The sequence below is a fragment of the Mesoplodon bidens genome, assembly GCF_964165515.1.
Source record: "Mesoplodon bidens genome assembly, chromosome: 18".
Taxonomy (NCBI): Eukaryota; Metazoa; Chordata; class Mammalia; order Artiodactyla; family Ziphiidae; genus Mesoplodon; species Mesoplodon bidens.
This window is the reverse complement of record NC_138175.1, coordinates 44,668,176-44,737,075: the sequence shown is the minus strand read 5'-3', so window position 1 is coordinate 44,737,075 and position 68,900 is coordinate 44,668,176. Positions and strand designations below refer to the sequence as shown.

The 68,900-nt window shown below is 55.0% G+C and overlaps 3 protein-coding genes across 6 annotated transcripts; all 3 read right to left on the bottom strand.

Annotated features, from left to right (window-relative positions):
- Positions 1-14,261: 14,261 nt before the first annotated feature.
- Positions 14,262-31,837, bottom strand: HPN (hepsin). 2 transcript variants are annotated; one of them, XM_081215588.1, is made up of 14 exons: positions 31,754-31,837; positions 31,144-31,294; positions 30,511-30,580; positions 24,921-25,022; positions 24,791-24,832; positions 19,549-19,678; positions 19,357-19,479; positions 19,179-19,219; positions 18,606-18,771; positions 18,314-18,504; positions 15,496-15,591; positions 15,159-15,301; positions 14,812-14,976; positions 14,262-14,522 (listed from the first exon to the last, which is right to left on the bottom strand). In XM_081215588.1, the coding sequence occupies exons 3-14, from the start codon at positions 30,524-30,526 to the stop codon at positions 14,511-14,513; spliced, it is 1,227 nt and encodes a 408-aa protein (XP_081071714.1). In that variant the 5' UTR covers positions 30,527-30,580; positions 31,144-31,294; positions 31,754-31,837; the 3' UTR covers positions 14,262-14,510. The 2 variants fall into 2 exon arrangements, with proteins under 2 accessions (XP_081071714.1, XP_081071713.1); XM_081215587.1 differs by having other exon boundaries at positions 14,262-14,594; positions 31,754-31,835.
- A 960-nt stretch (positions 31,838-32,797) lies between these two features.
- SCN1B (sodium voltage-gated channel beta subunit 1) lies at positions 32,798-43,050 on the bottom strand. The gene is made up of 6 exons (XM_081216557.1): positions 42,647-43,050; positions 40,807-40,973; positions 39,904-40,144; positions 34,132-34,273; positions 33,482-33,553; positions 32,798-33,394 (listed from the first exon to the last, which is right to left on the bottom strand). The coding sequence occupies exons 1-5, from the start codon at positions 42,684-42,686 to the stop codon at positions 33,487-33,489; spliced, it is 657 nt and encodes a 218-aa protein (XP_081072683.1). The 5' UTR covers positions 42,687-43,050; the 3' UTR covers positions 32,798-33,394; positions 33,482-33,486.
- A 3,033-nt stretch (positions 43,051-46,083) lies between these two features.
- On the bottom strand, positions 46,084-65,065 carry GRAMD1A (GRAM domain containing 1A). 3 transcript variants are annotated; one of them, XM_081215924.1, is made up of 19 exons: positions 64,916-65,065; positions 60,345-60,555; positions 60,231-60,251; positions 59,667-59,751; positions 59,434-59,537; positions 59,257-59,352; positions 58,424-58,504; positions 54,993-55,105; positions 54,670-54,820; positions 53,942-54,140; positions 52,786-52,929; positions 51,098-51,216; positions 50,863-51,005; positions 50,196-50,299; positions 49,935-50,108; positions 49,740-49,827; positions 48,418-48,525; positions 48,214-48,334; positions 46,084-46,542 (listed from the first exon to the last, which is right to left on the bottom strand). In XM_081215924.1, exons 1-19 carry the CDS (start codon positions 64,921-64,923, stop codon positions 46,450-46,452), a joined length of 2,163 nt encoding a protein of 720 aa, XP_081072050.1. In that variant the 5' UTR covers positions 64,924-65,065; the 3' UTR covers positions 46,084-46,449. The 3 variants fall into 3 exon arrangements, with proteins under 3 accessions (XP_081072050.1, XP_081072051.1, XP_081072052.1); XM_081215925.1 differs by lacking the exon at positions 64,916-65,065 and adding an exon at positions 60,657-60,673; XM_081215926.1 differs by lacking the exon at positions 52,786-52,929.
- Positions 65,066-68,900: the final 3,835 nt, after the last annotated feature.

Here is a 68,900-nt window from a genome sequence, read left to right as displayed (position 1 = left end):
GGAACCTCAGCCCATTTAAAATTATAACCCCCACCCCATACGCACACGCACTCCCAATCTTCCTTTGGTGTTTTATTTTTCTAGGACCTATTACCATCTGATATATTATATATTTATGTTTTCCTGTCTGTCTCCCACTGTTACAATGTGAAGTCAGGGAGAGGAGGGACCTGTCTGTTTTGTTCTGTGCTCCCAGAGCCTAGAACAGGGTCTGACGCAAAGTCAGTGTAAAGTTTTGTTGAATGGATGGATGGAAGGATGGATGGATAGAGGGAGGAATGAACCGAAGTATGGAGGGATGGAGGGGTCGATGGTGTGCTATACTGTTAGAGATGGTTTGATGCAGGGGAATTTCAGTGAAAGGAGGAGTTGATAGAGGGGCAGATCAATTGAGGAGTGGCAGGATGGAAGGGTAGGGGATGGATGGATCAATGAATGGATGGAAGGGTGGATGGCTGGATTGAGGATGATTGTATGGAAGAATGGTTATAAGGATTGATGGATGGATGAGAGCATGGACTTACAGGCATGAAGGTGGGATGAGGGATTGGCCTGGACAGGACTGAGAGTGGGCCTTACCCTTCTGCCCTGTCACCTGAACTTGCTGCCCCCATTCCAGGATCACACGGGTCTTCAGTCCCCAGCTGCTGAGCTCTTCCTCCTTGCAGTACAGGGGACACGTGCAGGCTGCAAAAGCTCCTGTTGGAAGCCTCTACGCTGAAGGAGAAGCCCCGAAGGATGGGATCTGGCTCGCAGGAATGGGCCAGGTGGTAGGTGCAGGTGCCTTGGAAGTGGGCCACAGCCCCATCGAAGGTGAAGTAATGAGGGTCTCCGATGGCCACACAGGTGCCTAGGGGGCTCGGGCAGTCCAGCTGGCCACCCTGCAGACCACAGACCTCCCCAGTAGGGCACGGAGCTGCCGCGGAAATGTCCTGGTCTGTCGCAGCTGCAGCAGCAGGTGCATCAGTTCAGCTAGACCTAGGGAGGGAGGCCAGATAAGCACCCCTTGCCCAGCCCAGCTGACCCAAACAGGGCATGGTGGAGGCTTGGGGCAGGCAGAAGTTTGGGTCTGGCCGCAGGACCCAAAAGAGCAGAGGCTGAGGGGCTTGTTCAGCAAGGATGGGCATGAAGAGATGCTCAGAGTCAGCAACAGGCATGCCTGACTCTCATGACGGGCCCCGAGAGCAGCAAGCTGCGAAACACGTGTCCCTCGGCAAGAAGCGCCGGCCAGTGGTTAAGAGCACAGCTGGGGCTCAGAGACACCAGGATTCCAGACCTGGATCTGCCCCTTGATTGCTCTGTGCATCTGGTAGTCTTGGCTTCCTCCTCTGCACAATATGGGTATTAAACTCACACTGTTTGAGGGTCAGTGTGATCATGTACATGAGGCACTTGGCACCCAGCTGGCCCACAGTAATCTGTCGACACACGTTGGCTAATATTACTGTCAATAACATGCTTGTTCAGTGCTTGGTACAGAATGAGGTCTCAGAAGATATTACCTGTTATTATGATGACAGGATTACATACGTAGTAAATGACCAAAACATCTTCACCATTGTTGTTATATGTCATTAAGCACTTAGCACAGGAACATAGCAAATGCCCAGTACATATTAGCCATTATTATTGCTACCACCATCCTCATTATTTTAATATTCTTACAAACAGATAGACACAGGCTTCCCTGGTGGCGCAGTGGTTGAGAGTCCGCCTGCCGATGCAGGGGACGTGGGTTCGTGCCCCGGTCCGGGAAGATCCCACATGTCGCGGAGCGGCTGGGCCCGTGAGCCATGGCCCTGAGCCTGCGCATCTGGAGCCTGTGCTCCGCAGCAGGAGAGGCCACAACAGTGAGAGGCCTGCGTACCGCAAAAAAAAAAAAAAAAAAAAAAAAAAAACCAGATAGGCACATAGGAAATGCCCAAAATATACTAGTCGTTGTTGTTGTTAAAATGCTTAGCCTAGACATTAACACAAAGTAAATACCCAATATATTTTCCTTACTATTAGCATTAGTAGTAAGGGACCTGACATATGGTCAGGTCTCAAATATTAGCCACTAAAATAATGCCACCACCAGCAATAATAAAGCACACAAAGCTTTGTACCTATTAATGCTAAATAGTTTTATTTGTTGTGATTATTGCTCTTTATTATTATCATCATTGTTACTACTATCAGGTATTTTTTTTGCTTTTGGCCGCACTGCACTGGCAGTGAAGGCAGAGTCCTAATCACTGTACTGCCAGGGAATTCTCATCATTATTAGTATAAAAGTGTTTAATTGGGGTCTGGAATTTAGTAGGCACTCAATAAATGATGGCTTGGGAATTCCCTGGGGGTCCAGTGGTTAAGACTCAATGCTTTCACTGCCGAGGCCCAGGTTCAATCCCTGGTCAGGGAACTAAGATTCTACAAGCCGTGCGGCGCGACCATAAATAAATAAACAGACAAATAAAAACATAAATAAATGATGGCTAAATACAAACAATCCTCGTAACAATAGTAATAATAATAAACACTTATCACACAGTGCTGAGCACAGGGACTGAGCATAGTAAAAATTAGTAGTAGTATTGGAATCATCAGCAATAAAGATGTAAATTGTCACACACTGTAAATCCCCAATCTGCCACCCACACCAGTAGAACATGCTGTCCTGGATTGGGAGCGCAATCTTAGCGAGTTTGGGGGGTTCTTGACCCTCAAGATGGGCCGGGCCCCATCACAAGAGCAAAGCCCAGCCCCCCACTCACCTGATAGGAGCGGCCACACTGCTTGGGGCGCACGCACCTGGCCTGGGGCCCACAGGTGCGCATCGTCGTGGCAGGCACAGCCCTCAGCACAGGCAAGGCTGCTGCTGGGCGGGTGCAGCTGGGCAGGGACGCCGAGGAGGTGCCGTGTGCGGCAGGGGTCCAGGCAGAGCTGGTAGCGGCTGTGCTTGGGCCCCATCACAGCTGACAGGGTGGAGAAAACAAACGCAGCGACTAGAATCTGCACCCTGGTGCCCTGGATCCCTGCCTCTGTGCTTCAAATCCCAGCTCTGTCCCTGACCAGGATCTTGTTGCTCACCTCTCTAGTAGGGCTCAGCCTTCCCATCTCTAAAATGGACTCCTAGGACTTCCCTGGTTGCACCGTGAATAAAACTGTGCTCCCAATGCCAGGGGCCCAGGTTCCATCCCTGGCCAGGGAACTAGATCCCACATGCGTGCCACAACTAAGAGTTTGCATGCCGCAACTAAGGATCCCATGTGCCACAACTAAGGAGCCAGCGATCTGCAACTAAGGAGCCCTGGGGCTGCAACTATGGAGTCCGCCTGCTGCAACTAAGACCTGGAACAACTAACTAACTAACTAAATATTTTTAAAAATCAACTATACTCTTTAAAAATAATAATAATAATAAATAAATAAAATGGACTCTTTAGTACTGGCCTCAGACTTGTTTTGAGAACTAAGCAAGTTAAAATAAACTATGGGTTTGGGACAGCACCTGGCACATCATGAGCCCACGATAAACGTGACCTATCGTTATTCTAGAAACAGCCCCTAGCCTATCCTTCCCTCTCCAGGAGCACTATCCCACCCCTCTCTCCCCGACTCCAAAGCTTTGGAGGGCTCCCTAGTGCATGGTACCAGAGAGTCACGTCTGGATCTAACATCATGGGGGCAGGGCATGGTTTTAGGGACGTCCTGATCCCCTGATGGTCCCATGAGGACTTTTGGTGCCTTTGGGTTGGACGAGGGAGTGGTGCCCCCCAGAGAACACACCTTGTCCCTATTGCATCCTTAACGTTCGAACCTCTGATATCCAAGCATTAGGGAGTCAGGAAAAATTGTGGTACAGGGGAGGAGGGCGGGATATTTGGGGGACCAGCAGAAAGATATGAATATGGACTCAGTTTTTCACATCAGGGAATTCTTGTTCATTTTGTTAGGTGTGAGCAAATCGTGCCCTTTTTTTTTAAGCCTTATCTGTTAGAGAATCATGCTGATTTATAGGCTTCCATGATGTCTGGGACTTGCTTCACAAAAAGTGAATAATAAGGTGAGGAGTGTGGTGGGTCAAACAAAGTTGGCCACAGCTTAGCCATTGTTAAGCTGCCTGATGGGTACAAGAACCTCCACGATACTATTCTCTCTACTTTTGTTTGTGTTTGAAATTTTCTATGCTAAAGAATTAAATAAGAAAGAAAGAATTGCAGGATGTTGCTATAATAAAACTTCTTGCATCCCTGGAGAAAGAAAGTCTTGGGTTCCAGTCTAACAATGTCCTTTATTAGCTGTGGACAAGTGACTTTAACTCTAGGAACCTCAGTTTTTCCAGCTGTAAAATGGGCGTTTTAAAAGTCACTGTCTGTCACTCATGGGGTGTTTCTGAGGAGGGGACGGCAAGAAGTACAGGAAGCCCTCAGCCCCGTGCCTGGGACAGTGAAGATGCTCAGGAAGTATTGGCAGTTTGGTGGATTACTGTCATCTCTGGGAGTTAGAAAGGTGGACCTCTCAGGTCAGGCTCTCTGAGGCTAGAAAAGGACCTCTAGTCCACTTGACAGGGAGGCAGGGAATAGCACAAGGAATCACAGAGTCAGCCCAGGGGTGGTATTAACATATACAGCAGTCAAACAGGATTGCTCCAAACCAATTAGCATGCATCCAGCTGGAACCTGGGAAGAGTCTGGAAGCCCTTGCTATACCAGGCTTTGGAATGTGGGAAGAAGTTGGGGGCCCTCAGGAGTACAGAAGTGTTTCGGTCTGTTAACAGTGGCCGTGGCCATCTAGAGCTTGTGATGAGTTCCTCTCCTACTCAACCATGACTCACCACAGAAGGAAGAATTCCTCCAGGGTCCAATGGTGACATTTGCACCCTAGCAGACTGCGGTGTACTCCTGCAGGGCCCAGCAGAGGATGCGGTCAATGCCCCCAGCAAGATACAGATCACAGATGCCCCCAGCAAGATACAGATCACAGATACCACTGAACATGTATGCATCTGGGTTGGTTTCGCTGGGACAAGAGGCAAAGGGCCCCTGGGGGTCCTGCAGGAGCCAGCACTGCCTCCTGGGTGATGCAAAGGCCCTGAGGTGGGGAGGAGACGGACATGTTGCAGGAACAGCAGAGAAGCCAGTGGGGCTGGAGCCGAGTGAGCTAGAGGGAGAGGGAGTGTAGGAGGTGAAGGGTTGGGGGAGGGGGTGAGCAAGGAGAGGCAGCACGTGACGGTCTCTTAGGAGGATGTGTGAAGGTTAAATTTCATTCCAAGAGCAATGCAGAACCATGGATGGGTGTTTTGGGGGTTTTTGGGGGGTTTTTTTGGCTGCGTTGGGTCTTCGTTGCTGCGTGTGGGCTTTCTCTAGCTGCGGCGAGCGGGGGTTACTCTTCGTTGGGGTGTGCGGGCTTCTCATTGCGGTGGCTTCTCTTGTTGCAGAGCAGGAGCTCTAGGCACGCGGGCTTCAGTAGTTGTGGCACGCAGGCTCAGTAGTTGTGGCTCACAGGCTTAGTTGCTCCGCAGCATGTGGGATCTTCCCAGACCAGGGATTGAACCCATGTCCCCTGCATTGGCAGGCAGATTCTTAACCACTGTGCCACCAGGGAAGCCCCAGAACCATGGATGGTTTTATCAGAAGTCTGATGAGATCAGATTTATATTTTAAAGGCATCATGCCAGGTTGCTGGTGACACAGGGGTGACCAAGACACATCCCATCCTTAAAGACAGACCCCTGTCTTTGGGGGTTTCAAAAATCAGGGGAGAGACAGAGATTGCTGAGGAGGTGTGAGTGTGTGTGTGTGTGTGTGTGTGTGTGTGTGTGTGTGTGTGTGTGTGTACTGGGGGGAGTGTCTCCCAGTCTCAGAGTTTAATAAAGGAAGTCAAGAAAAGAGAAATACTCTGGAGTGGGACAGGGGAGTTTTTCAGCTAAAAGTTCATCTTTTGGGTGCCCAGAGCCCTGGGACGGGGGGAGTACCTGCACCCTCCCTGGGCCGTTTCCCTGGGTTCCCAATACTTGCAATGTTCTCCCTCAATCAATGTGGCCCCCTCCCTTCACTCCCATGGCACTTCCCCACACGCTGGCCATCCTTGACCCCAATATTTCATACTGCATGCCCCTTCCCCAGCATTCCCCAGCCCCACCCCGCCTCATTTTGCTGGCACCCTCTTTCATCTGTGTATCTATCTGCCCTCTTCTGTCTTCTTCACTGGAATGTCAGCCGCTTTAGGGCAGGGTTTTGTCCGTTTTGCTCACTGCTGAGTTCCTAGCCAAAAACACTGCTTGGCACTTAGTAGTTGTTCAATTAACATTAGGTTTGGTTACCGTGAAGTGAGTAATGACTTCAGGGCTTGTCTCTGGCTTTGGGAGGAGGTGAGACAGACTGGGACCTGGGACCCTTTGCTGCAGTGCTGCAATGCCTGCACCTGGACACACCTCTCCTTGAGGAATAAAATACAAAGAAATCGTATGGGACTGAAATAACTGCGTGAATGCACAGTTGGGGCAAATTCTAGACCCAAAAGATACAAGGAGACCAAAAAACCCAACTGCCACTTTTGAAGAGCCTGGAGCAAAAACAGGGTGCCAGGAGCAAAAGCAGGGCACTGTGCATGCCTCCTGCACTCAACACCACCTAAGGGGTGGGCAAAACACCTAAGCCAGCCCTCCTGCCTGACGCCTGGACACACCCCTACCCTCACCCCATATAAGGAACAAGCTTGCCCCCCTGCTCAGGGAGCAAGCAAGCAAGGGAACCTGTTGTTTGTTCTTGCTCCCCCCTGCTGCAGCAGGGGCCCCAATAAAGCCTTGCCTGAATTTCTTGTCTGGCCTCTAGTCAATTTCTATTGATTGGGGAAGGCCAAGAACCCTGGTACAGAGGGGCAGGCCAGGGAGGGCAGAACCCCCAGCTTCCCCCTGCCCCCCCACCAGTCCCTTCTGCTGGCCTTTGGAACATGCAATGGGCTACTTCCTTTAGACGAAAAGGGGTTTTGTTTGAGGGACACTGAACTCACTCCTGAGGGGTGCAGGGACTGGGGTGGAGGAGGGGAGTCCTTGGGTCCCATGAGTTAGCGGGTCCCAGGCCGTCAGGATAAAGCCCTCACTCCATGTCTGTCATTCAATGCCCTGTGGGCCCAGCCCTGGCCCATGGGCAGCCTCATCCCTCTCCAGGGATGACTGAGGTCATTCAGGCCTCAGTTCAGATGTCCCCTCCTCTGGAAACTTCCCCTTACCCCCCAGGCTGGCCTGGACCCCTCCCAAGGGCTCCCACAGAACCCGAAGTGTCCCTCATTGAGCCCCAGTGACTCTGCCTGCGCTTCCCCCATCACAGCCCCGACCGCCCTGGGTTGCTGCTGTCTGAGCACAGCTGTCTACGCCAGCGGAGTGTGGGCTCCACTGGACAGAGCCAGGGACATTGTCAGTCATTGCTGTGTCCCCAGCATCGCCCAGGGCAAGGCCTGGTCCAGAGGGCCTCCAACCCACTCTCTAGCTGTGTGGCCTTGAGCCAGACGCCTCACATCTGTGCCTCAGTGTCTCATCTGTGAAAGGGGTAAGAAGGTGGCTCAGGCCACCCCTCAGCTGCCTGCTGGACTGGGGAGGGTCTGGGCAAGGCTGACTCTTACTTCCCCCCAGGACGGGGTGACTCAGGGCTCTGGAACGACATCTGTCACCAACAGGGCCCCGGCGTGCAGAGCCCTGTAGTTCTGATCTGAGGGCAGGGTGACATCAGTGCAGTGTCTTTCCCTAAGGTGAAGAGTATAAATCAATCGAATAATGACAGCTAATACTTGACAGCATTCACTGTATTGCCAGGAACTATTAATCTATTGGATTCTCACAACAACCCCACAAGCAAGGTACTATTGGCATCGTTTGTTTTTGTTAAAGGGGAAACTGAAGCACAGAGAGAGGTTAAGTGACTTTCCCAAGAGCACCCAGCTAGGAAGCGGTGCTGATCAAATTCTAACCAGGGCCGGCTGACTTTGGGATCTGTGTTCTCAACCTAAAGGCTGTACAGGTATATTGGGTAATCCCTGCTTTTAAAAACTAAAATAGAAAAAAAGGGAATGGAAACTATTTGAGGACTTCCTTGGTGGCGCAGTGGTTAAGAATCCGCCTGCCAGTGCAGGGACGCGGGTGCGATCCCTGGTCCAGGAAGATCCCACATGCCATGGAGCAACTAAGTCCGTGCACAGCAACTACTGAGCCTGCGCTCTAGAGCCCGCACGCCACAACTACTGAGCCCGCGGGCCACAACTACTGAAGCCCGCACGCCTAGAGCCCGTGCTCCGCAACAAGAGAAGCCACGGCAATGAGAAGCCCGCGCACCGCAACGAAGAGTGGCCCCCGCTCGCCTCAACCAGAGAAAAGCCCGCGAGCAGCAACGAAGACCCAATGCAGCCAAAAATAAAATAAATTTAAATTAATTAATTAATTTTTTTTAAAAAAAGGAAGAGTGGTTTGGGAGGCATGAAGTTGAAGGGGGACAAAAGCCTGACCAGAGACGTTTCAAGAGAATGGAAAGACAGGGCCTGGAGGCAGCGAGCAGAGACAGCTCTGGTGGGCCTTTGCTATAAAGGGCGTCTAAGAAAGGGGGCAAGAGCTGGCGGGGAGGAGGGACCGAGGGAGGTGTCTTAAGATGGTACAGATCAGAGCCTGTTGGAATGTGGTGAGAAGGAGCCAGCAAAAAGGGGCAAACTGATATCGTGGGATTAAATCAGTGGGGCCCAAGCACCAGAGTCCCCGAGGGGCTGGTTAAAACAGACTGCTGGGCCCACCCAGAGGGGTGGTCTAGGGTGTGACCCAAGAATTTCCACTTCAAACAAGTTTCCAGACGATGCTGATGCTGCCGGTCTAGGTCCCCTTTGAGAACCACGGATGCAGAAGAGAGAGAGCAGGAAGAATCTCCGGGTGAGATTCGGGAACAGTCATGGAGTGGGGCTTAGCCAGGAGCACAGGTCATCTTCCATCACCACAGCCTGGAAGGCGGAGGGGGCTCACAGAGGGTTTCTGCCCACATTTCCCAGTGAAATAGGAAGCGAGATCAACACAGCTGAGAGTGAGGTGATTTGGTCTGAGGCGAGAGGGGGCCAGAGAAGGTACCGGGGGCCTGGTGAGATGGCTCTTCAAGTTCATGATTCCAGGTAAGAAGGTGGCCCAGAGGTGTTCAGCTGCCTAAGGGTCACTGCAAGAGGAGAGGAGAGCCTTCTGACGCGGGGTTTGCTTGGTGTGTGGGAGGGAGGGCACAGGAGGGAACGTGAAATCTGAGAAGGAAAGGGATGAGGGGGAAGCAGCAGGGTCAGTGGGTTAGTACGTTGGATGGCCAGTGAGGTCAACCAGTGGCTAGAGAGCGGGAACGAGGGCGTGGGAGCCAGAGTCTCGGTTGTGTAACAAAGAAAGGGGGTGGAGGGGTGTCAGCCTCCCTCCCGCTTTCCCTCGGTCTCTATTTTCTATTTCTCCTTTTCTGCCTCCACCCTCCCCCTCCCCGCCCCGCCCCCCATCTATCCTTTTCTTCCTCTTTTGCTCTCTCTCCAACTGATGCTCTCACTCCCCTTTTTGCTATCTCTCTGCCTTTCCTTCTCCATCTCTCTCCCAGTCTGCGGCTTCCCCTCTCTGTCACCCATTTCCTCTCCCTCCCTGCAGTTTCCCCTCTGTCTCTCCATCTCTCCCATCTCCCTCCTGCTTTTATCTCTCGCTCTTTCCCTCTGTCTCTGACTCTCTCCCTCATGGTATCTCCCACTTGCCCAGGAAGCAGACCCTTCCTCCCTGGGCCTGGGCCAGAGAACCCCAGCCTGGGTCCTTCTCCCCCAGCCCCTTCCTCACCTGGGGGCCAAGGGTCCCCCCAAAGAGAACTTGGTCCCAGGTGGCCACGAGCACGGCACGCGGGGTGGGAGGGCCGCGGGGGAGGCATAGGCCAGGCCTTGGGCCGCCCGCTGCAGCAGTTCAGGCCGGCGGCTCTGCTGGTACCACACGTGGCCCCTGCTCGATGCGGACCCACCCACCCAAAACGGGGCTGCAAAGGCCTGGCCCATCTCCAGGGGAAATGCCTCAGTCGTGAACAGGGCCACAGGCTCCCTGAAGGACACCAGCCCATTGGTGCAGACCTGGGGGAAGTGGGGAAGGAAGAGACAGGCAGGAGGGTGTCATCAGGTCTGGGATCGGACGGGGGACAGGACCCAGGACCCAGAAGGAGCAAGGAGCAGATACAGACAGGATGAGGCAGGGGTGGGGTCAGGGTGAAGATGGGGCCCAGGGACCTCTGGTCAGGGGTCAGGGCACTCACACAGGCCGTCCTGGGTGTGAACTCAAAGAGTATAAAGGGCTCCCGCCGCTGCAGCTCCTCCAAGAAGCCATCATCCTCAGCAGGAAGGGCTTTGTCCCCGTGCTCCAGCCCGTAGGGGTACAGGAGAGGGGCTGGGGACACCAAGACCACTGAGGCTCCCCCAGGCCCCCCAGAGCAGGGCCATGTCCCTCCAGCACCGCGCACCCCCCCAAGATTGGGCCGTGTCCCTTCAGTCTCCAAGGTCAGGGTCAGGTCCCCACAGGTCTCCAGGCAGGGCCATGTCCTCTCAGACCCTTAGGGCCCTCCCTCCCTGCCCCCTCACCAAGTTGGGAAGCATGTCCAGCCTCACCTCTGAGCTCCTCGCTCCAGCTCACTTGGTTCTGAGGACTAAGGGGACGGGGTGTCTGCTAAGGGCCGGGGTCCACCCAACACAGCTGACCCTTTTCCAGAGCCCCCAATCCCACTGACCCACCAGCAGCAGCCAGAGCAGCCCCAAGGTAGCCCCATGGATTGGCTGGCCGCTCTGGCTTATGCCTGGAGTGGAGGTGGGGGCCAGGTGGGGGCCAGGTAGGGACCTGTAACTCAGCTCCACCAACCCATTGTTCATGGATCCAGGGGGCCTGGGAAGCACCCAGGGATGCTGGTTCTCATCCGGTCTGGCTGAGGCTGGGCCAGGCCTGCAGGTGGGGGTGGGGCAAGGAAGGAAAGAGGAGGTGGCCCAAGGCTTTCCCAGGGGGCAGGGTTGTGTCACAGGCATCCAGGCCCTGGAGGAACTCCCCACCCCATCAGCAGGCCAGAGCCCGGGTCAAGCAAGCCGTAGCTCTCTCCCCAGCAGGTTAAAGATGAACTCACAGCCTCCCCGATCTTAAGGGAGCATGGGCAGGGGGCGTGGTTGAGATGTGCACCTGGGGAGACGAAGGGACCCAGGGGGACATCTGCAGAGAATGATGGGAGAGTCTGTGGTAGAAACTCATAGTTGGGCATTTGGGAACATGACTGGGGGATGGACCATCAGAAGGAGAGATCCACCTGGAAAGATGAATAAAGGGCAGGCGACGGGGGCTCAGACTGTGCACCTGTGGAGATCGCTGGGGGCTGCCCTGGCAGAGGAGGTTCAGAATTAGAAAGTGGGGACTCCATCTTCAACGTGGGGATCCCCAAGCCACTGCTCTGGCTCCCCAAACCCAAGCTAGTCCTTCACATGGTCAAACCCGGTGGGACAGAAGCCCTGATTTGCAGGCTCCCTCCCACCCAGCATGAATGAGTGGCCCCGTCCCCTTCTCCCCACTCTGAGCAATCTTTGGTTAAGGCCTCCCGTCTTCATCCCCAGAAGACCCCCAGCATCTAGAAACAACAGGTTTCCCTGGGGGCCCAGGGAAATCCTGGGGGGCTGTGTCCAAGCCTGGTCACCCGAGAGGGTGGTCACTCGAGGGGGAGTGGGAGGCTCAGTACCATCTCCTGAGATGTCCTGGTCATGGTCCCAGTCTTACCTTTACCCCCTCACATGTGCCACCTTGAGCAGATTCACAGCCCTCCTGGCTTGTTGCTATTTTACACCACAAAGTTTGGGACAGTTTGCTATGCAGCAGTAGAACTGGGACAGCTGCTCACAAAATAACTGCAGGATTTAAATAGTATTACTTTTTCTGCAGAAACTAAAATCCATTCTCTACTTACAGCACTATTTGAACATTCAGAATAATTATTTCTGAATACAGATTTCATGGCCATCACAATCATCGTTAATTATGGTGGCAATTTACTTGCAGAATAACCATGGTGGAAAAATAACTGTACATTTCTCCTTCAACTTGACTGGGAGAATGCCAACTTACAAACCACATATGGAGCTTTCCATTCCAAGTAACATCCAGCAGGCTTTCTATATTTGAAAGTGAATATTCAGATATAAACACTCACCATGAATGCAAAGCCTTGCTTGTATTCCTGAGGTGGTTACATAAATTAGATCAGATGGGCCAAATACTTCTGGGTCGGAGATACACAGCAATGACATGGAAGAAAGAGATTTGATATTTGATCTTTCTGAAGATCAAGATCCTAGCAGAGCTTCAAAGCAATCCTGTGATTGTTATTATTATTTTTCTAATATCTGCGTGGCTCCTTGGTGTGGGTGACAAGGTTAGTGGCAGCAGGAGAAACAGGCTCACCGACCCCTGGCCAACAAAGGAGACTGGTGAGTGGCTGGTGAGTGGATCGCAATCTCCCAACCCCCTCCCCCCTCCAAGAGGAATGATGTGCGCAGAACCCAGAGTGGTCCCCTGGTCGACATCTTCCCAGTGGACGGCCCGTTGGTTTTTAATGTCCAAACTTCCACCATGTCTCCTAGAATCAGGCTGCAGCCCCTCAGGTCTCCCAGGGCGGGGCCATGTCCTCTTCAGTCCGACCCAGAGCAGGGTCATGTCTACTCAGACTGGCCCCCTCCCTGCCAGGGTGAGCTGTGTCCCCTTGGAACCCCCAGGACATGGTCATATCTGCTCAGAATCCCCAAGGTGGACCATGTTCTTTCAGAGTCCCCAAAGATCGTAAAACACACATACAGTACATTTTTCAGCTAACAACAACAAAGGAAAATGTACAGTCCCATCCCCATAACTCAATACATTTCTATCAAAGCAACGTGTGGGTCAAGTCTCGAATTATATCTCCAATATGATGGGTAGAACAGTGCGGCAGCATGCAGACGTTTGGAAAACCGCATGGAGATGTGGGGCTGGGGTGTTCCTGATGGACAAAGTAATGGTGGGGATCACCAAATCCTAAGAGTTTGGTCCAGGGAGGGATGCTTGGAGCATTTTCTAAATGGATAGTCTGTATGTTATTCAAAGAGGCTTTCCTGTGTCTATTTATGTTTTAGGAAATTGCTTGGGGGCTTGTAGCTGATGAGCAACACATTTAATTTTTATCATGGAAAGTCACGGGAGGGACCCCCTGGCAGCCTAGTGGTCAAGACTCTGCGCTTCCAATGCAGGGGGCGTGGGTTCAATCCCTGGTTGAGGAACTAAGGTCCCACATGACCCACGGCGCAGCCAAAAAAAAAAAAAAGAAGAAGAAGAAAGAAAGAAAAGAAAGTCATGGGAAACAGGCACCCGGTGGGTGTTTTCCTGCAGAGCATCTGGTGTCCAGCAACACCTGGACAAGACTACCAAAGAAACACCTTAACTTCCCGTAGTTTAGGGGGTCAGTAGCGCCCCCTGGTGGCCATTGGTGTCCCAGCAAGGTCTGCAGATGCTCTAGGGAACAGAGTGGGTCCCAGGGGAAACTGAGAACCTCCTCCAGCCCAGATGAAAAGATGGAGGTCTCAGGTTGTGCTCACAGGGCCTGGTGCTCCTGCCTCCTCCCTACAGGGCCATGCTTCCCATGTTGATCCACAGTGGATGGCTTTTTTTCACTGGGCACCTACAACCATTTTTTCTGGAAAGAGCAACCCATTTTCCTTTGGAGAACCCCTCACACTCAAGTCATGTAGTTCCTGAGGGTCAAACCTCCTCCCCACCCCACGCACAGGTGCACAGTGATTTGATAAGGGATGAACATGTGACCCAAATCCGTCCAGGGAGAGCCAGGCCTGGGACTTTTTTGCTGTAGCTGATGGGAAAGAAGCATTCTTTTTCCACTGTGGCTGTTAAGGCATCCATGGCATATAAGACTTTCGGTGGGTTGGGGGGACATCTCTGTCTCTGACTGTAGGGGAGCCTGCTTGGAAATGAAGCTGACACAGAAAAGCAGATGTGAGAGAAGAAGTGAGGCACAGTCCTGATGAAAAATATTCAGCAGCTGGATCCAGCGGTACCTGAAGCCAGATGCTCCAGAGCATTTCCAGTTAGGTGAACCAATTAAGATATTTTCTCTTAAGCCAGCGGGAACTGGAGGATCATACTCCCTGTCTGATGTTTGCCAGGCCCAATTGCTCTCTTCCATCCCCCCAAAATGTCCTCATTTGCTGCTTACATTTGCAAACTCAGAGACCACATTAATCAAAACCATCTTTATTATTTAAAGGGCATCCTGTCATCAGGGGCACTAGATGGGACTCCCCAGACGGCAGAACAATATTTACATGGGGGTCAGAAGGGTGAGGCTTGGGTGGTCCCAGGGCTGAGTGGGCCCGCCACTGTGGAGGACCTTGGAGGGAGGGTATCCTTGGACCTGTGGGCTGGGCCCAAGAAGAAAAATGTTCCATCCCAGGGTGAACCCCATCATGTGGGGCTGGAGCCACCTAGATCAGCTTGGGCCCTGCAGGCGTGCACAGCGAGGAGAAGCCACAGGTCAGAGCTGGGTCACCATGCCACTGGCTTCGGAGTGAGTCTGGGGAAAGACAACTAGGGGCTTCCAAGGTCTGAGAGGCTTCCCCCAAAGTCCCACAGCTGAACTCCCCTCCCCAGGAGCCCTTTGAAGGCTATCCGTTCCCTAGGGCACCCTCTTCTAAGCCTGAGCGCTGGTTTCTGGAAAACCCTGGCTCCCTTTCCCCCTCAGAGTCCCAAACCCTCCCACCCTCTGGCTCCCATCTGGGCCCAAATTTCACCTTTATGGCCTGGAAGATCCACTCCCGGAAGTCACTGACTTTGGTGTAGACGCCTGGCTTCTGGGCCAGGGCACAGCCGGTGCCCCAGCTCACGATGCCACACAGCCGCCAACGTGGCGTCCGAGAGATGCTGTCCTCACACACGAAGGGGCCACCGCTGTCGCCCTGGTAGGGGACGGAAGGCCTGGCTGGAAGCCAAGATGGCTAGCCGAGAGGCCCTCCTTGGACGATTGTGGGCTGTGGTCTCAGAGCGCTCTAGCCCTGAGGTAGCGAGCCTGACCACCCACTGCCATGTGTCTCCACCCCCGGAGAGGCGGGGGCCTGGGCTGCCCCTCCCCATCCCTCACCTGGCAGGCATCAATGCCACCCTCAGGATAGCCGGCACAGAACATCTTGGGTTTGATCTGGTTCCCATAGAAGTCGGGGCCGTTGCAGACATCATTGCTGATTATGGGGACTCGGGCCTCCTGGAGTACCCCCGCCTGCTGGCCTGGGAGTGTGCAGGCAAGGCTGGACGAAGCTGGGGGGCATGCACACCCCCCTTCCTTCCTGGTGCCCACCCGGGTTCCTTAGTGCCCCCTACACCCCTGGGCCATGAGGCCTTCAAGCAGGCCAACGGCCCTTCCCCAGCCCAGATCGGAGACTCCCTTAACAGTGACTTAACAGGCAGAGGGCGGAACTCACCGTAGTACTGTGTGTTGCCCCAGCCAGTCACGGTGCAGATCTTGCCGTCCACTAGGGCCTGCCCAGCAGCCGGGAGGCACACAGGCTGGATGTACTCTGTGAGACAGACCACGCTGGTCCCACCCCTGCCGGCCTGCCCCGCCTGGTACAGACCTCAGGCCAGCTGCCCCTGGTGCCCCCGGCCCACCCTTCCCTCTGTTCTTTTACAACAGCAGCAACAGAAGTTGCCTTCTACTGAGAGCTCATGATGTACTAGGCACCCTCCTGGGTGAGTTCCTTTAATATCCCATCAGCCCAGGGAGGTAGGAGCTATTAGTACCCCATTTAAAGAGGGGAAAAGAAGGCCATGTCATTTGTCCAAAGCCTCAGAATGAGTCAATGAGTCGATGGCAGAGCCAGAATTTGAACCCAGCTTGGCCCAATTTCCAAGCCTGTATTCTTAACCATGGCCCATGGGGCTGCCCCTGCCTAGAGGGTACCTCTGTGAGAAATTTTACAAGGTACTATCTTGAGATGCTGGACTTCCACCTGTCAAAAAAATCATCATAATAAACACACCAGTCCACCCTGTCCACAGTAAGAACGGCATCCCTGACACATGACTTTCTTGTGCAGTGCACAACCCACACCAGTGGTCCTGGCAGCCCTACCTGCTGCCTGCTGGTGACTTCACCTCCCTGAGCTCAGAGCTCTCAGGTGCAAAATGGAAAGAATAATCATTTCCCCCCAGAGGTGTATAGTGAGAACTCGGTGGCGCATTGAATAGCATGCCTGGCGAATAGGAAATGTTCACGTAACTAGTAATAGTAAAAAACAGCAACAATAGCAATGATTGTTAATATTAACTGAACGCTGGCATTGCTGTAGGTTCTTGACTCAGATTAACCCTTTTCATCATTTCAATAACCCTCAGAAGTCATTTAACAGATGAGGGAAACTGAGGCATGGAGAGGTGAAGCCACGCGCTCAAGATCACAGAGCTGGCTAGTACCTGACCCCAAAGCCCATGCTGTTACCCCTCAGCCATGTGTCTCAAACCCAGGCCCCTCCCACCCCATCCACCTGTGCCCCATGGATGCCTCCCCACTTCAATCTTTTTAACCCTCTCACTCCATTCACTAAAGAGAAGGGTTTGTTTTGTTTTAAAGAGAAACATGTATCATTCAGTACTCTGCAATGACCTATATGGGAATCGAATCTTAAAAAGAGTGGATATATGTGTAGGTATAACTGACTCACTTTGCTGTACAGCAGAAACTAACACAACATTGGAAAGCAACCATACTCCAATAAAAAAATTAATTTAGAAAAAAGAAAAGAAAAACATGTATCGCTCCCTTAAATGGAAAACCAGCATCATGGATCATTCAGAAGAAAAATAACCATAAAAATAAGAAAAAATGCAAACCAAATAGTACTGACTTCCCTGGCAGCACAGCCAGAGGCTTACAGGCACTGATTCCAGCGCCAGGCAGCCTGGGCTCAAACCTTTGCCATTTGCCAGTTGTGGGAATTGGGGGCATTATGTACCTTCTCTGTGTTGGGACCTTTCCCCTTGTAAAAAAAAACAGGATAATAAGAGAACCAACTCTCCCCGGGCTGTTGGGACAATGAAATGAGTGCATGCTTGGGACATGCTGAGGGCAGTGGCTGCACACAGGAGGGGCGTGCAGGTGTTGAAGTGCATCCTATCATCATTATTATTGTATTCTTTCATTATTATTATTATCATCATACTGTTGCCTGCTGAAGGCTCATCATCATCGCTATTGTAACTTCGTTATCATCACCATTACTATTTTTTTAATTTTTATCATTATTATTACTATTCCCACCACAGAGTGGCCTTCTGAAAGCTGAAGCCCACGGCCTGCTCTTAATCCAAAAGGCGTGTGTAGATGAGGTATTAAAGACACATTGGCACCCAAGTGAATCTTTCTCATTGAGAGCAAGGAAATGCTCCAGAGAACTGTAACACGGATAACGCCTGACTTTCTGATTCATTCATATACTTAAAATTTTTTCATCTCATTTTTTTTTGGGGGGGGGGAGTAATGGCTTTTCTGAGATATGAATTCACATACCACACAATTCACCCACTTAAAGTGCACAAGTCAATGGTTTTTAGAGAGGTTTTAGATATAGGTACTAGGCTGCCTGGCAATAGGAAGGTGCAACCACCATCACAGTTGATTTTAGGACATTTTCATCACCCCTTTTACCTATGACCTCCCGACATCCCCATGCCCCCCCCCAACTCCTGGGGAACCACTAATCTACTTTCTATCTCTACAGGTTTGCCTGTTCTGGATATTTCATAAGAATGGAATCATACAGTATGTGGCTCTTTGGACCTGAGTTCTTTCTTAGCACAGTGTTGTTCAGGGTCATCCACTGTGTACCATGAATCAGGACTTCATTCCTTTTTATGGCCTAGTATCATTCCATTGTATGGATCTAGCACGTTTGGTTTATCCATGTGTCAGACGGTAGACGTCTGGGTTGTTTCCATCTTTTGGAATAATGCTGGTCTGAACACTCGTGCACCAGTTTGGGTGTAGCTATGTGTTTTCATTTCTTTTGGGTACGTACCTAGGAGTGGAATTGCCGGGCCAAATGGTAACTCTGTGTTGAACTGCTTGAGGAATTGCCACACGGTTTTCCAAAGTGGCTGTACCAATTGTCCCCATCTAATGAATGCCCAGTGTGTGCCCCTCAAGATCATTTCCCTCATCACCATGGATTCCTATGCCCCAGCGCCCTCCTCTGTCCTCCTGGCCCCTGGCGTCCCCAGGCCAAGGAACAGCCCCAGACTTACCTGTGAGGGGCAGGGAGCTGGAGAGGTGGACCAGGGCAATGTCATTGCTGTTCTCCTCACTGCTGGGGTCTCGAAAGGGGAGATAGCCCCCGTGGTAGATTACTGCCTGCACCCCCAGCTGCACGCCATGGGGTGAGGTCTGGGCCACGGCACCGGCAAACACTCGCCATCGGGACAGGACCCGGTTCCGCCTACCAGGGACAGGAGGGGAGGGTGGCAGCCTGCTTGGGCACAGCCTCCCCGACCCTGCCGCTCCCCAGCCTCCCCCCTCAGCGCCGTGGGAGACACTCACTCAGGGAAGCAGTGGGCGGCTGTCAGCACCCAGTCTCTGGAGAGCAGGGACCCCCCACAGAGGTGTGCTCCATCGTAGCGAAGACTGACTTGCCATGGCCACCTGCCCAAGCTGGTGTCCTGGCCGCCCACGATGCGATCGACGGGCAGCTTCCTATGGCCACAGTCTGTGGGAGAGGGGGCAGTCAGGGGCAGTGGGAGGCCTGGACCCCCTGCCTTAGGGGGTCTGAGAGGTCATGCGCCACTCTGCAAAGAGTGAGTGGACACGATCCTAGCCTGAGGGGTCTGAGGGACATGGCTCCACCCTGGGGGAGGGTGTCTGAGGAGACACAGCCCCATCCTGGGGGACCCAGGGGGACATGGCTCCACCCGGGAGGGAGGGAGATATGAGGAGACACAGACCCGTGGGGACCTAGAGGGACATGGCTCTACCAGGAGGGGAGGGAGATCTGAGAAGACACAGACCCATCCTTGCAGGATCTAAGAGGATAAGGCCTGCCTGGGGGTATCTGACGGGACGTGGCCCTGCCCTCGGGGGGGTCTCAGAAGAAGACTCTGAGTTTCAGGGTCTCACCTTGGCAGATGGTAGCCAGGAAACGACCCCTGGGACAGTCGCTGTGGGAGAGACAGGGATGGGGACACAGAGAGAGACAAAAAGAGAGGCCAATTAAAAGGCAAGAAAGGCACAGCGGGGGAGCACGGGTGTGCGTGCGGGGGCGGTGCGCGCCCTGCCTGCCCGCCGCCCTCCTCACCACACGGAGAGGACCTCGAGCAGCCTCTGGGCGTGCGGCAGCCTCCCCTCGTCCACGCAGAAGAAGCCCGACGTGCCGTTGGCGCCCGCCGTCCGCACATCCAGCTCCGAGTGGGCCAGCGCCCTGGGCGGGGCAGGGGTCAGGCCTGCGGCCCCGCCCCCCAGCCCCCCACCCCCAGGGGCACCCCGGTACCTGAGGAAGCCCATCTCCTCGCAGCTGAGCCCCGCCACCCTGGCGTTGGAGCGCGAGGAGCACAGCAGGCGCCACGTGCCCTCCGTCTGGTCAAACACCGTGAGCCGAGCGTCGGCCGGGCCGACCTGCACTGCAGGGAGACAGGACCGCCGCCTGGGTCGCCTTCCTGCCCGAGCCCTACCGGCCTCTTCTCCGACCCCGTGGGTCTAGTCCTGAATCCTCGCAGGCCCAATGGCAGCACCCCGGGCCCCCCACATTTGTGACTGCGTCTGGAAGGGCCCATGACTCAAGTTGAACCAAAGATCGGGGTCTCTGGGACTCTGGCTGCCCCGCCAGGGGGAACCAGGGGGCTTCCTCCTACCGCTGGGATTCCTAAGCTGGTTGCCCATGAGCTGGAAATCTGGAACTCTGCCAGGAGATTTGGGAAGAGGGAAACTGTTTTAACCAAGCTCCCAGGAGAATGGCTTGTGAGGCTGGGTCTGCCTGGGCCCATCTTTGCCCCCAGGAGGGGAAAAATGAGCCAATGTGGAGGAAAGTCAACAGATTTCTGATAACATTTTTAAAGCCCCTTGATGGAGTCAGGCTTGAAGAACCCCCAGAACTGTTGTTTAAGTGAGTCAATAATTTCCCTTTTTGTTTAGCCAGTTTCTTAGATTTTCCTTTTGTCTTTTGCAACCTGGAGACCCTTGACTAATACATCACAGTGCCAAAATATTTAAATAGATTTCCTATAATCTTAAAAAAAAAAGAGAGAGAGAATAGCTATCTTTTTCTGCAGGACTTGTCAGAGCCTTGAATACACACTACATTGCATGATAACTCTCCAAGCAGAGGATGCAGTATTCATTCATTCATTCAACAAGTGTTAACTAGACACATACTCCATGCCCAGTCCTGTGTGGGGTGATGCCGGGGGACATAAAGATGACCAAGACAACCCTGGGCTGTGCCCTCACCAACCAAAGTCCACCAATGGGGGAGACAGACAGCAGTAAAAAAATCACCCAACCAAACACAGCATCACAAACTTTGAGAAGAGGTAGGGCGGAGATACACAGAAAGGCTGGAGAGAGCTTATGGGGGGATTCCTCCTGCCTGGGGCTTACTGTGTTGAGAAGTGATGCTCCCCTCAGCCCCTCACAGGCTGCTCCTCAAATGGTCAGAGGACCCTTGTCCACACCTAAGCCAGGTCACAGCCCTTAGCCGTATTTATTTACATTTAGCAAACACTCAGTATGTGCCAGGCTCTATTTTGGGCAATGAACAAATCAGACAAAACCCCCAGCTCTGAGGAGCTCAAAGGCCAATAGGTGAGATGCATAACAAACAGGACAGAGAGGTCAAATAGATGGTGTGTCACAAAAGAAGGCGCCAGGGAGATAAATCAAGCTTGACAGAGGCAGGGGAGTGCTGGCATTGAGGGGAAGGAGGTTGCACTTTCCAACAGGTGGGCCGGGAAATCTGCACTGAGAAGGTGGTATGCAAACAAAGATCTGAAGGAGGTAAGAAGACAGGTGAGGGAACAGAGAACCAGGCCAAAGGAACTGCCAAGTGCAAAGATCCCAAGGTGGCGGGGGGTGGGTGGGAGACACGGGAGATGTTTAAGGAACAGCAAGGAGACTGGAGCAGAGTGAGCTAGGGGAGGGGAGCTGGGAGACAAGACTAGACTGACACTAGGACTTTGGCTTTTACCAGGAGTGAGATGCGGCCAGAGGAGGGCTCTGAGCCAGGAGGGCCCTGATCTGACTCAGGGCTTCACAGGCTCCCTCTGGCTGTGCGTGGGGAGCAGACTGTAGGAGCGGGATGGGAACAGGGAGACAAGGGAGGAGGCTGTGTGATGGTCCAGGAGGGAGAGCATGGAGGCTGGGCCAGGGTCGGGGCAGCGGGGGGGAACAGAGTTTAGATTTAGGATAGATTCTGTGGGTGGAGCCAACAGGGTCTGCTGAGATTGGATGTGGCTGTGAGGGAAAGAGGGTCTGAGGGCAATTCCAGGGTGCTTGGCCTGAGCCACCAGAAGGATGGAGCTGCCACTGGCTGAGATGGGGAAGGTGGGGAGGAGTAAGCTTGGGGAAAGATCGGCTGTGGACCCCTTTTTTCCTGAGCCTCCTGCATGGCTGGTGTTCTGAGAGCACATTCTGGGAACGTGAATCTGGTGCAAACTCAATTTTGCATCCTCGTAGGAAGAACTTGGTGAGGCCACACCCAAGCTGAGCAGTCTTCCCACAGCCCCACAGATCTGGACGAGGGGAGGCAGGACTCCCAGGGAGAACCCTATCCTGCTGAGGACAGAGAAAGGCAGACAGAGGATGTGCATTCAGGCTTGAGTGGCTCCAAACCCCAAGCTTTTAACATTGCCCTAGACAGCCTCTCAAGCGACTTCCCTCCTGAGGGTTAAACAATAATGGCACACTAATAATAACACTGGCTATGTTTCCTGGGGATGTCAGTGGGCTGACCCCATGCTATGTGTCATATCTGGGGGGTTCTTTGAATCCCACCACCATCCTGGAAGGTAGAGACCATTCCTATGCCCATCTTGCAGATGGGGAAACTGAACCTTGGAGAGGCTATACTTGGCCGAGGGAATATAGCTAAGAACCTGCAAAGCCAGGATTTGAACCCAGGCCTGCCTACCTGCATACTCCCTGCTCCTTCTGTGGCTCTCACATGGACCCTTACCTGTCCCCACCCTAAATATACTCACCCACAGCCTGGACTAGGAGCTTCCTGGCTGGCTTGCCTTAGTCATGGCCTCCAGGTGGGGGCCCAGGGATGCCTGGTACCTCTGCTGGGTGGTGCCTGCCACCCGCTGAGCCCCCAGACCAAGACTTGGGGTCTGAAACACCAACTGCGGGTGGAAGTGAATTCTTATTTTTAAATGACTTCTCAGTGCTCCAGGAATGTGATCTCCAGAAAAGTTTGAGGTTTTAGGAAAAAATTATCACTTTATGGATGGATTTGGAGGGAGGGGGAGGGAGGGAAGAGGGAATATCAAATGCCCCCTCCAAGTATTTTTAAAACTATATTCTGTGCCACTGTTTCTCACTTCTAAACTCTTTATTCTTGTTTGTATTATTTTAAGCAATGCAAAAAGTATGTTCTGGGTCACCTGGTTTGCTCACCAAATTGTCTGATATATTTAGAGGTGTGAAAATCCCAGAAAAGTGAGGTGGGGATATCATTTCTGGGTTGTTTTTGTTTGTTCATTTTGTAATTTCCCAACGTTTTTGAAAAACCCGAGTATAATGGAAGGGCACGGTGCTGGCGTTGGCCAGAGCCAGGTCTGAATCATGGCTTAATTACTTTCCAGCTGGAGGCCCAGGACAAGTTGGTTCATGTCAGCAATCTGTCCTCATGCTTATTCATTAAGCAAAGGTTTCCTGAGCACCTACTATGTGCCCGACACCGTCTGGGGCAGTAAACAAAATGCCCCTGCCCTCCTGAAATTCACCAGGAGTAAATCATGAACTTCGAGTGTGAGGAGGGTTTTACCAGGGGCAGCAGGATGGCTGTGGGGAGCGGGGTGGGGTGGGGGGGCAGTGTGGAGCTTGGGGGCAGAAAGGCCCTGCTCAGGAAAGTTACAGCCTGAAGCATGAGACACAAAAGCCCATGTTAACCACGTTGGCTGAGAGTCAAGTGCTGCACGGATCATTACCTCCTCTAATCCTCACTCCCAGTTTCCAGATGAGGACTCTGAGAACCAGAGAGGGCAGGACAGGTGTGAGCCTCAGCTCAGCAGTGATGGTGCAGGACCCTGAAACCTGCCTCGGGGTGTGAGCGGGAAAGAAGGTGGTGCAGGGAGGGTCCTTCGAGGGCGTGAGAGCTGCCCATGCGCTGGAGCCTGAAGGACACCGGAAGCAAGCATGAGGTGAGGATGGAGAGGGGCCCACACCCTAGGAGCCTTGGAGCCTGGCTCCTTTTAGCCCAGTGGCAGTAGTGAGCTTCTGGGAAGTGCATGACCCCTCTGCCCTGCCATTTATTCAATGTGTGGACTTGGACAAGTCAGTTCACTTCACTGGGCCTCAGTTTCCCCATCTGCAAAATGGGGATGATGATAATGGCCACGACTTCACAGGGCTCTTGTGCAAAGGCTGCAGCCAGGGCCTGGCAGGCGTTAGCCGTCACTATGGCAACTCACTTGGCTGTTTCTTGAGAAACAATAGAGTATAGTAGTTCTACACAAGAGCTGGATCCAGGCTGCCTGGTTCCCATCCCAGTGACCTGAGGCAAGTCACTTGGTCTTTCCAAGCCTCATTTCCCCATATTAAAATGGCCTGCGGGGAGGATTTAATGAATCAATACCTGCAAAGCCCTGAGGCCTGTGCCTGGCACATGTAAATGCTCTCTAAGTGTCAACTGTGGTGGTTGACCTTGATGGTGGCTTTCCTTGTCTAGATGTTCATTTCTGCTCTTAATGTGAGCTGAGTCCTTTATGGAACTAGATGAGGCTTGTGGGAGTGAAAAATGCATCCCATCACCCAACTTCCCCATTCTTCCTGTTGCCCTGAGCCACAGAACGGCAGCTTGGAGTTGGCATTTGTGAAGATTCATTCATTCCACAATGAGTTTCTGCATCTATTTGCGTGGCCACTCCTTCCCACCTGCATGCAGATACATCTCTACCAGTCAAGTCAAAGAGCTATTCGTGGCCCCCTCATTTACCAGCTGCATGTCCTCTCTGGTCCTCACTTTCCACATCTGTAAATGTGGATAATAACAGCAGCTACCTCCAAGGAGAGCTAGAAAAAGGTTGGCTGAATTCATACAGTACCTCTCAAACCTGTTTTGACCACGTTCCGTAATAAGAAACACATTTTTACATTATGATGTAGCCTTGAACATCTGTTTTCTGGGGTGAACTATGGCATTGCTCTAAGCCTCAGTTTCCCCATCTGTAATATGGAGAGAATAACGGTCCCACCCTCATAAAACCAAAAGAAGAGCTTAACAGAACTTCTTACTGAGAGAGATGCACTCTGATTTTTTAAATCTATTTCATACTTTTTAAAGTGTGGTTTTCAGCTCACTAATTTCGTGATGCACTAACGGGTAACACATTTAGAGTCTGAAAAACACTGGGTTAGACAAGTGAAGTGTTTAGAGCAACAATACGAGTGCATGAGCACTACCAGCATTCCTGCAGGCATTCATGCATTCATTCAAAAAAATCCTTTCATTGAGTTCCCACCAGGTACGGGTTTCCTCCAGGGCTCCCCAGAGGGTCTCAGCATGCTCTACTCACCTGGATACAGCGGCTCCTGATCACTCCTGAGTAGAACGGTCACTGCAGAGAAGGCAGAGGTGAGGGCAGGTAGGCTGGGAACTGCAGGGGGCAGGGGAGGGTAGAGGCGCAGGGGTCCGTCCACTCTCACCAATGGCCCAGGACGCTGCCCCGATGCCTGTCAGGAGCAGCACGGTCCCCACAGTGAGAGCTGCCACCTTGGGTCCAGAGCAGCATGGCACAGTCCGGCCACCTGCAATAGACACCATGCTGGGGCCACTGCCAGGTCTGTCCTCATTGTGGCAAGATCTGAGCCTGGGGCCAGCTCTGCCCTGCCCCCAGGCCAACTTAGCACGCCTGAGCCTGCCCTGCCCTGGGCCCAGTTTCCTGGGGTGAACAGTTGGCAGGGCCGTCCCTCCCCTGCGGCGAGGACAACCAGGTGTCCAGCCCCCCAAGGGTTCCAGCTGGGAAGAGCCGTGGCTGGGACAGCTGCTGCCCTCTCTACCTATATTCCTGGCACTTAAGGGATTTCTCCTCCCCAGTGACGCTGCGCTTCTGTATTTCCTTCCTGTATTTCTGTATTTCCTTCTGTATTTCTGTATTTCCTTCTGTATTTCCTTTATCCTCCCTGTGCTATAGTGGCTGGCATATAGCAAGTTCTCAATAAATACTTTTAATTTTTTTTTTTCATTTTTTATTGGTCAACAAATGCCTTTAAATCATTAGAGCTGTGTGGTCCTGGGCAACTCCCTTCACCTCTCTGGGCCTCAGTTTTCTCATCAGTAAAATGGGGCTTTATTCATTCATTGTCCTATTGAGCATCCACTGAGTACCTGGCACCATTCTAGGCTCTGGAGACACATCCCAAAACAAGACAGATGAGATGCTGGTTCTCATGGAGCTCACATTCTCATGTGTGTAAAGTGAGGGGAAAACCAAAACAAGTAAAGAAGTAAATGAACTTGATAATTTTCAGATCGTGACAAAGTCTATGAAGAAAATGATGTGGGTTGGGGGTGGCAGTGTTCTGTGGGATGTTCAGGAAGGGCCTCCCCAAGAAGTGACTTTTGAGCGGAGACCTGAGGGGTGAGACCAGCCAAGCAAAGACCTCTCATGGAAGGGCACAGTGGGCAGAGGGAACAGCATAGGCAAAGTCCTTGAGGCAAGAATAAGCATGGTGGGTTAGAGGGCAAGAGAGGCCACTGATGTGGCCAGAATGGCATGAGCTTGGGGAAGGCAGTGGGACCAAGGCTGGGGCCAGCTGGGGAGGGCTGGCAGCCCCCGGACAAGAGGGATTTTACTCCCAGTGCAACAGGGGCCCTGGGGCTGAAAAGCCAACCCTTTTGCTAGAGATCAGGAGGACCAAAGGGAAAAGGCAGCTGAAAGCTTTTCCTGGGCTTGGCATGCACCCGACTGCCCTTGGCATCTGCAAGGCCCTCCCAGGGCTGCAGGACCTCCCAGCTTTGCCATCTGTGTCGTGGCAGTACGGCTGATGGGCACAGGGCCAGGCCAGCACCCGGAATGGAGCAGGGAGCAGTCCAGCACCTTCCTGGGATGGCTATTGTCTGAGTGTCTTAAGAATTTGAGAGCCCAGCCATTCCCAGCAAGGTTCTCCTCCTTCCAAAGAGGCCCCAGTGAACCAGGCCAGCCCAGCCCCGGCTGGCTGACCCCTTCCTGTCTCCCTGAGGAGAGAGGTCCCCACCTCCACCCCCAACCATCTTCCTGGTTCCAGTGGGAGGTCTTGGCTCCCCTAGCCATCAGGCTCGTCCTGGTTCCTTTGTGTTCAGATGTGCCTACAGAGCTTTGGGCCACTCAGAGCCCAGCCCAGGGGCTTTGGCATGTCTGCTGGGGCAGGAAGCATTGCCACCCTGTGTCTCTTAAGGTGAGAGGCAAAACCTGCTTTCATGCCTTCTGGTTCAGGGGACTCCGGGCAACCCCCAAACAGGTGCCTCTGGTGGGGCAGGAAGCATCCTCGCTCTGAGTCCCTGGCGTGAGAGGCATCCTCACTGCCTATCTCTGCTGAGGCAGGAAAGCGTCCTCACTGTGTGAGAGAGCAGCAGCATCCTTGCGTGATTCCTCAGGGGCGAAAGGGCTGGGTAAGCCAGGACCCCCGAGCTTCCCCCTGAGGCTCTGCTCTCCGTTCCTCCAAGGGCGCTGGGCTGCCCTTGTCTTCTCGCAGGACGGTGCTTCTGTCCCCGCCATTTGGCTGCAAAACCCTCCCAAGTGACATCTTTGGCTCCTTGTCTCTAAAGCTCCGTTCAATCTACAGCTCCATGTCTGTTTTCATTGCACACAACTCCAACTTCCTGAACGGAAGTCTCTCCCCGTCTGATTTCTGGGACACCGCCCGTGCCTGATTCTGATTCTCCCCCTACTTCTCCATCTCCTCCACACACTCCCTGAAATCTGGGGTCCCCAGGGCGGCCATGGCCTCCTCCCCCTCATGCCTCCCCACTCCCGTCTGTCTTACCCACCTCCACAGCCTGTGTCCCTTTTCTGTCCCCAGCCCTGGACTCTCCTTTGTCCTAGATCGGGGGTCCTGCAGTCTCTTAGATGCTTCCCACTTGAATCCCCAAGGTCCTTCACACCTCCCAGGTCCCATACTGGCCTCAATGTCTCCCCAAATCTCCAGGTCCCGTCTCAGAGGCCCTCATCCTCAGGACTGTCCCTCATCTGCAGGACGCCTCCCTCCCACCTCAGCTACAGGCCTCCTGAGTGTCTCCCGCCCACTCTCTCCTTCCCTGCTCCCACCCCATCCAACCCCTGGGCTCAGTCTCTCCTTCTGGCCCAGCCTCCACATGGAACCCCAGGGGACCTTCTTAAACACCAAATCCAACCTGTCCCTACCCTCCATGACTCTCCAGTGCTCCCCAGGACAGAGTCTAAAGCCCTCGGCCCGTGGTGCCAGCCCCTCTAGGATGTAAGCATGGCTATTAGAGATTTGGGGGTTGAACATGCTTTCCTAAATTCCCACACAGCCACATGGGTCCTTATCAGACAACTGATGAGCGGTTCGAAAAAGCAACCAAAACGACAGTACTTATAAAACAAAGAATACCCACCAGCGCCATCTTGTGGAGAGACCCGGCACTGCCCAGTCATGGGCCAGCTTCTCACCAAAGAGTCCTAATGGATCTCAATCACCCTCGCAGCTCCATCTCCAACTTTACCGACAGAAATACCAAATTAGCTACGTGCCACTGCACACCTGGCAGATTGTCACCCCAGCTGTTAGCCTTGCTCTTCCCTCTGCCTGGCACACCTACCTACTCCCTCCTCATCCTGAGTGTCAACTCAGATATCACCTCCTCTGATTCTAAGTCTCCAGGGAGCACCAAGAACCTCGCCTTATGTGTACTTCAACAGCAGAATGGGGCTTCCCTGGTGGTGCAGTGGTTAAGAATCGCCTGCCCGGGCTTCCCTGGTGGCGCAGTGGTTGAGAATCCGCCTGCTGATGCGGGGGACACGGGTTCGTGCCCCGGTCCGGGAAGATCCCACATGCCGTGGAGCGGCTGGGCCTGTGAGCCATGGCCGCTGAGCCTGCGCGTCTGGAGCCTGTGCTCTGCAATGGGAGAGGCCACAACAGTGAGAGGCCCACACACCGCAAAAAAAAAAAAAAAAAAAAAAAAAGAATCCGCCTGCCAATGCAGGGGACACAGGTTCCATCCCTGGTCTGGGAAGATCCCACATGCCGTGGAGTAACTAAGCCCGTACGCCACAACTACTGAGCCTGAGTTCAAGAGCCCACGAGCCACAACTACTGAGCCCGTGTGCCACAACTACTGAAGCCCTCACGTTTACAGACCACACTCCGCAACAAGAGAAGCCACCGCAATGAGAAGCCCATGCACCGCAACAAAGAGTAGCCCCCACTTGCTGCAACTAGAGAAAGCCCGCGCGCAGCAACAAAGACCCAACGCAGCCCTAAATAAATAAATAAATAGATTTATTTATTTTTTAAAAACCCAGCAGAATGGTAACACAAACATCAGCACAACTGCAGCCACAATGGTTCTCAGAAGCTACACTGACCTTAGCCCTGTCCTAACCCCATCCTGCAGTTTCCTAAAACCCTTGCAATTGTTAATGAGGAAGGTGTCATTATCACCATCCCCAATTTACAGATGAGGAAAGGAGGCCCAGAGAGGTGCAGCCACCTACCCGGGGTCACCCAGCAAGTAACCACAACACCAGAACTTTTCAGCATTCGTGTCTAGGTTTGAAACGACAGCAGGACTCCCCTCCAAGGCCAGGCCCGAGCTGCCTGGAGATGCACTGAAGCCCACTGTGCCTCAGTTCTCTCTGTCCCCAGGCCAGTCTCTGGCCATCCTTCAGCACATGCTCTGCTTTTCATCCCTGGTTCATTCATCCATAGGCCCCAGGCCTGGTGAGATCCCTTCAGTGGGCTCCAGGAAGGAATGGTTCCAAAGGTGCAGGGCTCTGCTGCCCACCTGCTCAGCAAGGGCACAGCGCCTTCTCCCGAGCCACTGGGAGCCTGGATTTACTCTGGGCCACAGCTGAATGATTTGGGCTCTGATTTGCTAGCTGTGCTGAGATCCAAAGAGGCCAGTGTTCTACATCCATCATTTCAGCCAACCCATCCAGGGCTTCCTGCCTATCACGGCATGTAAATCCTCACACCATCCTCTGAGGTGGGCACTAGTACTGTCTCCATTTTACAGAGGAAGAAACGAGGCCCAGAGAGGGTAAGTCACCTGCCCAGGGCCTCACAGCTAGAAAGTGATACTGCCTGGGACCAAACCCAGCTAGCCTGGTTCCAGGAAGAAGAGAGGGAGTCAGCCCCAGCTGGGGAGCGTGGAAAGGAAAGGCCACCCCTAACTGGGCCCTTCCAGCTGGCTCCCAAGTGTGGACAAGGGTAAGAAGGAGCCAGGGTGTCTGGAGCCCCTGCCAGGGGCTTCCATGAGCCCTCGAGTGCCCACCACTCTGAGGATGTGGTTTCTCCCCACCATCCCTGGAGTAATTTCTCTGTTGTCTCTCCCCTTTCCATCCATCCGGACCGAGTCCAAAGTCCTCCCTCTGCTGTTTTGCCCACAGTGTGAGGAGGTGGGAGGAATGTCTGGAATCGGTGGGGGTCTTGGGTCCCAGGACTCCAAGTCGGCCGACCCCTTCCACGACAGCTCTGGTGCACCGCATTTGTCTTACACGCTGAGCCCCATGCTGGTGCCCTGTGTGTGTTCTGTGCTCCCAACAACCTCACGTAGGTAGGTAGGTAGGTAGGTGGGTAGGTAGGTAGGTAGGTAGGTAGGCAGGTAGAATTAGAATCTATGCTTGACCCAGGGGGGAAATGAAGCCCAGAGAAACGACGACACTTTCACAAGATGGCACAGCAAAAAAAGTGGCAGAAGCCAATTCGAATGCAAGCCTGTGTATTTGACTCCAGAGTCTGTGTCCTTAACTGTGATAGCTAGTCTCCCCACCTTGGCCCCAAGTAGAGGACAGGTCCAGGGGTAGCTGAGAGATCACTGGGGGATGAGGGGAAACTGAGGCAAGGAGCCAGGAAGGTCATATGGGGTGGCAGGGAGGCAGGTGGTGGCACAGCCCCACAGAAAATTTGGTTAATAGTTAATCAGGTAGAGGAGGCTTCAGAAGCGGGTGGGGATGGGCCCCAGGAGGGGTGCCAGAGAGAGGGGTCTCAAAGTGGGTGGAGGGCTGGGAAGAAATCACAGAAGGAAGGGCGCCAGGCAGAGCCAAAGTTGGGGCTCAGGGAAAGGGGTACTCACCCTCCTTCTCCGCCATGTCACGGCCTCTAGTTAATGATTCCCCGGCTGACCTCCTGGGCCGGGGCGGGACCTGTGGGGAGATGAACGGGGGGAGGCAGGGCCTGGGGGAGCCCAGGCCAGCCCCTGTGCCCCCAGTCCCAGGCGCCCATCCAGGGAGGCTGAGGGACTGGGCCCCGGCCAGAGCACGCCGTGATCACGGACACAGACTAGGCTGGGTTCAAGGATGGGGTCAGTGTGTGACCAGCAGCCAGGGGGATGCCTGGATTTGTAGGCCTGGGGGACCCCATGTGCCTGGGCCTGGGTGAGGAGGAGACTAGGGCTCTGAACTCCTGGGTCTGAAGGAGGAGAGCTGGGGCCTCAACTCCTGGGTCCTGGGGAAAGAGAGGTTTGGGGGCCAGCCCTCCTTCGGAGGAGGGGCACAGGGGCCTGGACTCCGGGGTCTGAGGGAGGAGACTGGGGACGATCTTGGACCCTGAAGAACAGGGGGCTAGAACTCTGAGTTCCTTGGGGAGAAGCCTGACAGCCCACTCTCCGGGTCCCTGGGAGCCCTTCTACTGGGAGCTGAGCATTAGGGCGGGTTTGGGTGAGGGGGCCCACGTCCTGGGGACTGGAACTGAGGACCCTGGTCCTTACCCTGGGGTCCGGCAGGTGGGGGCGGAGCTGAGAGATGGTGCCGGTTTAGGGTCAGTCTCCAGGCCTGGGCAGGAGCATGGTGGCCCCTCAGCAGCGGCGGCCCCAGAGGCAGCGGCGGTGGCGCGGGGCCTGCTAGGCCTGGCTGCCTCACCTGAGGAGGAGGGGGCTGGGCAAGAGGCGGGGGAAGGGGCGGGGAGGGGCCGGGCAAAGGGATTGGCAGCGCTGGAGGCCACCTGGCTGGTGGGACAGGGTTTGCAGGGGCTGGACCAGGCCGGCCCAGCAACCTGCCTCCGGCCTGGAGGGGGCTCAGGTGTGCCGGTCTGAGGGGACGAGGAGCTGGGACTGGCTTGGCCTGAGGGCCGGGGGTCTGGGGAGACAGGGCAGGCTGGGGGTGCTTACAAGGACCAACAGAAGGAACTAGGAATTGGAGGGACCCAGAGGGAGGGCACCAGCTGCCCCAAGCCCACCCTGCCCCGGCCTCTTCGCCTGCCTCCTGCCCAGCCCCCGCCCCGCCCCAGCTCAGGCTGAACGCCGTCCCTGTCCACCCCTGCCCCTTCCAGCACCCTCTGCCCAGCCCCAGGCCCACCACTGCCCCTGCCATTTCCTGCACCTGTTGTCCAACTCCTGAACAAGGCGGTCCCAGCCCCAGGCCGGCCTCAGCCCAGCCCGTGACCCAGGCCCCTCCCGCACCCCAACTCCTGCACCAGCCTCTGCCCCTCCAGTGTCCCCAGCCCAGCCCCAGTCCCGACGCCTGCCCCCGCCCTTGCTCTCCCTCCCCACCCCACCCCCGCCCTTGCCCTCCCTCCCTCCCCCCGCTGCTTTCCTACAAGTCACGGGGGCTGGTTTGCTTTGGCAGCCTCTCTGCCGCCAGCAGCAATGACCTCTGGAGCTGGGAAGTCCTAGACGGGGGTGGGGGATGGGGACCTGGCCCGGAAAAGGCAGCACTGAGTGCTGAGGCCCAGGCCAAGTGGCCGGAAGTGTCCAGAGGCAGATACACACTGTCCCGCATCAGACACTCTTGGCCAGCAGCCAAGAGTCATCCACGTCAGACCCCAGGGCCAAATAAACACCCAGACACACAAGGATCACCAGCAGACACCTGCCTATGGACAGCCATGCCCTCAAACAGTCAGGCCACAGCTGCTCACCCCAGATGGGCCGTCCCTGTACAATCGGACCCACCCGCTCGCCCCTCGCACCCCCTGCACTCAGAGCTTCCCACAGGGGGTCACACTGGTGCAGCCTTGGCACTGCCCAGCCCCTAGCCTCTCCTCGTCTCTCTCCATCCATGGCCCTCTCTCTCCTTCCCTCATCACCCACCCCCGACACCGGCTACCAGTCTGCTTCCTTGGCTCCTGCTGGCTCCCTCGAAACTCTTGGTCCCCGCTGAGCTAATGACTCCCCAGACCCCAACACATTAATCAAGTGTCAAGTGGCTGCACCCACTGAGCCTTCAGGCAGGCGCTGAGCCTGAGACACTGCCACCATCCTATCCCCGAATGTGTGCGGAGAGGCCCTGCTGCCTGCCCTGGAGGGCGGGTCCCCAGAAAAATTGAGGCTCCTGGATCTGGAGCGGGTATAGAAGGTGACTGGGCTCACGAGAGAGACTATGAAGCAAGTCCAAGAATCTTTATTTCATGAACAAAACTACTTGTGTAAAGAGAGTCGAGGCTGAATGGGCCCCTTTCGAAGTGGCCACAATCCAAGGCTGGTGAGAGACGGCGGGTTGTGCTGGGGCGAGAGTGCATCACAGGGAGAGGAGACCCCAGGTCCAGCCAGAGGAAGCAGGAGAGGAAGTGTCGCTGGGGGTCGGAGTGGGTCCCAGAACCCCCTGTCCCAAGCTGTTCCAGCCCATCATAACCCTCACCGGGCAGGGAGGGGGCAGGGAGGGGCTGGGCCCCAGTAGTGCGTGTCCAAAGCGGCCAATGTGTGCAAATCAGCAAGAAAGAGGGGTGCGGAGCCGCTGCCCCCACCTCACCGCCCCCTCCCAAACAGGCAGCAGAAGCAGGCATGGGGGCAGCGGCAGTATTGCTTTACCCATCATGCACGGCGCGGGCGGGTGATGGGGCAGGAGGAAGAAGGCTGGATTAGGGGTGTGAGCCAAGCCCCCTGCCCCCTCCCACCCTGGAGGCTCCGTTGGCAGGACTTTGAGGCTTGTGGAGGCCCAGGAATGGCCAACCCCCACTGGGGGCAGGCTGTACCCGGATGTTCCCCGTTAGGGCTGGCTCTTCCTTGAGGCGGAGCCCAGGGCCTAAAGGTGAGGGAGAGACAGGGCATCAGGCACCTAATGGCTGACACCTCCCAGGCCCTCCAGCCCCTGCCTGCCCAGCCACCTTACCGGGGCTATTCGGCCACCTGGACTCCCGTACAGTTCTCTTTGCTTTCTGAGGTGATGGCCAGGTATTCCGAGCTGTGGGGGCAAAGGTGAGGGGTACAGCAACCCCACCGTCGGTCTGGCCCACCCCCCAGAGGCCAAGGAGGGTTGAGGTCTCTGTCCCAGGTGCACAGGGCTCCAGTCAGAGAGAAGAGGGGGCTGGCTGGCTGGATCCCAGGGATCCAAAAGAAGCCCAGGCTGGGGCTTGGAGTCCTGAATGTGAGGGAGGAGGTATCTGGGGGGTTAGACTCCTGGGTTCTAGCGGGGAAAGGGGTTGAGGGCCTGGAGTCTGGGTCTGAGGGAGCAGGGACTGGGGGGTTCAGATTCCTGGGTCCTGGGGGGGAAAAGGGCTAGGGCCTGGAGTCCTGTATCTTTGGGGCAGAGGATGCTGGGCCCGAACCCTGGGTCCTAACAGAAGTGGGGGCTGAGAGTCTGACGGGGGAGGGGCCGGGACCTCATCCCATCTCTGACACCAAATGGCCCCCTCTGGGGAGGACTGGCAGATGGCATCCTGGGCTGCTCCCCTGCCCACCTCCCCACTCAGCTCACGCTCCCCTCTGGGAAGCGCTGGCTGTCCTGGGCTGCCTCTCCCCCTCCTCAGCGACCCCACTCACGCGTTCTCTTGTGCAGCAGCCTCCGTGGCAGCGGCGATCTTCTTGTAGCAGTAAACCATCTCTGCCACGAACCATATGGTCAACACCACGATGAGCAAGTACATCATGATCTCAGACACGATGGACGCCATGTCTCTGTTGGCTGCAGGGGCCAGGCAGGGTCAGGTGGCAGCCTGAGTGTGCCTTGAGCTTGCTGTGCAAGTTTGGGCAAGTGGCTTGACCTCCCTGGTCCTGGTCTGCAAATAAGGCCAGGCTGCTTCCCTAGAGTCATCGTTGTTACTGTGATTCTCAATAACCAGCCTCGGACGGGCTTCGGGATCACCCTCAACCTGCCTCCCTGTGTGACTCGAGGGTCCTCTGTGTCATTCAGGTGGTTGTAGGTGCCCAAGAGCTGTAGCTCTACAAGGAGAAGACTCAGGTTCAAATCCTGGCTCTACCACTTGCCAGCTGTGTGACCTCGGGCAAGTGACTCAACCTCTCTGGGTCTCAGTTTCCCCATCTATAAAAAGTGGAGGGCTTCCCTGGTGGTGCAGTCGTTAAGAATCCACCTGCCAATACAGGGGACACGGGTTCGATCCCTGGTGCAGGAAGATCCCACATGACGCGGAGCAACTAAGCCCACGTGCCACAACTACTGAGTCTGCAATCTAGAGCTCACGAGCTACAACTACTGAAGCCCACGCACCTAGAGCCTGTGCTCCACAATGTGAGAAGCCACTGCAATGAGAAGCCCATGCACCGCAACGAAGAGTAGCCCCCACTCGCTGCAACTAGAGAAAGCCTGAGCGCAGCAACAAAGACCCCACGCAGCCAAAAATAAATAAATAAAATAAAATCCCTAAATAAAAATAACAACAACAAAAAATGATTTTAAAAAAGTTGATAATCACATATCTCTTTCATCGGAGTGTTGTGAGAATTAAGCTCTAAAAATCCTTAGAATAGTACTTGACATATACATAGCATTTGATACATGTTTACTATTATTAATATTATTACTGTTATTATTGGGGCAGTACAGCACAGTAGTTAAGAGCAAGGGCTCTGGGACCAGACTGTCAGGGTTCAAATCTTATCTCTGCCTCTTACTAGCTGTGTGACCTCAGGCAAATGACTCCACCTCTCTGGGCCTCTATTCTCCTTCTGTAAAATAAGGATGATAATACTCATGCCTTCTCACAGGGTTGCTGGGAAGAGAAAACGGGTTAACATCTGTAACATGCGTGGATGTGCCCACGGTCAGCACCGCGTAAGTGTTGGCTATTTGCTGACGTCTTCTGGAAACCCTCTATCCTTTCCGCAGCCCTGGCTCTTGCCAACACCAGCTTCCTTTCGTTGAGCCTAAATTTAAACTGTAAAGGGAGCGCGTTCAGCCAGCGGACCAGAGCAGAAGGCCGCTGTGGCGTCCTCGGCCGGATTTCGCAGGTGTCCACTCCTCATCCCTGGCCCCCTCTTTCTGGATGGTCAGGATCTCATTTTCCCCGCTGTTCCCATGTAGTCTTCCTCCCCTGGGAGCGGGCACTTTCTGCTGCTACACCCGGTGCAGATGGCACCAATGTTTTCTGGACTACAGGGAAGGGGGGTGCAGGGCTGGATGCTTCTCCCCTGCTTCCCTGCAGGAGGAGCTGGGGACAGGGTTCCACACCTCAACTGTTTGTTCGTTCTTTCACTCCAAAGATACCATGAATGTGTCCCATGCAGTGAATGCATGATCTCAGCCAGGCTCTGCGCTAAATTCTTTATCTGAGCATCTCTCTGACTCTTTGAAACAACCCCAAGGATAGAGACAGTCCAGGCTTCCCACGTCAGCTGACCTCCAGAAGCACACTGAGTTGAATATATGTTGGATAAAGCTCAATCATCGGAATTCTCACCCCTGCTCCTGGAACTCAATGACCAAACGGATTTAGGTAATCTGGTATCTCCTCCTCTCCCAATCAGATTAGGACAGTGACAGGTATGGCTCTGTAACCCATTTGCAGGACAAGGTCACTGAGGCCCAGAGAGGGCAAAGTGCTGGGCAAGGATGCACAGCCAGGACTGCACTCAGAGCCAGGTTTCAACCCTAAGTGTAACCGACTGTAGGGTCCGAGCTCTTATCTGCTCTGGAAAGCTTCCCCAGCCAAAGAGAAACTTGGAAATGGCTGGGGTATGTCCAGTGCAGTCTCCAGTGCAGTCTCCACACAGACATCTCAGGAGGTGGGACTCCTCCACTTTACAGATGAGGAACTGAGGCGGAGGGGTCACACTGAGGGGCAGAGGCACCTTCTCTAGGGAGACCTCTGATTTCTTCAAAAACCCCAAATCTGAGAGCTTCACTAGCCTGCCCACACAGGCAGCCCCCAGATCTGAAGCCCAGCCTGCACCTTTGCAGGCCAGGTGTCTCGCCAGCCTCAGCGACTGCTTCACTTCAACACCTGCTCCCGTCATACTGGGTGTGTCCAAATAGAATTAGCCAGCTTGTCCCCAGCTGCCAGCCCCATCCCTGGTGGCGGACCCCCAGGTGCTTCCTACCATCTTCTGCACCCCTGCCAGGTCAGTGAAGGTCTCACCACCAGCGCCCACTGCCCCTCATTTGGAAATGACTCAGTTCATTGCTGAGGGATCATTACCAGGAGGCAATACAGAATGATGGGCAATGTTGAAACTGCAGTAAGACAGTGGATTACAATAAAAAAGAATACAGCACGGCCAGTGATGCTAACAATACAATAATATCATGGGGAATGGAAAAAATACTGTAGAGTGGTATGTAATGTTAAAAATAGCAATGCTGGGACTTTCCTGGTGGCGCAGTGGTTAAGAATCCGCCTGCCAATGCAGGGGACACGGGTTCGAGCCCTGGTCCAAGAAGATCCCGCATGCTGCGGAGCAGCTAAGCCCATGTGCCACAACTACTGAGCCTGCGCTCTAGAGCCTGCGAGCCACAACTACTGGGCCCACGTGCCACAACTACTGAAACCTGCGCGTCTAGAGCCCCTGCCCTGCAGCAAGAGAAGCCACCGCAATGAGAAGCCCACGCACCACAACGAAGAGTAGCCCCTGCCCGCCACAACTAGAGGAAGCCCATGCACAGCACTGAAGACCCAACGCAGCCAAAAATAAATAAATAAATAAATAAATATATATATATATATATATATATATAAAATAAAATAAACTTAAAAAAATATATCCATGCTACAGTATGTTGTCACTTTGGCAGCACATGTACTAAAACTGGAATGACACAGAGAAGATTAGCATGGCCCCTGTGCAAGGATGACACGCAAATTCATGAAGTGTTCCATATTTTTTGGCGGCCGTAATAACTAATGACAAATTCATGGCTAGTGATATATAAAATAAAATTTTCTTTAAAAAAAATACTACAGTATGATTGGTGATGATGAATATATACCAAGTAAAAATTTTAAATACTACAATATGATTGATAATATTTTAGAATACTATAGCATGGTGGCTAATGATAAAAATGTGATAATATGGTTGATAACATTAAAAATACTCTGGTATGATAGATTATGATAAAAAGTTATACGTTTGGTATTGTGAAACAGTATAGCATATAGTATAATATAAAATACTACACTACAGTGAGTAATGTTAAAAAAGCAGTACCATAATGTGGTGGATAAAAAATACTGGGATATGGTGGAGGATGCAGAAAATACAGGCTCTGGGAAGATAACAGAAAGAGTTCTACACTATGTAAATATAAGAACACAGGCTCTGGGGGGCTTCCCTGGTGGTCCAGTGGTTAGGACTCTGCGCACCCAATGCAGGGGGCCCAGGTTCCATCCCTGGTCAGGGAACTAGATCCCTCATGCCACAGCTAAGAGCCCGCATGCTGCAACTAAAAAAAAAGAACCCACATGCCGCAACGAAGATCCTGCACGCAGCAACGAAGATCCCATGTGCCACAACTAAGACCCAGCGCAGCCAAATAAATAAATAAATATTAAAAAAAAAAAAGAACACAGGCTCTGGGAGGCAGTATAATGTGGTAGATAATGTTAAAAAACAGAGACTCTACTAAGTCACGGGTGTGCGTGAGTCCAGCCTCCACCATGCAGGTGAGGACGGCATTGTGAGCAAGGGCTGAGCCACAAGGTGAAAAGAACCTGGGTGCCTGAAGGGCATCGTGGAGCCTACCCACCGCCTGACCCTTCACCTCAACACAGATTTGAGAGACAGGACTGACAGAGATTTTGTTAAGCCACAGTATTTGGGGTGTCTTTGTTACAGCTGTCCCCCCAACTCATGCAGGCAGGGCTCCATCATCTACATCCATGGGCGACTGCCCACCCAGCATAGTGACCTATGCCAAAGAGTCACTCAGACTTGTCTCCTGAATTGAATTCTGCTGGATCACTTTGATAATACACTTAAAAATGCTAATTATCAAAAGAAACCCACAGGCTCTGGCTGACAGAGTATAGTGAATCATGCCAAGAACAGAAACAACAGTCACACGGGCTTGGCTGGGTTCAAATCCAGGTCCCAGCTCTGTGACCTTGGCTATGTAATCTTACCTCCCTGAGCCTCGATTTCCCCATCTGTAAAATGGGGATAGGAAGAGCCTCTACCCCACAGGGTGGGTGGGAGGATTCAATGATGGACTCCATGTAAGGCGCTAAAGCCAGCACCCCTCTCAGGGAAGGGTGGGCCAATGCACATTGCCCGTGATGATGTGTGTGCATGCAGGCCCCTCGGGACTCACTTGCCCTGCTCTTTAGTGGCCCAAGGTCTGGGATACCTCCCTGACTCTCTAAGCCAATGGGCCATAGGGCCCTGGAAAATTCCAATTTACACCCAGTCAGAAGATAGTTCAGGAAAAGGGTTCAAGGCAGCTGACGCCAAAATGATGAAATGGTTCAACGACACCTTAGATCTTTGCTGCTCGGTGTGGGCCCAGACCTGCAGCCTTGGCCTCGCCTAAGAGCTTATTGGAGATGAAATCCTGGGCCCAACCCAGATCTGCTAAGTCAGGATTGACACATCAGCAAGACTGCCAAGTGGTTCGTGCACACAGTAAGATACGAGGAGCACTGCTCTAGGAGACACTCTCCTATCTCTTGCCCCACGTGACAGAGGGAGGCAGGGCTGAGGCCACTTGACAATCAGACGCACCATCACCATTGCCCCCGTGTGCTGAGGCCCTGCTGTGACAGGCACGCCAGCAACTGACAACCAGCATCTCACTCAATCCTCACCACCTCCCTGTGACATAAGAATGGTTCCGGGCTTCCCTGGTGGCGCAGTGGTTGAGAGTCCGCCTGCCAATGCAGGGGACGCGGGTTCGTGCCCCGGTCCGGGAAGATCCCACATGCCGCGGAGCGTCTGGGCCCGTGAGCCATGGCCGCTGAGCCTGCGTGTCCGGAGCCTGTGCTCCGCAACGGGAGAGGCCACAACAGTGAGAGGCCCGCGTACCGCAAAAAGAAAAAAAGAAAAAAAAAGAATGGTTCCAACAACACCAGGAGAGGCAGATACTATTATCATCCTGTTTGCTACAGGACGATCCTTCGGCTCAGAGACAGGGAGGCACCTGCCTGGAGGTCACACAGTGCAGGTGGGAGAGCTGAGTTATGCACTCAGCACTTCCACAGGACAGGCCCGCTGTGACCTCCCCGTGGCTGAAGGGAAATGGAGGCCGGAGCTGGACTCCAGGAAGGAGGTGCTGCTCCCCGCCCCCGCTGCCCAGGCGCGGAGCCAACCCGTCCCCTACTCGCCATCTGTCCCTCCATCTGGCTGCCCATGGGCCTCACTCACCTTTGTTCACCACCTCAAGGTGGATCTTTTTGACGACGCTGGTGTTGTGCTCGTAGTTGTCGAAGAAGAGCAGGCGATACACGTGGCACTCGTAGTCGCCCGAGTGGTTGTAGGTGACGTTGGTGATGAAGATGGACAGGTCCTGCAGGTCCTTGGTGCCCCGGCTGCCATTCCACACCACACGGCCCTCAAAGCGCTCATCCTCCTCCAGCTGCAGCACCTCGTTCTCATAGCGCAGGATCTGGGGGCAGTGGGGGCGGGGTCACCGCTGGGCCACGTCCCCCACCAAGACCTCTATTCTGTCCCGAGCCCTGACACACACACATGCTGACACATGCATTCCTCAGTTATCCTCCCGAGCCCCCACGCGGCATTCCTGGCCTTCATTCTCTACCATTCTTCTCCGGCCCCCAGATATGCTCCCCAGGCGGGGAGAGAGGCAGCCTGATGCTGGCTGCTGTAGACCCCAATTCTCCAGCAGGTCCTCAAAGTTTATGGCGCCCCCTCATATGTAATTCAAAATACACATAGCAAAAAGGAGGTCAAAAAAGTTCAGTTTCCTTCTATAATGACCATCTGAGACATTTTTGCTCGTACTAAATAATGGCAATGACATTGATTTTGTGCCACGTGCCAGGTGCAGGAACTCAATCAATCCTCATGCAAACCTCAGAGCTAGAGACCACCTGCCCCCCATCTTTACGGAGGCAGAAACGGAGGTTCAGAGAGGCTCAATGACTTGCCCAAGGTCACCAGTCGGTCATGGTGGAGCTGGAATTTGGATCCAGGTCATCAGTAATAGCACATTGTTGCAAACAACCAACCAACCCCTACCGGAACCCTGCCCCCACCAACTCCCACACAGACGCCCACCCTCCACAACCCTGCCAGGCTCCCACACACCTTGACAAACTCCTCTGTGCCCTTCTGGCGGAAGGTCCACTCCGTGAAGGTCTCAGCAGTGGTCTCGCTGCGGCGCTTGCAGGAGATGCACAGAATTTTGAAGGTCATCCCATACACTGCCTCGGTCTCTGAGTCCACCTCCACACAGCCTCCCCAGGCTGAGGACACTGCGGGGACAGCAGGCTCAGGTTGAGCCAGGGCACCCATCACCCTTGGCAACGCCAGGCTCGCTGGCTGTTAGTTCTCAGGCCCCTCAGAAACCATCTGTTTCCCCTCAATAATGATCAGGAATGGCCAGAACCAGATGCTGAGCCTGGCCCTGCCGCCTGCTACGTGCCCTTGGCAAGTCCCTCATCCTCTCTGATCTTCAGTTTCCCTTTGTGAATGGTGAGGGAATCGATCGTCTTTGCTTCTGGAGGTTGCTGGGCAGGTTCTTTAGGGTAGGTAAGGTCGCAAGGGGCCTGCCACACAGGACACCGCCAATCAACAGGGCTGTTACTGTGGCCAGTAGCAGCTCAGAGTCTTTGCTACCCAAGTACCCCTTCTTCAGAAGGCCACTTGCCCAAAATACTGCAGCGTGTAGGTGGTGGGACCAGATTTCCAGCTGTGTTAGAAGTTCAAGGTGGCAGTGTCAGTTCTACCATTATTGCTCTGTAAGACCAGCCAGCCCCAGAGAAATGGGTAGTGAGAAGGCAAGGCCTGAGAAGGAGGTGGGCACGGGAACCAAGGCAAACCCACACTCCAGCCCCGCTCCCCAGTCCCATAAGTTCCTGTCGTCCACCGCCCCCCCCCACAACTTCTGCCTCAGCCCCCTCTGCTCTCAGGCTCCTCACTTCCTGAAGCCAATCCCACCTCCTATTAGCTTCTCAAAACCCTCAGAGCGCTTTCCTGCCCCAGGGCCTTTGCACCCTCACCGGATTTCAGTCCGTTTGAGTCCCTCCTCCACATTCTTACCTGCCACCTCCTTCCTGCTCACTAGCTAATGCTATGTCTCTCCAGCTCCGGGGCTTTTCCTTTGTCCCTGATTCTTTCCGCTGTTAATCTTGGGGTTTCCTGCCCTCCTCCTCTGCTGTCTCTTTCCATCTCCCTGAACGCCTCTGTCTTTGTCTCCCCCTCTTTCTCTCTCTTAGGGGTCTCTCTAAAGGTCCCACCACTTTGTGTCCTTTTCCCAGGCTCAGACACGCTCTCCCGGCCTCTCGCTCTCTCACTCCACCTCTCTCTGTCCTTTTTAAACTCCATCTCTTCCTGTGTCTACCTGTGTCTCCATCTCTTTCTGCCTCGCTCAAGTTTTTCCTCGCTCCACCTCTCAGATTCTTAACTCTCTCTCCTCAGTCTCTCTCAGGCGCACTCTGCATCCCTCTCTCTTGGCTCCCCCCTCACTTCCATCTCTCCAGTCTCCCAGCGGAGCGCTCAGGAGTTCTTCTGTGTCTCTCGCCCCTTCCTTCCGTCTCCATCTCTCCCAGTCTCTCCTTCTCTCCGTCCCAATCTCCGGGCGCCGCCTCCACCCCCGCCCCAACCCCCACCTCCCGCGGCTGTGGGTGTCACATTGCAGCCTGCGGGGCTCCGGGAGCAGCTGACTCCGCGTTTCCTCGCCCCCGGCTGGGCGCCCGCAGCCACTAACCTGTGCCAGCCCGGCCCCCGCCCGCTCGCGCCCACCCGCACCTCCGCGCCCTCCGGAACCCCGCTACCCGCGCGCACAACTTCTGAAGAGGACTTAGCCGGGCCGGGGGATGGGGTGAGGGCGGCCCCCGCCCGCGGCCGGGAGTCCAGCGCGCGAATCCCGCCGCCCGACCAGTGCTCCAGCTGTGCCCCCCGCCGCGCGCGCCCCCAGCGCACTCACCCAGTGCCGCGCCGACCACGAAGGCCAGCAGCGTCCCCATGGCTGCGCTGCGCACGCTGCGCCCCCCTCCCGGGCCGCCGGTATTAACAGCGGGGCGAGAGGCGGCGGGACCCGGCGGCGGTCAGAATGTCCCCGGGAGCGCGCGGGCGCAGCAGCTGCGGCTCTGGGACCGGCGAGGGGGGGAGGAGGGGGGGCTCGGCCCCCCCGCTCCGGTTACCGCCGGGGGCCCAGCCCCGGAGCCCGGTGTCCGGGCATCCCCGCCGCCGCGCGGGCGGCGGCCGCTGCTCGGGCTGTTGCGCTGGCGCGCGCAGCCGAACACATTCGCCAGGTGCGCGGACCCCGGCCCCGCTCCAGCTCCGGCGCGCCTGGGCGCGGGCCGCGGTCTCCTGCGCACTGCAGCGGCGGCGGCGGTGGCCCCGGGAGGGAGGAGGGAGAGAGAGAGGGAGGAGGGAGAGGGAGAGGGAGGGGGCGGGATGAATCACCGCGGGGGGAGGGCGCGGCTGCCCAGCCTTTGCCGCAGCGGCCCGGGAGTCGCCCGCTGCACCGGCCTCTCCCGGTGGCGCAGGGACCGCGGCTTCGGGCGTGGGGCGCGTGGTCTGGTTGTCCGACCCCTGCAGACTCCGGGGAGCCCCAGTGTTGGAGTCTGGGAGAGGTCACCCTCAGAGTTACAAGAGGGTTTGGAGATCGGTTGAGGGCAGAGCTTCGGACTTCAAATTATGGAGGTCATCCCCATGGGATCTCGAGGGGAACTTGGCTGGGACCTCCAAGTGACCTCCCCCTCAGACCCCTGGCACTCCGGCCTGGAGGTCACTGTGTGGGAACCCAAGTTGGCATGGGGGGGTGTCAGACTAGGGCTACCCATAATACTCCAGACCCCTCTCAAGCAGGATGGGCACCCTGGATCCAAACCAGAAAGTCGGCTCTGGGGATTTAAGGTGCCATGTTTCAAGAGGAAGGCCCTTCAAGACCCCGCTACCCTCTTTCTCTCTGACGTCACCTTCTACTCCCCTCTCCCAGCCACTCCCCGCTGCTGTCCAGGCCCCTGCTGTTCCCAATACACCAAGCTCATTCCCACCTCAGAGCCTTCACCCTTGCTCACCTCTGCTTGGGCCACTCTTCCCTTAGGTGACCAAGGGGCTCACTTCCTCTCCTCCGGCAGCTCTCGGCTCTAATGTCACCTTCATCAGGTCCTCTGTCCACTCAGGACAAAATGCCTCCGCAGTCCCTTACTTGACCTCCTTTACTAGTTGTTTTTTTTTTTTTTTCCCTACAGCAGTTGTCACTACCTGACATTATACTCTTCTTTATATAGTTTTTCTCCATTCACTGCTTGTCCCTCCAACCCTGGAAAACAAGCTCCCCCAGGGTGAGGACACTGTCCTGTGCACCACTGTGTCTCCAGCACCTTCCACTGTGCCTGTCACATTGTAAGTGCTCAATAAATATTCATCAAATGAATAAATAACCGCCAAGCACGGAGCCCTTCTGGTATGCTGGATTCACTTCTACCTCCCCAAACATTTATTGCACTTCTATTATTAATCCGCATTTTACAGACAGGGAAACTGAGGCTGAGAGAGAGACACTCCCTTGCCTAGGGTCATGCAGCTGGTTTCAGGTGGATCTGGAATCCTGCCAGGCAATGGCAGGGGGCTTGTCTGCTAAATGGAGAGGATGAGGGGGGAGGCTCCGTCAAGACCAGGGTGGGAGACTTTTGGCTCAGGGTTGCTCCTCAGGTCCTAACCTCCAGTTCTGGGTGGGGTGAAGTTCCAGAATCTCCCCACTGCAGCCTTGCCAGGCGAGAGGAACCAAGGGTGGGGCTGGCCCGGGGCAGAGGGAGAGGAAGCCAGGGACACCAAGCCAGGGACACCAGATACCTTTGTGATCTGGGCCTTTGTGCCAGCACCTCCTAGGCTGTGAAATTCCCATGCAAAAAATAACTCTCTTGCTCTTCTGATCCCTCCCCTCTGATCGGGGGTGGCAGGCAGAAGCACAGTGAGGACAGGTCGTAGGCACCAGGCAGGGGCACCTAGTGACAGCCCTACAAACTGACGTTGGCCGAGCACCTACTATGGGCTTGGTGCTGTTCTAAGCACTTTACTAATATTAACTCATTTAATTCTTCCTACAAGATGGGTTTTACCATTATGCCCATTTTACAGGTGTGGGAAACTGAGGCTCAGGATGGGTAACTTGCCATGATCACATAGCTAGAGGTTAGAGGAGGCTGGCTCTGCCCTTTGTCACCTGTGGTCCATCCTGCCCAATCCAGCCCCTCCTCCAGTCCTCTGCCCCAAGCCATCAATTAAGATTCTTACAGCCTGACTGTGACTTGTCAAAGGTCTCTCTTTACCCCTCCTCACTCACTCTGGAACCAGAACAGGGTTTGAGTGAGACAAACCTAGGTTCTACCTGGACCGAGACCTTGCCTCTAGGCCCATTTCCACAACGGTAAGATGGGGTCCAGATGGCGACAACTTGGACGGGCTGGTGTGGGGTCCTGAAGGGGGCCCCTGTATCTAAATGTGGAGACACCAGGGGCTAGGCCTTGCCTCCCTGCTGAGTGGCGCCAGGCATGTAACCGTTTTGTTTGTCTCCATCTCATGGAGTAACTGTGAGAATTAAATGAACATCAGACCGTGGCACAGAGCCTGGTACATACTTGGTCCCCACTACATGACTTACTTTTTTCTCTCCTCAAGTTTTCTGCTATAATAGTAATATTTATTGACTACTTACTCTGTGCAGACCCTGTTATAAGTAGCCACCTTTATTAACTCCTTGAAACCTTATAAAGCGGTTCTCAAAGTGGGGTCCCTGGACAATCAGCATCACCATCACCTGGGAACTTGTTGGAAGTGCAGGATCTCAGCAGACTCACCCCAGACGTGCTGAGTGGGAAACTGAGGGTGCGGTCCGGCATTCTGCTTTTTAAAGAGCCCTCCAGGACATTCCGATGCAGCTAAAGTTCGAGAACGACTCACTTCTAACAACCCTGGGAGACAGGTGCTATTCTTTTTTTTTTTGCAGCACGGCATGCAGGATCTGAGTTCCCTGACCGGGGATCAAACCCACAACCCCTGCAGTGGAAGCGCAGAGTCCTAACCACTGGGCCGCCAGGGAAGTCCCCAACAGGTACTATTCTTATGCTCATTGTACAGAACAAGCCGAAGCTCAGAGAGGCTGACCTGCTCCAGGTGACATGCCCACTAAGCATCAGAGGTAGGACTGAACCAAGCCACCAGCCACCAGTCTGTCCTCACAGCCCCCACACTGGACCCTGATGGTGCAAAGCTTGTGAAAGATGCTCAGGAATTCCAGGTCGCGTCAGTGATTGTGGCCCCAGAAAATGGACGGTACGCCCCTCCTACCACAGTGGGATCTGAGTGCAACAGGAGGCTCCCACCCACTCCCAGGGCCCCGCAGGCACAGCCACAGCCATTTCCAACCCTTTATTGGGGCTCTGTCAGCCCCAAATAAATATAATACATTAAACCCAGAGCTGAGGGAATCGTGCACCCCGGGAGGTGCCCCCCATAACCCCAGCCGAGCACAATAAGTTAGTGGGGGGCCTGCCGAAGGCCGGGCCAGTGCCCTGGCGGGGCAGGCGATGGCAGCTGGACTCACACACGCTGGTCTAAAGTGCATCTCGGTTCTGTGGTCCCCATGTCTGCGTGGCCCCTGGCCGGGCCACTGGGAGGGGTGGGCGGGAGGTTCCCGGCGCTCACACCGAGCCAGCAGTGGCCACCGAGCCTCTGTGTCCATCTGTCCATTTGGGGGGATGGCCGAGTGACCAGATATCCTCAGGAGAAGCTGTCGTCGGACCGTGGCTGGGAGTCGAAGGGAGGGTCTGAGATGGTGATGCCTTGATGCAGCTTCTCCAGCGAGAACTTCATCTGGGGGAAGAGGTGGGGCAGGGTGGGGGATGAGTGCTGGGAGGGGTGATGCATCCCCCAACATGCTGCAGCTGAGGAGCTGGGGAAGGTCCAGAGAGGCCAAGGTCAGCCTGTGCCTCTGCACCCCAGCCATTCTGCACCCAGTTTTACTTCTCATAGGCAGCAGGTGGAAGGGGCCCAGGTGGCCTGGGTTCAAGTCCTGGCTCTGCTACTTACTGGGTAACCTTGGGCAAGTCCCTTAACTGTCCCAGGTCCCTCAGCTGAAACGTGGGTCAGTAACATACCTGCTTCACAGGATTAATTCAGGAATCTGACGGGTGAACGCCTAGGACCTGGCACACAGGAGGTGCTGGGTACATGTTAGCTATTCTTATTCCCTGCCGTGCGACCTTGGGAATGCCTCTACCTCAACGTTCCTATCTGTTAGATGGGGGGTAACAAGAGCACCCCCCTCGGAGGCTGGCCATGAGAAACAAATCAGTTGGTCATTTTAGCTCTTAGAACAGCCCGGCTCAATTGGTGTCTGCTGTTAGTATTAATTTGTGCAGTCAATCCCATGCCCTTGGCAGTTTGAGAGAGGAAATAATCAGAATTGAACTGAGGATGGGAAGGCCCTGACCTCCCTCTCTCTGAGCGACGGGACCCCAGTCTCAGTGACCCCTCTCCCCTGTCCTGCACAGCCCTTTCCTGCATGAGCATCTCCCTCTGAGCATGATTTCAGGGTGCAATGAGGCCCCTAAAGGTGGGCCTCAGCATTACGGTCCATAGTGACCAGGAATGATTTTCACCATCACCCAGCAACGTGGGCTCTGATGCCCTTGGGCACCCAGCCAATGCCAGATGCTCCCCAGCGCCTGGCGTCTGTGCTGACACCCCCCACCACATTTACTGAGCACCTGCTTTGCGGGATCTCACTAACAACAGTGAATGCAGGTGAGGTGTTTGCATGAGCTGGGCACTACTCAGAAGCTAACTCCTTTAATTTTCACAGCAGCCTTTGAGGTAACATAGATTATCATCCCATTTACAGAGGAGGAAGCCAAGGCCCCAGTGGTGAAGTCACTTGCACGAGGTCACAGGTCAGAATTTGAACCCGGCCGTCTGAATAGATGCTGCCAGCAAATTACAGTGGTTGTCTGGGGCAACCCCTTCTGGAGATGAGATCCCAATAACCTTTGGAGAACCTCTTTCCCACCCTCACGTGACCCCTTAGTCACCTCATAGGCGGGGAGGGGTTCAGTGACGAAGCCTTATCTATCCCTGGCCACTATGACTGGTTCAGGGATGGGAATGTGACCCCAGTATCCAGTAAGAATGAGCTCTTTCCTTTGGATGTTACCCTGGAACTGTAGGTACCATATTGGTCATCCTAGGATGCCCCAAACAAAGGCAACCCTGGGGGTGGGCAGAGTCAAGAGATGGTAAAAGAGACTGATTCTTACTACTATTGAGTGGCTGGATCCAGCCATGCCTGAGGTCGGACATTCCTGGACTTTTTTCCCAGGATGAGAACCAATAAATTCTTTCTTCCATCCCACTGATTTTTCCAGCAACCCTGGGAGGTAGGGACTATGAATGGCTTCCTCATTTAACAGAGAAGGAACGTGAGGCCCAGATGCATATGCCGCATCTTGGGATTTGAATGCAGGATCCCGCAGCCCAGAGCCGCACCTCGTCCAGGAGCTCCACAGAAGCCCGCAGGATCTGCCTCCACTTGTGCACCTCGACGCTGTGGAACTGCTTCTGCAGGGCCAGGATCTCCGCCCACTCCGTGGCCGTCTGGGGGAACTTGCTGTGGGGGATACAGGGCCTGAGTGGGGTCTGGGCCTCCCCCGACCTGCCCAAGCTCCCAGCTCCCTGAGACTACCCACTCACCCCTTGGCCAGGGCCAGACTGTGCCAGGACTCGAAAGTGTGGGCTGTCCTCTCCAGGGACCAGAGGCGGTAAAAGAGGAGGACGTTGAGGGCAATGAGGACGATGAGGCTGGGGGGAGAGGTCAGAGGTCAGGAGTCAGGATACCAACGTTCCCACAAGTGGGGGGTCACCCACGTGACCACACCTTGAAGGGGTGCCATGATTCGCCCTCTTTGCAGAGGAGGAAACTAAGACTCAGACAGGGTGAGTGACATGCCTAGGGTCACACAGTCCATAAGCAGCAAAGTCAGGGTTCAAACCCAGGCCTGTCTGATGCCCGAGCCCTCAACTGCTGCTCCAGGCCACCTCGCTGGGGGAGCTGGGGGCATGGAGTGAGGACAAGGGGCTGAAGCTGAGGGTGAGACACAGGTGAGGGGAGGGCAGGACGCAGGACCCTACCTCACACAGATCCTGAGGAGGCAGAGAGGGGGAGACAAAGAGATGAGAGCCGCCCAGCCGGTCCTGGCCGCCCCCGACCCCGGCAGCCCTGAGCCGAGCACACCGCACAGCACCTCACTGGACTGCTGCTATTGGCCAACTGAGGCCCAGAGAGGCTGAACGTGTGGCCCATCTCTCACTGCCCAGGGTCTGCGGGAAGCATGGATCTCACTTCCACTTCCTCAGAGCACCGTGCCCCTAGCCCTGGCCTCTGTGCATGTCCGTCTCCCCGCCTAATCCCCGTGGGGTCTCAGCTCAGAGGCCTCTGCTTTCCTGCGAAGCCTTCCCTGACGGCCTACCTGTCCGGCCTGGAGGAAGCCTTCACTGGCCTCCGAAGGCTTCCCTGTCCCCTCCGCCCACGTTTCCTCCATCACCACCCCATCCCTCTGGTCTGGTGCCAGGTCTGTCTCCCCCCAGGGCTGCTGGTCACTACTGTGTCCCTCGCATCACACAGCTCAGGGCTGGGCGCAGAAAACCTGAATGAAGTGTAAGTGACATTGCTCCTTTTGCACACCTCTCCTGGTTCACCTAATTCCGGCTCCCTCGGGGGCCTGCTCCTCCAGCCCGGGGGGCGAGGTCAGACCCCTCTGACCGCCCCCCCAGAGCCCCGAGGCTTCCCTCTCCCTGCAGGGACAACCTCGCCATGGCAGACTGAGCACTACACCATGTGAGGAGCCCTGCTGGGCGCATCTCAAACGTCACCTCCTTCAATCCTCGCTATGGGGTGGGGAGCCCGTGCTCTCACGTGAGCAGAGACCCAGAGAGGCCAAGCACTTGCCCAAGCTCACACAGCCAGGGTGCAGATCCAGGCCTGTCTGACCCCCAAGCCCGGCCCCCTTACTCACACAATGCTGATGAGAACCAGGGCGCTGGGGATGCCTGCCCCGGGGCCCTGGTCCACGGACGGTTCCAAGAAGCGGGAGCTGAGGGAGCCTGTGGGGGAGCAACTCGGAGTCAGACAGACTCATCCCCGCTCACCCCACCCGGACCCCCAGCTCCTCCCCCGCACTGCCCCCCCCCGCAGGCCTGACGGAACTCACCTGAGGGGTGCATGCCAGCCCGGGCGCAGGGGTCAGTGTCCGGGTGCTGCGGCCCGTCACCGTGGGCCCTCCAGCTCAGGGGCCGCTTCCGCCTGCGCAGGCCGGACAGCAGCCCGCGTGCATCCTTCCCGCCTTCCTCCAGAGACAGCTTCTCGGCCTTGGCGAGCTCTCGCTCTGCAGACATGAGAGAGGGCCCTGCATGTCTGCGCCCGGCCAGGCCCCGACCCCGTCTGTGGCCCTGGCCGGACCCCTGTCCCCTACCCAGGTGGTGGAAGTAATCTTCGATGCCGCTCCACGAGTTCTTCTCAATGAGAGACTTCACAAGGCTCCAGGGCTGCTTCCGATAGCGGATCTCGGAGGACACTCTGGGGTCGGGGAAGGGGTGACGGGGTCAGGGTCTGACTCCAGCCTTGCTGTCCCATTCCCGGGGGCAGCCTTCCCTCCCCTGATTCAGAGAGGGCCCCTTGTCACCCACAGACAAAACAGACACCCCCCAAGGGTTCCCTGTGATCCCCACTCAGCCCGCAGCCCCTTCTCCGTCCACGCCCACTACCTTGGCAGGTCTCCCGCCTTCGGCGCTGTCCCAGCACTGCCCACCCAGACTGCCATCCTAGCCTACACCTCACCCTCGAACCCCTTCCATCTTGCTGCTGCGTCCAACTCCACACGGGCTTCTGAGAGACATCTCAGCAAGTCCCAAGCTGAGCTCCGATCTTCCCCCAAACCTGCCCCTCCCCACCTTCCCCTCCCAGTCAATGGCGGCTCCATCCCTCTGGTGGCTCAGGCCAAACACCTCGGGGTGTTCCTGACTTCTGCTCGCCTGCCACGGTGGCAACCAACATTCTGCAGCTGACTCGGGGTGGGGAGACTAGGGCAGGGGCCCTGGGACCATCAGGGGGTCAGGTGGAGGGGCCGGGCCGCTGCTCACCGGAGGCGGGCCTTGTTCCGGGCAAGGCCCAGGATGCAGTAGCGGTGGGCAGTGTAGAAGTAGTCTTGGTAAGGGATGCCCTGCGTCAGCACCTCTGAGTCCACCACACACCCGCCTGCCTGCGGGCCGTGCCGGAACAGCGTCTGCGGGGCCAAGGGAGGAACAGGGAGTCAGCGCCAAGCCCCCAACCCTGGCCCCCGGCCACCCCACCCACTGGCCACCCTGCCTAGCACACCTGTGTCTCCACCACAGAGGCGCTCTTGGGCCCCAGCGGGTTGTTGATGGGAATGGTGTAGGTCAGCACTCGGCGCTGGTGGCACTTGCTGTCCCCGCTCCAGGGGCTCAAGGTCACGTCTGGAGGATGGAGGGGCAGAATGAAGACACCATTCTCCCGTCCTTTGCCCACAGGCTGTAGGAGACTCAGCTTTTCTGGAAGGTTCCAGTTCTCTGGGGACTTGCCCCCAAACCTGCGCCTCCTCCCTGCCCCCACCCCGGTGTCTGCCCCATCTTCCCTCTGGACGCCCACAACTTCAGATGTTGACGATCCTCAGAGCTGGGACCTCTCTCCTGCCTACACTTCTCAGCCCTCCTGGGCCACCTCCTCTACCCCTGCAGCCCCCGTCTCCTCTCTACCAGTCCTGGCTTCTCCCCTGGGCCTCAGACCTAGGGTCCTGCGACCTCTTGAACACCTTCCCCTGGAAGTCCGCAGGGCCCCTCACACCCACTGGCCTCCGCATCTCCTCAAACACATCCCTCCTCGCCCCACTGTCCTCCAGGCTTCCTGCAGAGCCCTGAGCCTCGTCCTGGACACTCCCTCCCCGTCTATTCACTGACCGCCTGAGTACTGTCCCAGTTCAGCCCATCCTTGTCTGTCCAGGGCCCCTCTTCAGCCTCCCCCTGAGCTCCTGGCCTCAGTCTCCACCTCTGGTCCAGCGGTAGCTTCTCAAAGCCAAGCCTGACCCTGTCCCTTATCTGTCTACAACACTCCATGGCTCCCCAGGACTGCCAGACAAAGTCTGAGCTCCTCAGTCTGATGTGCCAGTCTCTCCAGGATATAAGCATAGTTTGGGGGGACTCGAGTGCCCCCAACACAAGGCATAGTCTTACTCATTCTTCAGGGGATTCTACGTGGTTCATTTTCATCAATACAGAAAAAAGAAACAGAGAAAACTACCATCTGAGTAGGCCCTCCCCAACTTGAATCTCTATTGCAGCCTCCCGAGCTCCCTGCTAGTCCCCTGGTCAGCCCCTTCTGCCTGCCCTGGTGCTGTGGCTTCCCCTCTCCACACTTGGCCACAGGGGCCCAGCCGCAGGGGGCTTCTCCCAGTGCCAGCCTCCAGCCTCAGGATCTTTGCAGGTACCCTGCTGGCCTCCTGGATTCCTTCTCCCACCTCCTCCACTTTCCCTATGAAAGTTCCTCCTTCAGGCCTTAGTTTCAATGTCACATCCTTCTAGCAGCCTTTCCTAACACCCCCCAGAACACAGTCCCCTCCCTCTCTGACATACACACTTATCTGCCCGAGTATCTGTTTACTGCTGTTCTCACTAGATTCTGGAATTCATCTGTCCTGGTCTCTGCACGGGCCTGACAGAGTGCTCATTAACCCGTATTTATTAAATGCTTACTATCTGCTGCTGTTCTAGGCACTTTTCTAGTATTAACTCATTTAGTTCTCATGAGACCCTGACAAGGCAGGTAACTAGTATCACACCCGCATCACACAGAAGAAACCGAGGCACAGAGAGGGTCCGCACCTGGTCCAAGGCCACTCAGCTGGTAAGAGGCGGAGCCCCTCTGGCCTCACAGACGCTGCTTTTAACTCCCCAGCCTGCCACACCTGATCTGCACAGCGGTGCCTGCCCGTCTCCTGGCCGGCCCCTCCTCACCCCCTCCCATGTACCTTGGTCACCTCGGCCCCTGACCTGTGAACTTGCACTGCTGCAGGAAGCCCTGCAGGAAGGGCGAGTCTGAGAACAGCATCTGCTGGAGCCGCTCAGCACCCACGTGGAAGACGGAGTTGATGAGGAGACGACCTGAGAGGTCAGGAAGGAGGGCTGCCAGGTCGGCTGGGCGACAGAGAAGGACAGGGGATGAGGCTGCCTGCGTTCCTCGGTTTCCCTCTGAGTGACCGCTCCTCCCCACTCCCAGGTCTTGTGGGGTGCCTGGGCAGCCCAGTCCTCCTGGACCAGAGCGGACACAGACACGGAGCTACTCAGCCCCCTCCACCACAGGATGGCTTTAGGGTGGGCGTGTGCCCCAAGCCCAGACAATCAAAGCTACCACCATGGGTTCAAGGCGGAGCACACACCTAGGCTCACGCACCTGCAGTCCCAGTGATGACAGGGGTGGGCCTGCTCAGTAGCTTGAGCTTTCGGCCCCAGTGATTGGTTCAGGGGTGGGTGGATGGGGGTGTATATGTGTCCCAAGCCAGGCCATCATCCACAGTGATGGGCTCAGGGGTGGGCTTGCTCTCCAGTCAGAGCCAACCCTAGAGCTTTTGGTGCAGCCACTGGGAAAAGCATGCTTTCTCTCTGCTAGGCTTGTCTGGGGCAGGGCTGGGGCTCTTTCTGCCACAAGAGTAGAAGCTATCTGAGAATAAAGTTGGCACAGAGAAAATGGAAATGATGATGATGATGATGATGATATAATAACAGCCGACACTTACTAACTGGCCCAAACACTTTACCTGTATTAAGACATTTAATTCTCTCAATGACAACACTATGAAGTGGGTAGTATTATTGCTAACCCCAGGTGAGGAAAATTTTTAGATGAGGAAAATGAGGCTCAGAGAGGTTGAATAATTTGCCCAAGTCACACAGCTAGGAAGCAGTGTGGCCGGGATTTGAGCCCCAGCAATCTGGCTTCAGAGTCTATACTCTTATCCACCCTGCTAAGCTGCCTGCAAAGCAGAGCTAAATACGGACAGACTTCTACCAACACCATTTAAACGCCTTATCTTATCTGCCTACTCTGTGGACTTTTCAGTCCCATGAGCCAGCGAATCCCTTGGTGCGGCCCCTGTGAGTGAGGTCTGTCACGTGTACCCAAAGCAAAGGAATCGGCCACCTGCCTCACCTTCCTCCCCCGTGGATGAGGAGGAGTTACTCGTGTCTGTCAACAGCTCCTCGCTGGGCAGCAGATCCAAGGGGCCCAGGGAGGCGGGCCCGTCAGGTGGGGCGGGCTCTGAGCTCGCGGGTTCAGCCACCGGGGTCACTGTCTGGCTGGAGGAGGCGTCTGGCTGGCTGTCTGCCTGCCCCTCCTTGTCCTCCTCTGCCTGCAGAGAAAAGCTTAATCCAGCCTTGTCCCAGCCTAAGGGCCCCTTGTGTACCCACATCCCTCAGAAGGCTTCGAGACTGTAGGAGAACCAGTGCCGGGGAGGTCATGTGTAGCTCCTAGCTGAGCTACGAGGGGCCCTGGGGCCACCCAGACGAGGACTCCTCTCAGCCTCTCAGCCAGGCCTGTCTTGGATGCCTGGGCCATGAGCTTTCTTATGCCTGTCTTGTCCATGCCATACCTGTTTGTATCCAACCTCATCCAGCCAGCCAGCCCTCTCTTGGCTCTTCTGTCTCTCCCGCTTCCCATCTATCTACCTGTCCCACCTTTGCCTGTCTCTCTTTCCCTACCTGTGCCTGGTCTCCTTGCCCATCTTCCCAGCTCCATCCCATCCCTCCATCCATCCCCTCACTTACCCCTCCAGCCACCTCTTCTCTGTCCATTCCCTCCCTGTCCCCCTCAATCTGTCTGTCCCTCTCTCTCCCCGACACCACCCAGCACCCTCCCCGCTCCTCCACGCGCCTGCTCACCCCGTGGTCTGCGTCACTGCTGGCTCGGGAAAGGCTGGGGGTGATGCGGCCACGGCGCGAACCTGCCGGGCTCGGCTCCTGGCTGTGGTCAGCTGCCCCTGAGGAGGTGATGTCGCTCAGGGCGATTACATCTCCCACTTCCTTGGGGCTCCTACAGAGAAAGAGAGGGAGTGAGACCGCTGCATCTTTGAGACCCCACACACCCTCCTGGTCTCCCAGACTTTGCACCCCCGCCTCAGTCCACCCAGGACTCCAGGAGCTCTGCACGCAGCCCCTGCTCTCTCCTCCCAACCCCCGGAACCAGCCTCCAGCCACCGACTCACCCTAGACCATTCAGCTGCAAGGGGCAGACATAGTCTTCATCCTCGCTGGTGAGGCCCAGCTCTGAGCCGTAGCACTGATGCACCAGGTGCCAGAGCTCTCGGGGACTCAGCGTCTGGGCAGGCAGGACGTTAGGTTAGCCTCCACCTTATCAGGGCCAGAGCCCTTCCACCAGCGCCCACCAGCGCCCACCAGCCCTCCCTCAGCCTCAGCAGTTCCCCTAGTGTCCACAAGGGGGAGCATGACCTCCCATCCCAGACCTCTCCCAATCTCACTCGGCACCCCATCGCATAGGAGCCAGTGTGCTCAGGAATTCTCCCTTAGGTCCTCACAAAACTTCCACAGCTACGGGCTAAAGTTCCCAGTTTTACAAAGAATATGAGGCCCAGGGTGGAGAACTCATGCTTGAGGTCAACTCTGGGGTTCAAACCCAGCCAGATTCCAGAGCCAATGCTCCCACCTGCCATGCTGTCCTGCCCCCAACTACTTGCCCAGGTGTCCTCAGAAGCTACCCATGGCTGGAGTGGCTGGATGATGCTGATGAGATACTAATAGTAATAATAGTAGCAGTAGCAGCAGCTGACATCCACTGAGTTGTTACCATGTGCCGGGCATTCTTCTAACCCTTTATGCATGCTAACTCAACAAGTCTTCAAAACCATTCTGTAAAGTAGGTGCTGATATTGTCATCATTTTAAGATAATGACGCTGAGGCACAGAGGTGGGTAATGTCATCCAATTAGGAAGTGGCCGTGTTGAGATGTGATCCCAGGGGGCTGGGCTAGCCCTGGAGCTAACCACTGGACGGCACTGCCTCCCACGAGCTGACATTTCCAAGCTCTTATTCTAGGCCCAGCTCGGGTGCTGTGAAGGAGGGACAGTCCCCATCTGACCAATGGGGTTCAGTGACTCGCACTCGGTGACGGGGCTGAACTCCATCCCCAGCAGTCTGGCTGCCCTTGCCCTCCTTGGAGACTTTGACACTGCACTGTCCCTCCCTCGGGCTCCTGCTCCAGTGCTCTCGCCCCTGAGGATGGCCATAGCTGGAGCCGCCCCTGAAGACAGGAAGTGAGTGCAGCCCTGCTGGAGGAGTGGGTTGGGGCCTTCTGAGGTGCTACAAGCCAGCAGTAGCAGACACTGTGTGATGCCTACCTGACATCTATCCACCCTCCCTTCCTGCCAGCAGAAGCCTGATTTGTTCGGGGTGAAAATCTTCCCAAGCCCCAGGGAATTATAACTGGCTTATATCAACTCATTGTTCCTTTGCCACATACCCAGCTTCCTGTGCAACCAAGGGTGATCATGTGACCAAGTTTTGGCCAAAGAAATACAAGGAAAAGTCTGCTAAAGGAGGCTTTCCCTTCCTGATAAAGGAATGCCCACTTTCCATCCATCCCTTTCTTCTTTCATGTTTGGGACACTTAACTGAGGGCATGACATCTGGAGCTGTAGCAGCCACCTGCAACCATGAGGCAACAAGCATGTGGACAAAGCATCAATATGCAGAAGGACGATGGTGTGGAATAATGGGCAAGAGCTTGGGTCCTTGACGACATAGGGAGCCCTCAAATCTACCCTGGATTGCCTGCCTCCAGACCTCCTGTTACATGGGCATCAGTGTGATTAAGTGGACTCCAGAGCCTGACTGTAATGGGTCAGAATCCCAGCTCTGCCACAGAAAAGCATATGTGCCCATGGGCAAGGCTTTCCCTCTGTGCTTCACTGGTGAAATAAAGATACTAACCACACTGCCTTGAAGGGTGGCTGTGATGATTAAATAAGTTCATTCATGGAGAGCTCAGGACAGTTCCTTGCACCCAATAGCTCTGGTTAAGTGTTAGCTATTATTATGATCATCTGAAGTAATTCAGTATCTGTTTGTTTAAACCATTGTCTGGTTGGGTTTTCAGCTACTTGCAGCTGAATGCATGCTACATAAACTCATGCAACCACAGTGGGCATTCCAGGAGAGCCCACTCAGGGCTGACCCACAATAGACTATCAGAATGTAAAAAGTAAAAGTCTGAAATCCCTTACTCAAAAATCTTTGGTGTAAGACTCGATTCAAAATTAAGAAATTTGGGGATTTAAGAAAGATAATACACTGCCTATACTATAATACAGCACTAAAAATATCTATATTGTATTTAGGATCCAGTAAGTACAGTGTATACCAGAGGTTCTCAAAGCATGGTCCAAGGATTTCTGGACATCCCCTAGACGCTTTTAGGGAACCATAAGGGCAAAATTATTTTCATAAGTATGGTAAGTGTTACTAGTAGTATATCACTTGCCCTTTTCACTTTTATTCTCTCATGAGTGTACAGTGGAGTTTTCCAGAGACTATGTGATGTCATCATTGTTCTGGTGGCTAATGTAATACGTGTTTGTGTATCTTGTGTTTAAAACTTTCCCAGTTTCGGGACTTCCCTGGTGGTCCAGTGGTTAAGACTCTGTGCTTCCACTGCAGGGGGGTGCGGGTTCGATCCCTGGTTGGGACACTAAGATGCCACATGCCATGCAGCAAGGCCAAAATATTAAAGAAAAAAAAAAAAAAGACACATTGAAAAACTTACTCTCTGTGGGAGGCCTTCCCACTGACCCACTGCACCACTACCTCTCCCAAGCCTGCCCTGCTTCTGTTCCTTTCTCAAACTCTGAGCACTTCAAAAAAAATTTTCCCAGTTTCAATTTCTAATACAGTATATATTGATAGATATACTCTACTTAAACAGAAGCTCTTTGGAGTCTATAATTATTTTAAAGAGTGTAAAGGATTCCCGAAACTACAGAGTTTGAGAATCACTGGTATATTCTGTACTGGATACTATAATATTATACTGAAGCACAACTATATTTAAGATTTACCCCAGTCATTCACATTATTATTTTTTGGTCCTGAAACATATGAAAAGTCCCATTAATTGAGATAAATACAGACCTGTGTTATACAAGAAGCACACGTGGTGTTTTAAGTTTAAATTAATTAAAACTGAAATTAAATTAAAAATGCAGATCCTCAGTCACACTAGCCACGTTTCAACAGTCCAACAGGCACGTGTGGCCAGTGGCTACCATATCGACAGCGCAGCACAAAACTCTGTTAGACGGCTGATAGGGACTGTAAACCATGTCAGCTCAAGTCAGGTTTTGCTTTACCAAAAACCTCCCCGTCTTTGGAGCATTTCTGATTTGCAGGTGGTGACTAAGGGGCTGTGAGTGCGCATTTCTCACGGGCAGGGTGTGGCACCGGAGCCCGTGGCGGCCCCCTGTGGGGGCCTATGGAAGAGCTGCAGGCACGTTGGGTCTGGTGCCCATGGAGAAGAGCTGGAGGGGTCCTCCAGTTCCCCGAGTCCTGGCATCCCTGGCTCCACGGTCCCCCCCACCCCAGCCCTCCCCCTAGTTCCCCTGCCCAGGATTCGCCCAGGCCCACCTTTTCAAGCAGTGCATTCTGCCAGAGGCGGAAGATGAGGAGGAAGCAGCGATCTCGGGCCCCAAAGGAGGTGAAGAAATGCTGCAGAAGAGAGAGGGGTGTGAGCCCTGGGGGAGAGACAAGGCTGGAGGGAGGAGGAAGCTCCACCCGCTGCACCCTGTTCCCGGTTCTCCATGCTGATGTATTCATTCATCCCTTCACTCATTCCACAGAATATCTGTCCTGTGCCCAGCCCAGCACTGGATGACCCTGGAGTCACCACGATGAGGAGATGGCCCCGGGCCCTGGCGCCAGGGCTCACAGTCCAAGGCGGGAGACAGGGTCAGCCCAAACTGGCTGGGCTGCTTGGGGGAAGCCCAAGGCACATTCCCCGTCTCCTATGCCCGCAGTGGGTGGCCAGCGGGTCCCCTTTTGGCCAAGAAAACACAAAGGGAAGTCTGCTTGAAGTCTTCCCGCCCCATTTCCTTCTCCAGTCTTGTCTGGACCACTGGTGTGAGGCAGCCCCCTTGGACCCTGAGGCAACAATCATGATACATGGAGCATCAGGGAAGGCTTCCCGGTGGAGGAGGCCTCTGAGCTGATAGAATTTTTCTGTTAATACTATCCCTGAACAGCTGTGTCAGGGGACAGACTGCAGGGCCTGAGACAGGAGCAGGTGCAGGAGTCTGGGTCAGAGACTGCAGGAGCCCACGCTGGGGCCGGGAGAATAAAGAGAAAGGGAAGATGAGAGAAGCTGGGTGCTGAGTCAACAGGGCTCTGGGTGGTGGGGAGGAGAGAGGAGCCGGTGAAGATCGGGGACCCCGGGGCCCCTGTCTGTTGGTCCTCTCGCTCACCTTCTCATTCTCCGTGCAGATCTGGATGGCGTTGGGGATCAACTTGGCCGTCTTTTCCTTCTTCAGACACGTCACTTCCTTCAACTGGATGGAAATCTGAGGACAAAAGACAGGTCAGAAGGGGCCAGGGCCCTGCCCGCCCTGGGGCCCCTCCTCGTCCCAGGTCGGTCAGCTCACTGTTGTCTCCCAGCGGAAGATGTTGCTGTAGAAGCAGATCCAGTTCTCGGAGAGATAGAGGCGGCCCTGGAGGAGGATCTCGCGCTGCAAGGCACAGGAGTAATCTGAGGCGGCCGAGGGGAGAGACGGGCAGACACCCGAGTCACATGGCTGTCCTGGCCGCGGGGCCGGCACATGCGGGAGGGTCGGGAGGGCAGAGCTGGGAGCTCCGGGTCTGGCTGGCAGGGACTCACCCACAATGAGGCGTTCGGCTTCAGGGAGCTTGCTGAACAGTTTACGGAAGTCCTCATTCCGCTGCTTGTACGTGGGGCTCAGCATCTGGGGGAAGTTTGGGAGGTGAGAACCGGGACAGGGGGCCACACCCCTAATTCTGTCCCCCAAAGCTCCCAGCACCCCTCAGTCTCCTAGCCTGGAAGGAGCCTCTCTGAGGCTTCAGCGTCTAGCTCACCTCTGGCTCCTACTGCCTGTAACACAAGAGTAACCATTACGAGAGCCATTTACGGATTGCTACCTAAGCCAGGTCCTGTGCCACGTACCCACCGGTATCACTGACTCTCAGGGAACGTTCCCTTCAGTCTAGTGAGGTCAGAACTGTTTCTCAAGGAGACAGAAACCCAGAGAGGTTAAGCAACTCACTCAAGGTCACAGAGCATGTAAGTAGCAGCATAGGATATGACCCCCCCAGGTCTGCTGACCCCAGCACCCACTCCGTGACTACTGCAGCCAGGGGCCCCTGGCCCAGCACCTGTCCCCCTCCCTCTCATCCCTCCAGCAAGGCCCCCGGCCCCGATACTCACACTGTACCAGCTCTGCATCTTCTGTAAGAGAAAGGAATGGAGTCAGAATGAGCCTCGGGGTGCCCCTGCCCTCCCACCCCTCCCCCCACCGCACCTGGGCTTGCACCAACCGACCTTGCTGTTGCGGATGAAGTTCCGGCTGCCCAGGCTCTGGGTGCTGGGTGTCCCGGGCACCCCACCCTTCTCTGAGGAGCTATCTGACCCCTTCTCCACCATGGTACCCGGTTCCGGCTCAGGTGGGGGTCGGCTCGGCGGCAAGAGCTGAAGCCGCTTACGGAGCGATGGGGAGCTGCTTGGCGTGCTCCGGCCAGAGTGCGGGGTGGTGCTGCGGGAACAGGAGGAGGGGCATGTGGGGAAAAACAGGCTGGGGTGGGGGGACAGGCCGGCGTGGGGGGCCCACCCATCAGCCCATTGATCCCCACCTACCCACCCTGCTCCACTTCCTAGCCATGTGACCCAGAGCAGGCCCCCTAGCTCCCCGGGCCTCGGTCAGTTCATCTGTAATCCAAGGGTGAGAAATGCATGCTCTCTTCTAGTTGTCTGGAGGGTTAAACAAATCAGTACATGTAAAGGGCTTCTAACAGAGCCTGGCACATAGTGAGCTCTCGGTAATGCCTGCTGGTCTTAAAATTAACTTATTAATTCATTCATACAGTAAATATTTATTGAACAACCACTTTCCACTCAGTGGCTTGAGCTAAAAACCTAAGCGTCTTCTTCTTTCCTACTCACCCCTCATTTTTCCTCTATTAGCAAGTCCCACATGGTCCAGCTCTCAAATCTCTATTATTTCTATTTGGCCCACCTCCCCCTGCTCCAGCGGCCTGGCCCAGCCTCCATGGTACCCCCTCCTGGACATCACAGTAGCCTCCTCCCTGCTCAGGTCAGGGACCTCCTGGCTGAGTCCTCCCCCCCTGCATTCGACTCCAGGTGAAGGCAAGGTCCTCACCGCCTCTGCTCAGGGACCAGTTCTCCAAGATACCTTCCCTCGACCCTCCATGTAAACCACATCCCCTCTCCCGAGCCCCCTCCCTCTTCATCTCTCTCCTCAGCACTTCTCCCGCGTTTCAAATCCTCCCCCACGCACTTCACAGGGGAAGGGGGTTTTGTTCCCAGATGCACCCCATTGCCTAGAATGAGGCCTGGTGCACAGCAGGTGCTCCGCAAGCTTCTGCCCCTGTGGACTGAATGAGTGATTGACCCCCCCCGTGCCCCCCACCCTCCAAACTTGGGTTCCACCAAGTGTACCACTGGCCCAACCCTCCGCAGGCTGAGGCCGCTGCAGATCTCAGCTGGACCACTTCCCTGTGATCTTGGGCAAGTGTCTGAACCTTTCTGTGCCTCAGTTTCTTCTTGAGTATAATGGGGATAACAGCAGTATCCACCTCCCAGGGTTGTCTGGAGGACATACATACAGAGAGCCCACCACCTGGAAGGTGCTCTGGTTGATTAGGGAATTTCACACTAAGATGGAACACGCAGCCCTGCCGCCACCCCAGAGCACTTGCTGCCAAGGTGCCACGCTGACCCCTGCACAGACACCTCAGCCTGGCATTTGGAGCCCAAACGGACACCAACCCCAGTCAGTCACCCCTAAGTGCACACGGAGCACCCGCCCTGCACCAGGCACTGGGGACACAGAAGTGGGCAAGGCAGATGCAACACCTGCCCGCAGGGACCTGACATTCTGATGGGGGAACAGAGACGATCAGTAAGAGATCATATAAATAAAGATGATGATCTCAGACACTGGTCAGTGCTGTGAGGCAGCGCTGCTCACAGGGGCAGCAGCAGCAGGGCCTGGAAGCTGTCAGAAATGCAGAGTCTGGAACCTGCCGCAGACCTCCTGAATCAGGAAGTGCGGGTGGGGCCCAGGAGACTCTAATGCATGTTCAAGTTTGAGGACCACGGATATAAGGAGGGCTCAGTGGGTTGGTGTGCAAGGCACACTTGAGCTGAGCCCAAAGGAGCAGATCTGGCAAAGGGCTGGGGAAGACTGTTTTAGGGGCAGGAACAGTGAGTTCGGCACAGGACTGAGTTTGGCAGGTCTGAGGAGGAGCGAGGTGGCCAGTGGGGCTGGGGAAGGAGGACAGGAGGCCACAGGCCCACCTGCAGGCCCTCTGGGCCCTGAGCAGGTGTTCAGGCTTCACCCTGACGGCCCTGGTGAGCTCGGGGAGGGTTTAAAGGAGGGGTGACCACACTCCTCTCTTGCCTCATCTTCCTGCCTCTCTAGCCCGAAATGCAGACCCCTCCTCCAGCTATCCTACTCTCCTGCAGCCTCAGGTCTACGGGAGGGCGCCTGCAGACAAGTCCGACACACACAGACAGGGCCCAGCCTGCACCCCCAGATCTTGCTCCTTGGCAGGACAAAGAGGAAGTGCTCGAGCCTGACAGCCCGGAGGCTGCCCAACCAGGCAGGCTGCAGCAGAGGGAAGGGAGGAGCCCAACACGGTGACATGGCTCAGGGACTTGGAAGAGAATGGGGTTTTGTCACTGCAGACACCTCACCTCCGGTTTCCCAGGCCTAAAGAGGCCAACAACTCCCTCTGGTCAGAGAGGGGCAGAGGCCTACGCAGGTGTACACAAAAGGGAACCTCGATGTGGCTCACACACAGCCACTGTCACAGGCAAACTGCAGTTCCCCACAGTTGTAAGAAGTCTCCCCTACCCCTCACCCCCCATACACCCTGCAGTAGTATCACAGGTATATTACAGTCACACACAAAGCCACAGAGTCTCAGCACAGTCACACACAAGGACGCCACAGCCACACACAAAGTCCCAGAAGTTACACACACATGCGCGTGCATGCATGCACAACACACACGCAGCTGCAGAGGGTCACAGAGACAGAAAACCATGCAAAGTCCCAGGTACATTCACACATACAGGCACAAGAAAGTCTCAGAGGAGACTTGAAAGCAAGTAACATTCCCACAGTTACAGAGAGCGCCACACAGTGAAAGAACAGTCACAGAGGACCCCAGCTAACATGTGCACAACCCAGGTAAATGAAGTCTAGGGTCAGCTCAGCTCTCATGGCATTCCCCATCTGGAGGGAAAGCCAGAGCAAAGACCTGCTCTTACGTGGCAAGGGATGGACATGTCAGCTGCTGTTTGCTGACTGACAAGAGAGCCCTGACACTCACACAGCCATGAAGGACTTGGGAAATATGCAGCCCCGGGAGGTCGTGGACACATCTCGATAACAGAGTGGCCAGGTACTGAAATCATGCATTGGGACATGCTTTATAAACTGTTAACAGGGGAACAACATCAGTTACTATTATTGCTCCTGAGAGTCAAGGGTACACCCCAGGTCTCAGGAGGGAGGGTCCCAGGCTCACTATGAGCCACAAGGGGTCTCTCTCTCACTCACACAAAGCCCCAGAGGGTCCCAGCTGCTCACATGGAAGCCCAGGCACGTACAATGTCATGAAGGGACACACACAGGAACTTTCACACAAAGATGGAACCAGAAATAGATAAAAGGTACAACCCCAGAGGGTTTCAGTCATACTCAACGAGCCCCAGACACACAATAATGTCACACATGGACACACACAGGTGACTTACATTTGCACACAGAGCTAACAGGTTCAGAGGCAAATTATAAGCACACAGACGCAAAGGGTCATAGCAGCAAACAAAGAGCCCCTGATACATGCACACACACACTACAAAGTCACAACTGAACACACAGGCAACTTACAGTGACACTTGGAACCACAGATGGTATCCCAGATAAATTCACACACATGCACACAGCCAAGGAGGATCACAGCTGTCTGCACATTAGGAGACTTAGACACATGTACACACACTCCAAAGTCACAATCAGACATGCATAGGTCTGACGGGATGAGATACATTACACACACACAACCACGGAAGGTCACAGCCACGCACACAAAGCCCCAGACCCACACTACAGTCACAATCAGACACACGCAGGGAGCTTACAGCAACACATGGAGCCACAGATGGAATTCGAGGTAAATCACACACACACGGAGCCAAAGAGGATCACAGCTGCCTGCACACTAGGAACACAAACACGCATACACACTTCCAAAACACCTACAATGCAAAAATCTAAAATACTCTGGGCCCAGAGAGTAGGTCAATTCCGTGCCCACGACCCCAGAGGATCTCACACACGCGGTCGGCCGGCCAGCCACGCAGCAGCCCCCATCCGAGCAGCCCCGGGACCAGCAACAGATCACAACGGCGGGAGGGGGCCCAGACCGGGAGAGGCTGCTCCCGGGCTTGCCCCGGGCTCCGGGGCCTGGGGGCCCGGCCGGAGGGGGCTCGTCTGCGTCCTGCCTCGACCGCAGGCCCGAAGACCTGGGTCAACCTCGCGCACACCCCTCGCCTCCCAGACAGAGGCGAAGGAGGCCCGGGGCGCTCCCGGAAGGCCGCGGTACCCCCGCGGGATGAGGCCGGGTCCCCCAGCCAAAGCCCCGCCAAGCCAACGAACCGGCCCCGGGAGCCTCCCCGCCGCCAGGGCCCATCCCCGAGTGCACCCATGGGCCCCCAACGCCTCCCTCCCCTCCCCCTGGCCGGCCCCCGGTGCACAAGCTCCCGGACCTCGGCTGCTGCCGCGCCACCCCCAGCCGAGCCCGAGGAGCCCCTTCCCCCCCGACCTCCTCCCGACCCTCCCCCGCCCCCGCCGCGGTCCTCACTCGAACATGGATGCGGAGCGGCGGGCGCGCCCAGCCGCAGGGCAGGGCCGGGCCCGGCTGAGCGTCCCCGCTGGGCAGGCCCCTCGCCTTCTTCGGCCGCCGCCCGCACCCGACCCCGCCGCCGCCCGCAGCCCGCCGCCCGCCGCCCGCCGCCCGCCGCCCGCCGCCCGCCGCCCGCACAAAAGGCCGGGGCCGCGGGAGGCAGCCGCAGCGTCAGCTCCCCCTTCCTGCCCCCGCCCCGTCGCGTCACAGCACCGCCCCCAGCCCGCGGAAGGGAGGGGGGAGGGGAGGGACCGGCCGAGACGGGGAGGGGCGGCGGGGCCTAGATGGAGAGAGTCAGATACCTGCAGGGAGAAAGGGGCCGCAGGGAGGCGGGAGAGCAGGAGGTGAGAGCGAGAGGGGGCTGGCCAAGGCGAGGGAGGGACGGCGGCGACAGAGCGAGGCCACAGGGAGAGGGACGCGAGAGGGAGAATTAGAGAGGGAGGGACGGGGCGCTGGGGCAGGAAGAGCGAGACAGAGATGGAGAGGGGCGGCTGGGACGCCAGAGCACGGAGAGAGCAAGAGAAACAGACAGAGGCTCTAAGGAGAGAGACAGAGAAGTGGACCGGGGAGTGGGAAAGACAGGAGAAAAACACAGACTTGATTAAAACACGACACCGCCATGGCAGCTAGAGGCTTGGGCACAGGCCCGACCCGCTCCCCTGGTACCGGGAAAGGGGTCCTCGGCTCCAGTGAGGCCCCAGGCTGGGAGCTCTCCGCCCCACCCCCACCCTGGGCGGAACCTGAAAGGTGGGGTGGAGCTGGGGGTGGGATGGAGATTCGGGGAAACGGAGGGGTTGCGGCTGTGGGTACGCAGCTGGCGGGAAGCGGGTGGGGCCCTAGGCCACCTCCCTCTCCGCATCTCTGAGCCCCCGCTGTCGGCCCCCGGAGGGCCCAGCTCCTTGTTCTCTGGGGACCCCTCTTGACCCCTCGGGCGTCAGCCAGCCCGAGTTAGAATCCAGCCTCCCTGGCGCTTATCTGACTATAAGCAAGTCACCTAGTCCTGGGGATCCTACTAACTCTGTGGTCAGGACTTTCCCACAGGACGGGGGTGGGGGGACTGCCCTTTTACAGAAGGGGAAGCCTGGCCTCAAAGATGGGAAGTGACTCGCCGAGGTCACTGTTGTTGGACGCAACCCTCCCGTGACGCCATAACCTGCGCCTGTCTCTGCAGCGGCTGCCTGAGTTATCAGCTGCCTGAGTCTATCGGTGTCCTGGACCCCTTGTCCGAGAACACAGACATGGGAGTCCCACCTCGCAGCTCCTGGCCACGGGCGCCCCAGCACAGAGACTTGCTCCCCGCTCCTCTCTAGGACAGGCTGTTCCTAGATGTTGATAAAAACTGCATTCCCGGGCTCCCCTGGTGGCGCAGTGGTTGAGAGTCCGCCTGCCGATGCAGGGGACACGGGTTCCTGCCCCGGTTAGGGAAGATCCCACATGCCGCGGAGCGCTGGGCCCGTGAGCCATGGCCGCTGAGCCTGCGCGTCCGGAGCCTGTGCTCCGCAACTGGAGAGGCCACAACAGTGAGAGGCCCGCGTACCAAAAAAAAAAAAAAAAAAAACCTCCATTCCCATGGCTCTCCCACCCTACACCCCCTCCCTCCAAAAAAACCCACGGTCTTTTCCATTTTGGTGGATGGCAGGCCCCAAACTTCAGTTTTTCTTGACCCTCTCTTTCCCTCACACGCAGATCCAGTCTCAGCAGACCCTGTGGACTCCACCCACAAAGTCTATCCAGAATCTAAACTCTGCTCCTCCACTGCCCCCACCCTGGCCCAGCCTCCATCCTCCCTCCTGGACCATCACACAGCCTCCTCCCTAGACTCCCTGCTCCCATCCCGCCCCTACAGTCTGCACTCCACACACAGCCAGAGGGAGCCTGTGAACTGGTGTCAGGTCAGGGCCCTCGGGGCTTGGAGCCCTCCCGGAGCCCCACCTCTCAGTCCCGCTGAAAGCAAAGTCCTCCCCTTGCTGCCTAAGAAAGACTCCACTCTTACTTCTCCTCTGGATCCCCCTTGCTCACAGCCTCTAGCTACCCAGCCTCCCTGCTGTTCCTCTAACTCCGCAGACACATTCCTAACCCCAGGCCTTTGCACTTGCTTTGCCTCTGCAGGGCAGCTCTTCCCCCCCTTCTTCCCATGACTGTCTCTCACGGTCAGATCTCAGGGTCAGATCTCAGCCAGGCCTTCCCTCCACCACCTCCCTTTGTCTCACTGTTCTCTTTCTTTGTATTTCTCTTTGCCTGTTTCTTCTTCTGAAATACTTTAAAATTTTTAATTAGGGAATATTTATTTCAAACAGGAAAAATACAAGAGTCATCTTGGTCCCTACCAAGCATATATGACATCAATAGATTGGGCATTTTGCCATTTTTGCTTCAGATCCTTTTTCTTTTTTTTTAAAGAAATAAATGATTACAGTTACAGTTACCAACTCCCCATCCCTCTTTTTTCTGTTCCTGCCCCCCAAGGTACCCCCTGCCCTGAAGTTGGTGTGTGTTCTTTCTGTACATTTTTCTACCCTTTTTCTGCATCAAGATGCATCCACTAACAATATATCCTATTATTCAATGTCTTCTAAAAAGATACACAATTAGGCTCCTACTGTATCATTTTGCAACCATCATTGTTTCTGAGACTTCTCCACATTGATACACAGAGCCCTACTTCATAAACTTTAACTCTTATCGAATGTTCATTGTTGGAAGAAACCACAATGGACGTTTCTATTCAAGGCCAATGTAGTTCTTTCCTCTTTCCTCCTATAGCCTTGAACCTCCCTGTTCCTGTCTCCTTGTGCCAGAGGTAGTGTTTCTTTGCAAAAGTTTTGTTTAAACTTTTTTTTTTCCCCAAGAGTTGCAGCAGAAAATACCTTTTACATTGGTTTCCAAGTACACACTTAAAAATATGGTCAGCCCTCTGTATCTGCAAATTCCACATCTGTGGATTCAACCAATCAAGGGTCGAAAAAAAAATTTTTTTTAATTGCAGGAGGGGTACACTTGAAACTAACACAACATTGTGAATTAACTACACTTCAATTTTTTAAAATTGGTACATAATATATTAGATTCAGGTGTACAAAATAATAATCTAATATTTGTATAAAAAAATTGGGCTGGGGAGGGATAAATTAGGAGTTGGGATTAATACTATATATAAAATAGATAAACAGCAAGGACCTACTGTATACCACAGGGAACAATATTCAATATCTTGTAATAACCTGTAATGGAAAAGAATCTGAAAAAGAATAGATATATATGTGTATGTATAACTGAATCACTTTGCTGTATACCTAAAACTAACACAACATTGTAAATCAACTATACTTCAATAAAAAAAAAAAATTCCAGGAAGCAAAACTTGAATTTGCTGGCTGGCAACTATTTACATAGTATTTACAACAATTTACATAGCATTTACACTGCATTAGGTTTTATAAGTAATCAAGACGTAATTTAAATTATACAGGAGAATTTGAGTAGGTAATATGCAAATACTACACCATTTTATATAAGAGATTTAAGCATCTGCAAAGTTTGGTATCTGCAGAGGTCTTGGAATACCCCCATGGATACCGGGAACAGCTGTATATGTAATGTCACAAAATTTGTAGGAAGACACACTTGTTCACTGCCTCATACAGTGTGTTATTTTCTTCTTCTTTTTTTTTTTTTTTTTTAACACTGTTATTTTCGATTCTCTCCTGATTCTATTTGGGAAAAAGTGTTGATTGCTGTGTAGCAATTGCAGCAATTGCAGCAGCCCTTAAATGGGTCATGACCCACAGTTTGAAAAACACCAGGCGGGTCAAAAGAGAATGTTTGCCTCTGGTCTTAGTAAGCAGTGCTCAGCTGAGCTCAGTTGGTTATCCCAACACATATTCCCAGCTACAGTTTTTATCTGCATCTATTTCACAGCTTCCAGTCAGGCCCCTGTGGGGCT

Bases quoted from the DNA above. Each gene is read 5' to 3' on its own strand.
- HPN (XM_081215587.1), bottom strand. The intron at 19,480-19,548 runs GTACCGGGGTGC...TGCCCCGCCCAG, and splicing joins GAGGAGATGGGCTTCCTCAG to GGCGCTGGCCCACTCGGAGC. The intron at 15,302-15,495 runs GTGAGTTCCGCC...GCACACTCCCAG, and splicing joins GGGCAACACACAGTACTACG to GCCAGCAGGCGGGGGTACTC.
- GRAMD1A (XM_081215924.1), bottom strand. The intron at 48,526-49,739 runs GTGAGTAAGGGG...CTCTCCCCCCAG, and splicing joins CTGGTTCTCATCAGCATTGT to CCTCATCGTCCTCATTGCCC. The intron at 46,543-48,213 runs GTGCGGCTCTGG...CTCTTCCCCCAG, and splicing joins CTGTGGAGCTCCTGGACGAG to ATGAAGTTCTCGCTGGAGAA.
- SCN1B (XM_081216557.1), bottom strand. From the start codon at position 42,686: ATGGGGACGCTGCTGGCCTTCGTGGTCGGCGCGGCACTGG. The intron at 40,974-42,646 runs GTGAGTGCGCTG...CTGTCCCCGCAG, and splicing joins CGTGGTCGGCGCGGCACTGG to TGTCCTCAGCCTGGGGAGGC. The intron at 34,274-39,903 runs GTGAGTGAGGCC...TGGCCCCTGCAG, and splicing joins CCTTGAGGTGGTGAACAAAG to CCAACAGAGACATGGCGTCC.